General features: G+C 38.5%; 3 protein-coding genes across 4 annotated transcripts; 1 reads left to right on the top strand and 2 right to left on the bottom strand.

The window, feature by feature from the left end:
• Positions 1 to 1,307: 1,307 nt before the first annotated feature.
• On the top strand, positions 1,308 to 15,010 carry trmt1 (tRNA methyltransferase 1). 2 transcript variants are annotated; one of them, XM_041982766.1, is made up of 16 exons: positions 1,308 to 1,462; positions 2,743 to 3,021; positions 3,489 to 3,678; positions 4,953 to 5,140; positions 5,462 to 5,577; positions 7,169 to 7,281; positions 8,556 to 8,704; positions 9,013 to 9,096; positions 9,729 to 9,798; positions 10,011 to 10,145; positions 10,350 to 10,435; positions 10,873 to 10,981; positions 11,132 to 11,208; positions 12,607 to 12,726; positions 14,092 to 14,206; positions 14,704 to 15,010. In XM_041982766.1, exons 2-16 carry the CDS (start codon positions 2,804 to 2,806, stop codon positions 14,776 to 14,778), a joined length of 1,845 nt encoding a protein of 614 aa, XP_041838700.1. In that variant the 5' UTR covers positions 1,308 to 1,462; positions 2,743 to 2,803; the 3' UTR covers positions 14,779 to 15,010. The 2 variants fall into 2 exon arrangements, with proteins under 2 accessions (XP_041838700.1, XP_041838699.1); XM_041982765.1 differs by having other exon boundaries at positions 2,676 to 3,021.
• A 336-nt stretch (positions 15,011 to 15,346) lies between these two features.
• man2b1 (mannosidase, alpha, class 2B, member 1) lies at positions 15,347 to 31,561 on the bottom strand. Its single transcript, XM_041982764.1, has 23 exons — positions 31,421 to 31,561; positions 31,096 to 31,198; positions 29,350 to 29,523; positions 29,075 to 29,268; positions 28,289 to 28,421; positions 28,053 to 28,198; positions 27,155 to 27,354; positions 26,907 to 27,027; positions 25,341 to 25,419; positions 24,967 to 25,076; positions 24,688 to 24,795; positions 23,731 to 23,847; positions 22,767 to 22,949; positions 22,147 to 22,244; positions 21,913 to 22,033; positions 21,567 to 21,685; positions 21,302 to 21,403; positions 21,066 to 21,153; positions 20,785 to 20,865; positions 19,998 to 20,222; positions 19,598 to 19,747; positions 19,330 to 19,432; positions 15,347 to 16,103 (listed from the first exon to the last, which is right to left on the bottom strand). Exons 1-23 carry the CDS (start codon positions 31,559 to 31,561, stop codon positions 16,000 to 16,002), a joined length of 3,000 nt encoding a protein of 999 aa, XP_041838698.1. The 3' UTR covers positions 15,347 to 15,999.
• An 870-nt stretch (positions 31,562 to 32,431) lies between these two features.
• Positions 32,432 to 46,330, bottom strand: LOC121638984 (E3 ubiquitin/ISG15 ligase TRIM25-like). The gene is made up of 9 exons (XM_041984114.1): positions 45,491 to 46,330; positions 44,325 to 44,420; positions 42,374 to 42,454; positions 41,938 to 42,090; positions 41,267 to 41,426; positions 41,019 to 41,057; positions 40,310 to 40,369; positions 38,762 to 38,839; positions 32,432 to 36,086 (listed from the first exon to the last, which is right to left on the bottom strand). The coding sequence occupies exons 1-9, from the start codon at positions 46,088 to 46,090 to the stop codon at positions 35,533 to 35,535; spliced, it is 1,821 nt and encodes a 606-aa protein (XP_041840048.1). The 5' UTR covers positions 46,091 to 46,330; the 3' UTR covers positions 32,432 to 35,532.
• Positions 46,331 to 51,410: the final 5,080 nt, after the last annotated feature.

Genomic DNA, 51,410 nt, shown 5'->3' with positions numbered 1-51,410 from the left:
GACAATATCGTCCCAACTTGAACAGCGAGGTGCTTCCCCAATAATCAGGTCACTGGATCACCGTTGACCTGAAAAGGCTGCTAAACATCAAAAAGAAAGCATTCAGGGATGGAGACAGGGAGGTATTGAAATAAACACAAAAAATACTTAAAACAAAGATTAAGAAGTGCAAGGAGGACTACAGGAAAAAGTTTGAAAACCAGCTCAAGCAGAACAACATGAGGGATGTGTGGTCGGGGCGTCTATATGAAAGGACAGAGCAGATTCTACTTCTTAAGGAACATTATTATATTTAATTTCTGCACCAAGGTGTTGCATAACTTCTATAAGTCTGTTCTAGAAAGTATAATCAGCTTTGCAGTTATCGGTTGGGGTAGCAGCATCAGAGCCAGAGACTCAAAGAGACTGAACAAACTGATTGAGAAAGCTGGTTCAGTGCTGGGGATAACTCTGGAGGTGCTGGAGCTAATTGTTCAGTAAAAGAAAATTCTGCACGAGCTGCTTATTACAAAACACAGTAAAGAAACAACAAAGCATGTTCAGTGAGAAACTTTTTCAACTCAAATAAAAGACAAAAAGATACCGGAGATTATTCCTGCCTGCAGTCATCACCCTCCAAAACAAGTCCTTATCTTCTTCGTCTTCTGATTAATTATTGTTTTTATGTAAAAAAAATAATAATAATTTCCTGTTGTTGATTTATCAATAAATCAACTGACAGAAAATTAGCAGCTAATTTGATAATAATTTAGAGTACTTGAGACAGTTTTTCTTACTTCTTTGAATTTTTTTTAAATAAACTAAACAAGAGAAGAAATAATACACATTAAAAATAATCACATAGTCCAAAATGATCTCTTCACCAACTGTTTAATCCTGCTTTGACAATGAAAATGTCTTGAGCTAACCCTTATGTTTATGCATTTTCCAGGGAACCAGTCAGTGCTTGAAATAGAAAAATCAAAACTGCAACATGAACACCTTATTTCATTCAGACCAATTCTTCCTTTCAAAACATCACACTCATGTCCGAAAGGCTTCTGTTTTTTTGCCTGTGTAGCAAATGACCAACCCACACTGACGTAGTCTCTTCTCTGAGAAATTTTAATCACTGCACATCTAAAATCTAGGAAACTGTGAATAATAAATAGGTCATGTATAGCCTTTTCATTTGGTAAATATTGATAATGTATGCTAACTGGTGTCCTTCTGCAGGTTTACTTGAAAATAGTCCGGATTGCGATTGATAGATCAGCAGGCAAAGGACAGGTTTAATTATCATTTCTGACCGCGCAGGCTTCCGTAGAGTCATTCCAAACATGGCTGCCTCCATGCGCTAACGCGAGCAAGCTGCCAGTCCAACAGCAGCAAACCGGCTGTCAGCTGTTTATCGTCTACGTTGCTTGTACAGTAAAACTCTTAACACTTAAGAAACAGTGTCTACGTAGTGGAAATATCGCAGGTAAAAATGTTGACTGCTATTGTTTAGCCTAGCTAGTAAATATGGTAATAATGTTGCATTCAGTAGCTAACATGTGTAGTTTAGTTCGCTTTTCTTAGCCGAAAAGTGCATTAATCTAGTCAACTAACCGAATATAAGATTTCCTATCTTTGTAAAATCACCTGTTTTATCTCCCAACTTATTAAAACGTTAAACTGAAAGCACTAACGGTTAAAATAAACATTTTTGGGGGATATATAAAAGCATATATCTTGCTTGACTTAAATGCTAAAAAAAAAGTCAGTTAAAATGAATGAATGAATGGATCGATGAATCAAACCTCCACAGTAGCTATGACAAATCATATATTTTAAAGCTGATAAGCAAAAATCCCCAAACACCTTCTATGTGTCCAGCTTTAAAATTGTGAAATTGTGTTAAATAAATTGTTTACTTTTATAACAGAAATAATGTATTTAGGATTTCGTCGGTTTAATCTAAAATAAAAAAACACTCTAGTTGAATATCTATTATTTTTGTCTTAATGCTCTTAATCTTTTTTATTTTAGTTTATTTTCAGTATAAATCTTTCCCATGTGTGTTAAGCTCGGGCATATGAACGACGGCTGCATTCCACTTCTGTATCTGTGCATGGTGGTTAGCAGCAGAACATGCGCACCAGCTGAACTTCTTCTAATTGGAATTCAGCCCTCGTCAGTTGCTAGTGCTACTATTTTAACTTGAACTGTCCGAAATATGACCCTCCATTTATTGATTACCATGCAACGTTTTGCAATATTAATGGTGTGATGATAAGACTTTTGATATGTTGTGCAGCCCTGATGAAGAACCTTGGAGGAATTTATGCCCACAGTTCAGCACCTCGCACTCCTCACACGTGATAGGAACACCATTTTGCACTGCAAATCTGCACATAATGTAGTTATAAATATGCAGTTTATTACTACCACTCTTTGTCCTAAATACTGCTTTTGTTTTATTACTCACAGTGGTCTTTTGGTATGTTTGTTGTTTGTGTCTGTAATGCAATTGATTAGTTGGTAATGGAAGTTATAGTTATTCATACTTCAAGTCTTGTCAGGTTCGTATTCAGCATAATTTTATATATAAAAATAAATAAAAGGGCCATTTCATGTTTATAAAAGCATAACTTGCTGTAAGAGAACCTTCCTTCTGAAATAATTTGCAATGTGTTTAATGTGTGCTTTTTCAGACTGAACCTTTATGTTAGTGCGGAGTGCTCGACTGTGCCACCTCATCTCCCATCCTTCCTTCAACAGTTCAGCCAGAAAGAGTTTTTGGTGGAGTGTTGGTGCTGCTGCCAGCAGGAAACTAAGATCTATGGACCCTGGGGGTCCCACCGTCAAGCCCTCCCTCCCACCTGCTGATTCTTCAGCAGCTGGCATGAGTTCTGATGCAACAGGCAGCCAGGAGGAAACACCTCAGGTGGAACTGTTGCCTGGAGAGACAGTGGTCAGAGAAGGAAAGGCGGCCATCTTGTTTCCTAATGCTAATGAGGTGTTTTACAACCCAGTTCAGGAGTTTAACAGAGATTTAACGTAAGCAAAGTGTAACTTAAGTTCAACTTGCACACAGTCAGTCCATTACTTGGCTTTAGTTTTCCAGTCATGCTTTGAGCATCTTTCCACTATGGTTCCTCAGATGCAATAAAACCCAAGCAAGAATTTTGAAGCAGTTGATCATTAAGATAATAACGTCCTTTGGTGTAGATTCTCAGTCATCCAGGTCATGATAGTCCTGAGAACTTGAATAAAGGTAAGTGGACTTTGTTTCTTGGTTCTTGAAGATGAATGAGAGGTTAAAGGTCTTCAAGAACCAAGAAAAGAAGTGAAATTGCCTCTATTCAAGTGCTTAGGATTCCTGTCAAAAATGTGTGGAAATAATTATGGAAGTTGAGCCCAGAGGATAGGAAACACTATGAATATATGATTTAGCTCTTTTTGTACTCTTTTATCTTTATCCACAATACATGTACAGAAAGAAACAGTTATTTTCTTGTTTTCAGATGTGCAGTTATCACAGAGTTTGCGAGAGATCTGTTCGCTCAGCGTGGGTTGAAGGTGGTGGTGCCTGGAGAGAAGGAGAGGGTGGTGGTTTCTCTGTCAGAGGAGACGAATGAGACCGACGTACAGGCTGAGGACAAAAATGGTGCAGAGGAGCCCAAAGTTGCTGCAACAGTAGGGGAGAAGTATGAGGTATGTAAGACTGATCGGCCCAGTGAAGCAGCATGAAAGGACTGATGAATAAAAATAAATCGTATGTTTGCAGCTGATCCAGTTTGAACTGAAGTTTCTTCAATGGTAATTTCTCACAAGAATGTGGAAAACAGATAAAACTGTAGTTAAGGTTCAAAGGTGTTAATGGATGGCCGTTAGAGCTGTGGTTCATAATAAACATAAACGGTGGCTAAAAGTGTGGCCGTGCAGAGGCTGTGATTGTTGTTCTGTAGCTTGAAATGAGGCATTAACACAGTCACAGTCAGTGGCTTTATTTCTATGTCCCCCCCCCCCCCCCCCCCCCCCCCCCCACTGGAGTTTTTTGACTTCGGTATGGCTACCATAGTGGAGTAACTGTGGCTCCAGTGGTCATTTTCCAGTCTGACTGATTCAATACTCAATCTCTGCACTTCTCTAAAGCATTCTTGGACAAATCTACATTATGTTAAAGAGACGGTGAACAAGTGCAAACTATTTAAAAACAATGCACATACTAGTTCCAGTGCAGACCATTTTGCATGAAAGCTTCCACCAAATTGCTTATGTTAATCATGTACCAAGTAATTTCACACTTTGGTGGCTCCAAAGTGGTAAAGAGAGGGAATCTGAGACAATTCTATAAAACTTCAAAGTGTTTCATTGTCATTAATGTCCACTAAACACAAGAGACAGAACTCTCCTCTTTAGTAAGTACTGTGTTTTTTGAGGGTTGGAATTTACTATTTTAATTGATAGTTTGCATTGATTAAGGAGAAGATATGATTCTGAGCAGAAGATGTGCAGTGTTAAAACGACATTTTCTTTGATGCTTTCTACTACAGCAGAAATTGACAAATGTTGTTGCAGCTATTATCAGTAGTCTCATAGTAACACAGTGAATCTAATGACAATGAGGAGGATTTGTCCCAGTGATGAACCTGTCAGGGAACTTTGCACTTCCCTTCACTTTTGAGCACCTTTTTTTTTGAGCATCTTTTAGCTCAGAGCTTTGGTTTTACCCTTTGCAGATTCAAATTAGTAGGTTGTTCTAATGCACTTCTTTCTGGGTGCAGTAGTCAAAGTAAATAAGTCCGGATAAATTTCTTGTACTCAACCTGATCAGCAACAGACACAGTTGGTTCTCACAGGACAGTATGTAGCTTTTTAAAAACTAAAAGTTGTAGCTCTGTATCTGTTCGGCTCATCTTGTCTCTGTGGCTTGTCTGTTGTATCCTGTACAGCTCATTTTTGTTTCTTCAAATCTTTTGTTTCAGCAAGGTCTTCGTGTTCTGGAGGGCCTGGCAGCATCTGGTTTGCGCTCGGTGCGTTTTGCTCTTGAGGTTCCCGGTCTGCACAGCGTCACTGCCAATGATTTCTCCTCCAAGGCGGCAGCCCTGATTGCAAGGAATGCTCAGTACAACAGAGTCAACCACCTGCTCCATGCTAGCTGCAGAGATGCTAGGTATGATTTCTGAGCATCGTCTCCACTCTTCACCTTTGACTTCTTCTTCGGTGCCTTCCTCAGCTCTTTTTCTTATTTAAAATTTTATTACTGTATCATCACATTTTCTCTCTCTTCTATCTCTTGGACTTTTTTTTGTCTTCCTATAGCTTTTCCTCTGTCCTATTCGGTCACTCCTCATGCTTGCCCTGAACAATTTTCCCTTGAAATTTTGTGCTGATTCATCATGTTTCAACTCTTTTGAGGGATTACAGTGTGTTTTTTCTTTCCAGCTGTAGAATTTGGCTCAGTAATTCTTATCTTCTTATCTTTGGTGCCCAGCATGCTGATGTATGAGAAGCGAGGGAAGAAGGAGCGATATGATGTCATTGATCTGGACCCCTATGGTAGCCCCGCCTCGTTCCTGGATGCTGCTGTGCAGGCTGTCGGTGAAGGAGGTGGGTAGCTTAATTTTGACAGTAACAATAGTCCACCAATCAGGACTAAATTCTCTGATTTTCACTTAAACCATGAAAGCTTATGCCCTCAGCTCACAAAGTGTTGGGTTTAAATCAGGATGTGAAACTAATGTGAGCTAAGAGGGAAGCTAATGATTTGGTGATGAGTATATGCTTTTTTTTAATGTCTTATATGTTTTAAGGAAGTTGATACTTTTTTGTTACTTGACTGAAAATTGTTATTTCAAGACATTAAGTTGCTAAATTAGATTTACCATCAGGATTTCAGACGTTGGAGAAAAGTCTGTCTTATGGACTGTTAACAGTTGTGAAGAAGAAGAAAACTTCTCCCTTTTTCATGACTAAAATTTTAAATATTAAGAAAAAAACATATCTGGCCTTTACCAGGTCTTAAAAAGTGAGAACTACAACATTAAAAAAGAAAAACAGTGAGTCAAAGTTCAGACCTCAACCTGGTCGAAATATTGTGTTGGGACATAAAGAGGATAAACTGACTCAGTTTGATAGCACACTGACATTCATTATGCACACTCTTGGAGCCGGGATTGCCCTGAAGTGTCCCAAGGCTGAGAAGCTGCACTTCACAATGTTGTGTTTCTGCCCAGAGTATCACGTGACAGCTGCATTTTGCTCTACTGCGCCGTGTCAACAATGTCAACACACTAACCAGCTTGTTAGTGATAAGCAACCGTGACTGACTAAAACCAAGGAGGATATTGTCCGAAGAAGCGAGGAATAGAAAGAGAGAGAGTTGACAAAAAAGAGATATGACAAGAGTCAACATGAGACTGACTTTTACTGGTGGGAGAGCTCTCAGAGAAGAGGCAGGATGCCAGATTGATGCAGAATTAGTCGCAAAAACCTGCCAATTTTGAGTTTTTTAGTCATAATTGCCATGACAGAGTTTGATGTATGTGATGTTGTTCTGAGGTTGTATTTGCTTAATTTTAAGTAGTGACTAAAAGTTTTATTTTCTTATACCTTGAAGGATAAAATCTTAAAATTCAAATAGGGTGTTTTAGTTTTTTCTTTCACATGACAATAGGGGCTATTGAACTGCAGAAGTAAAACAAAATATGTCCATCCAAAAAGAACTGGACTCCCCATCTAAATTTGTAGATATGTTTGCACTCTTACACATTCTGAAAAATCACTGCAGAAAATCCAGAGAAAATGTTGTGTTATAACATGGTCTCACTCAGAACCATTTTAAAACTACAGCATCGTGGTTTTGAAATCCTAAAGTTCTTGTTAACTGAAAGGCTTGATTTTTAGTTAGTTTTTTTTTTTTTAAAGAACAAGAGAGCTGCATTTAAAGCTGTAAGACCGAACATGATGGCATATCTTCAATCCAATGAGTTTCTATCCAGTCTACATTATAAATAAAGCATATAGTAATGAATGCATATTGTAAAAACATAGAATTTCTTTTCCTGTCCCAGTTTTAAACAAACTTAAGTCATGCCTTGTTTAACGTTTCCTTCTCCAGCCTCTGTTGGAGATGATTGCACAAAGCAATAGTCAGACCTAATAAGTGAATCTGCTTCTTTCTCTTATCTGTTTCTCTCAGGTCTGTTGTGTGTAACATGTACAGACATGGCTGTGATGGCAGGAAATAGTGGAGAAACTTGCTACAGCAAATATGGCTCAGTCTCCATCAAAGCCAAATACTGTCATGAGATGGTGAGGGCGCAGAGTACACACACACACACACACACACACACACACACACACACACACACACACACACACACACACACTCACTGCTATAACTGTGAAAATGCACATGAGGTACATGTACAGACATGGCGGCATTTTCTCATTCACAGTGTCTCCATCCTTTGTTCGCAAATGCGTACAATAACTGTACGAGTCAGTAACAGTCAGAAACAATCAAGGTTTCAGAGGTTTCTGTGTGGAGGCTACAGCTTGGTCAGATGGAGGTTTGTTAAAATATCCTCCATAATGTAAATATTTCCTCTTCAAGATTCTAGTTCTTAATGATGATGAGACACTGACTTACATTTCCAGTAAGGGTTTTTTCATACTTCTGCAGCTCTTGTTAACCAGCTTCTGTGCACGGCAAGAAATCCAGCAAAAAGCAACTTGTAAACATGTTTTATGGGGCAGTTGGAGAAAAAAAAATCATATAATAAAATCATATCATAAAATCATATAATGCTAAAGTAACGACAGAGAACGCTGGATGTCAGCTGATATTGATTTGTTGTAATCATATATCGACAGTTCAATAATGAACGCACGCTGGGCCATTCTGGCATCGATGACGCTCTGGTAGAGGACCCCTCCATTCAGTGCAGCCATGTCCAAAACGTTATAAAACACCACAACAGGCCATCTTCTAGTTGCAGCCCGAGATGAAATCTTGTCAAGGATGTCTACTCCTAACTTGGTTCTATTATAGTAGGAGGAGCTAATCATTTCTCCCCCATCTGAGTCTTCCTCCTTCATTTGTTGGAGCATAGCCAAAGCTTATTCGGCATTCATTCTTCTGCTTTGGTTCATTTGATTTATTTATTACAGCTTCTAACTCATCAGATAATGCCCAGAATCACTGGGGGGAAAAAATTACTAGATGACATCACAGTAGATGTGAAAATCCAACATTGTTTGACTGGTACTTGGTGGGCTGTTGGGCCTCTTGGAGTTTTTCCCAGGTGAGTGACCGAATGGCTTGTCAGAGGTCTGTGCTCTCTGAGTGCTTCTACTCATCCTGCACATGAGTGAGGTGGTTTTACATCCAGTAGCACAACCCAGCAATGTGTCATTTGGTTAAATACATGCCTTTGTCCAGCTCAAGTGTCAGTTTCAATAACAGCAATTAGGTTTCATGTGACTTCTTTCTATAAATCCTGCAAAAGATTAAATGTTGCAAAGGTTTTAACCCTAAGAGGAAGATAATTTCTCTCTTCATTCATTTTTTTAAAAATCTGCAGGCTCTTCGTACCATCCTCCACAGTTTGGACCAGCGCGCGGGTGTCTACCAGCGATACATCCAGCCCCTGCTATCTATCAGTGCCGACTTCTACATTCGGGTCTTTGTACGCGTCTTCACAGGACAGGCTATAGTCAAAAACTCAGCCAGGTGCTTTACTGACTCACAGTGACACACACAGACTGTCTTCTAACAAAGGCTGATGTACTCGATGATAAAAGATGAATGATCCTGAAACTGGGTCACCGCAGTAACAAAATATGGAAATAATGTCAGTGGCAGAACTTGGTGAGATATAATAGCAAAATAAAATTAAACCTATCAGAAATATGGCATTATACTGCATATACATTATTTATATACTATTTAAGATCCACAGCCTAAATAATGGCATAATAATAGCATGTAGGTGGATGCAAGTATGCACATGAGTTCATCTTTTTTTCCTGGTGTTGCAGTAAGCAGGCTCTGGTCTACAATTGTGTCGGCTGTGGGTCTTTCCACTTGCAGAGAATGGGCAGGAGAACAAGCAATGGAAAACAGTAAGTCACAGTAAAGCTGTGTCTAAAATGTTTTGCATGTGATGATCAAATAAAGGTGTGCTGGTCAGCAAATTCTCCCGTAGGAAACACCCTTCCACACTGGTACATGATTTGATAAGATAGCACAAAAGCCTTGTTCAGACTGTCTGCCTTAAACAAATTTTTTGCTGTATTTAAATGGTATCCACATCGAGCTGAGATAGTTTGGACTGCCACAAAAGCTTCACAAGATCTTTTTTTCACTTGCAAATAACAGTACAGACAGTCCGTCCTGAAGATCAGATTTGAGAAACAAATCTGACTTGTCTGCAGTCTCAACAGAACCTGAGACATTGAAGGAAAATGTCACAATTGGAGGAAGAAGTAAAGAGGGGGAAAGTTTCTCCATAAGAGCTATTTGTCAAAGTTACTGAAATAATTCAGGTGGACTGCATCGGTTCAGCTGTTTGGCCAAATGAAAGTTAAGTCTAACCTGAGGATGCTTCACACAAAATTTAAAGTTTTCGAAATAGTGCAGTGACAGCTCAAGCACCCCCCCCCATATCATTATTTCTCTTTGTAGTACATGCTGCAGAATTTATGTGTGTGTGTGTGTGTATGTATTAGTAAAGTTGGATTTTCTGTGATTCCAGTATGAAGTACTCTGCTGCCACAGGACCCCCAGTTGGACCCGAGTGTGAGCACTGTGGACAGAGACATCAGGTGGCACCTAGGGACAGCAGCCTATCCCATCATGTGCTGTAGTCATAGTCAATAAGTCAATAATGCAAAATGTTCTAAGTTAAATGACTGCTTTTAATCCTTTGGTTAATTATCCGCTGGGTCTCACACTGTCTTAAGACTTCTTTGGTTTATGGTTATTTCCTTACAAACATGCATTTTATAAATGATTTAAAGTCTTTTCTTTTTTGTAGCTGGGTGGTCCCATCTGGGCTGAGCCCATACACGACTTGTCGTTTGTCCAGAAGGTTTTGTCTGCAGTGTCAGGGAACCCTTCCAGGTTTGGGACATCCAAACGAATAGAAGGCATGCTCAGCATGGTGACTGAGGTATCCATTTACATTTTCCACTCTATGAGCTGTCTTATAGGCATTGACATCACTCTTTTCTATTATCATGTGGGTGTGGTTAGTTGCATCAGGTGGCTTTAAATTTCATGAGTTAAACGAATTTTTTTAACCAACTTCTTGACTGGTGCTTCAGTTGTTATTTGCTGGACTGATGTACAACCACCTGTGATGTGTTTGTTTCAGGAATTGGAAGATGTGCCTCTTTACTACACTGTGGACAATCTGAGCAGCACAATAAAATGTAATACTCCATCACTGCTCCAGTTTAGGTAAACACGTGTGTCACGAGACATCCTATAGTGGGTCTGGAAATGATCTCTAGGAATCAAATAAAAATTTCAAATGGTTGCTAATGACACATATATAATGGTTACAAGACAAAAAAACAGTCATAAATGAATAAAAATAGTAGCATGATAGTTGGGTCTAATTGTGTTATCATTATTACTTAGTTTTCTTTGCCTTATAATCAGTGTTTCTATACTTCAGCCAGTGACCAGCAATATGAGGGTTTAGAGGTCGCTGCCATTCTTATTTTGTTAGAAGCTGAAAACCACTAGATTAAGAACCACTTGCTCAAAATGCTGCAGTTCACGTTCTGCATTGTCCTTTTAAAAGATTTCTTTATTTGTAAACTGGTTCTTTTGATGTTCCAGTCCTACATTTTTCTTAAGTTGAATGAATGAATCTGTCTTTTTCTCTGTAGGTCTGCTCTCCTTCATGCCGGCCACAGGGTTTCCCTTTCTCATGCCTGTAAAAACGCAGTTAAAACAGATGCTCCTCCTGCAGCCATCTGGGACATCATGCGATGCTGGGTAAATATTAAAGGAAAAAAAAGTCCTTTCTTGTTCCAGCTGTTGTTTGAAGGAAATATAAACATGCATACATAAAAAAATTAAACTGCTCTGGAAAATCATATGATGCATATTTAAGATGTTTTTTTTTTGCTTGATCATCATCTGTAGGAGAAAACCAACCCTGTGAAGAGGGAGAAACTGTCTCCGACAAGTCCTGCATTCAAGATCCTCTCTACCGAACCCTGGTGAGACCAGTCCTACCAGTTAATGACCAACCATTAGGCCCTCATGATGAGTTTAAATGTACCTGGAAAGACTGATCGACTACACTGGTTTTGAAAGTTTTGGAAGTAAACCTGCAAACCCTTTTTCCAGAGAAATTCTGAGGTTTAAATCTGTAGTTTGTTCATTTCTTTGGTATCCTTGTTTAAGTACAATTAAATGACTTTAAGTGATTCACTGATCAGCATCAGAAAATGTAAAGAAATCTAGAATTTGATGTCGGCAAAACACAAAAATAATGTTGAGATGGAGATATTTACCATTGTGTTACATCAACTTTCTTTTGTGTCCATTCTTATTTAATACCTGATTTCAGCTGTTCGACAGTCTGTAGTCTTCTGACATTCCTCCTCATAAAGTTCCATGAGTTTTCAGTAGGATGCAGATCTGGAGTGCAGGTCTGTTGTAGGTCATGCAGAATGAGATCTGCATTGTCCTGCTGAAATATTCATGGACCTCTCAGGAAAAGATGTCACCTTATTGGTCAGCATAAACATTTACAGCACCCTCACACATATGCAAGTCATCTATGCTGTGCACTGGAAACATGGAGCCAAAGTCAAGTAGTTCTTTTCCTTCTCAAAAGCAGCTAAAAGATGGACTCATCTGTACACAGAACGGAAAGTTTTGCAGCAGAGCTGATCTTTCTCCTCACGTAATGCATGTTAGTCTGCATTTCAGGATACGTGAACTTCAGTAAAAACCCAAAATTTTTCTGAGTTAAGGCAACTATGTTAACCATTATATCATGATGGTTTCTTCCTATACCCATTGAGAATTCTCCAGACTCCCTGAATATTTTGACATTATTATGCACTGTAGATGCTGAAAGACCTTCACAGTTTTACAGTTTTACTATAAGAAATATTTAAGAACTTATTAATAATTCAAACTATTAGGCACTAAGTAGTGAGCCATGATCTAGCTATGCCTGGATAGACTATGCCTTTGGGAGAGGCTCCTTTTATACCCAATCCTGACACCCTCACCTGACCCCCATTCATCTCATTACGGAATCTTTTTTTTTCCCAGTTTGTTTCTGGCATTACACGTTAGATTTGTTTTTATGTTTTATAAATACAATGAAATTGTTAAGATGCTCAGAATGATATACTTGGACCTTATTAAATATTTGGTCTGTTTAATAAGTTATTAATTTAAGTTTTGTTGCATTTTTAGAAATAAATAGCAATTTTCTAAAAATGGCTAAATTTCTAAAACAGCCAAAAAACTTTTAATAAAAAAAAATGTTTATGTACACTGTGTTATGTATTAAAACCCATTTATTTTGACCTGAAGGTGGCTTTACTAAGATATTTGTTTAGAATTTTCTGTGTGTTTGTTTGTTTGTGTGCTTGCAGCTTGGAGGCCTGTTTCACTGTGAGGGGGGATGCCAACCCTCAGTCCCGTAAACGCCATTTGACCAGGTTCCAGGAGAATCCTCAGGCCTTCTGGGGACCGAAAGCCCGTGCCAAAGCTGGGTGAATAACACAAGCTGCCTCAATACACACAGTTACAGGCTAATTAATCTAAAGTAATCACAGTTTTGAGAATTGTCCCAGATTAACTCTTAAAACTCCAAGCCATTATTTGCTAGTTTTGGTCTGCTTGTTTTTTGTTTTGTTTCATTTTTTATATATAAAATGCATGTAGAAGCTCAACCTATTTAAGCACAGTCGGTGTAAAGATGGTTTCTTAGGACTGCCTCAGGTGTAAGAGTATGAATGCAAAAATGATGTAAAACAAATGTATCAATAGTTTTTACTTTTGCTATGTAGATTTTATCTATGCTACTGTTTATCTATTTTCACAAAATCAGCTCAAACTCAGCTCACTTATGGTGCCATTATGCCTCAAAAAAGTCTCCTTGCTTTATTCCAGACATAGACGACTATTATTCTTGCTCATTTCAGACATATAAATAACTTTCTTTCACTTGTTGATCTTTGGCTGCTCCTCATATTGAACATCAACTGTCAATTTCCGGACTGTAAACGTCCTGGATAGGATAGATAACCATAAGCAGGGGTAGGAAACTCTGGTCCTTGAGAGCTGCAGTCCAGCAGGTTTTGGAATTTTCCTGCTGTAACAAACCTGATTCAAATGAAATGGATCCAGCAGCTTATGGGCAACATCTAAAACCTGAACTCTGCATCTCAAGGACTGGAGTCACCTACCCCGGACATAAAAGAGTAAGCTATCTATCGCAATTTACCCCACAGAATTGCACACTGTCGTTCCTAAGAAACTTTGGACAATATAAGCGATGGTGTTTGTGGATGCTGATGATCTAGTTTTCAGGGTTAAACTAATTTCCTTTATTCATGGCGAGTCATGGTGATGATGCGTCAGAGAAGATTTTATCTTACCTTTGCTTGTCAGTAATGTAATGCAAAACCAAACTTTACTTAACGTGGTGGAGATTTGGTGCATAGATTAAGAAAACATATTAACTCAAAGATCTGGATCAACATCATTACAAAACAAGAAAAAGCAGGATGCACATTAGGAAGGTTTTTAAGTTGGACTCCGGCACTTATTCTCTTATTGACAGCGCAAGATTGTTCGTTTAGTTTTACAGCTTTGGATCTATAAGGACTGAAATTTGGGAGGATTTGCTCTTTTTATTGGCAATATTTTAAACAAACAAAATAAACCAACCAAAAAAGAAAATCCTGTCAGAATAATGGGTTAAAGGATTCAGAGATAAATGCAAAATAATTACAGGCCAAATATTTGGGGACAAATAAAATTTTTTGCATCTTTTTGTTGAGATTTCCTGTACCACCTTCATATTATCATTTTCTCCTCTCCTAATCTACAAACACTGACAACTTTTCCTCCAGTGGGGGCATCGCAACTGACCTGCAAGACAAGAGGAAGAAGTGCCAGAACAAGAGAAGGAACCAGATCACAGACTCCTCCGAGTTGAAGAACTTTCCCTGCAAGAGGTTCAAACAGGTCAGATTTATCAAACCGACTCACTTGTTACCAAATAATCACTGCGTGTTGCCTTTTTATGGTTAATGTAGTAAAAATGGAGTAAAGACTAAAAGAATCTATTTGTCAGTTAAAATCTGGAGGTGTGAATGTGGAAGCAGATGATTTTCACCCAATGGTGGGGAACGTAGGGGAATACCTGGGAGTTTAACTAAAGCTTCCAGGATTCCTACAAAATTTCCATTTTCAAAACAGTTTTCCTTTTACCAAACTGAAATTTCCAGATTGTTTCCTTTTTTTTATATAGGTTATTTTTGACATGTGAGTACAGACATCTGATCATTACTGCTATTATGTGTCAAACTATTTGTAGTTTGGGGTAGTGCAGCTCATTAGCACCAAACCATTACACAGCATTTTATTCAGAGAAGCTGAACACTGTCAGAATGCACCACTGACTGATTCAGTCGTAAAAACTTGCCTCTTTGAATCCTTCAAATCTTTCACTCTCTTCTCAGGGAACATGCACTCATGGAGACAAATGCTGCTACTCCCATGACGCAGAGCAGACAAGTGAAGAGAAAATGGATTGATTCTCTCATTGAGTTTTGCTTTTAAGTAATTTTCTTTCTGCATTTTGAATGGCCCAGTTCAGCCTGACTCTGCTATCAGATTGTAATGCAAGAGAACAACAAGAACCTGTATGTAAATAATATTTCTGTTTTATGCTTTTTTTTTCTTTTCAACTGTTGTCAACTCTGCATACTAATAAAGTCATCACTATGACTTTAAATACTAAAAAACGTTTATTTTTAAGCCACCATGTATCCTTTTTGAGTTTAATTCATTTTGAATTTGCATAGTTTTGTAAATTAAATAGCTAATTTTATAGCAAGGGAGCTGTTCATGATTTAAAACTGCACACTAAAAACAAAATGCATTCAAAAACTCCTCCTTATATAACACCCCAGCATGGATTTCATTTTTAATGGCAGCAGTAAAAATGTTTTTCTTATCCAGCTTCATAAATGAAAACGGCGCTTTCCTGATTCCAGTGGAGCTGGAGTCACAGCTGGATGTGTGTGGATACTCTGTCAGATCATAGAAAAGGAAAACCAGCTCCGCTGTGATGTTGCCGGGATTTGAAATAACATGTAACAGTAAGAATGACTTCTTTTATTATCATGTTTGGTAAACATTAGAGAAACATTTTAAAAGTATATACAATTATTGCACAGATCAAGTAGTCAGTACACGACTTAGAAAATATGATTTTTTTTTTGTCTACAGAAACCAAAATGCCAGATTCCAGTTTCCCGACATCACGAATGTGCACACGATTTACAAATTTCAGTGTGCAAAAGAATTTGGAGAGTAAAGTCTTGAACATGACCTTTTTCTTAGATGAACATCGGGACTTTCTAGTAACTGTAAGAGCAGGAAAAACAAAAGCTATGAAATTCTTAAAAAAACTAAATGTCAGGAGTCTTTTGTGGTATTCCACTGTGCTGTGTTCAAGTTCAATGTAGTAACAAAAGGCAGCTTCATATCTTGCACATTTCTTAAGAACTGAAAGAAGGCAATGTCACCAAGTAGAAAAGTTAAAGAGAAGTCCTAAAATTGATCATCTTTAAAAGCAAAAACAAAATATGTATTAAAATTCCTGCTCAGACATGTTCAGGCTCTAGCTGTGATCCCTGCATTCAGACTAAAAACAAAGGATTTCAAAAGGTAATCAAGCAGCCCTTGGTTACTGACCAAGGCTAAATTATCTGTAATTTAAAAAAAAAAAAAAAATTAAAGAATGTGATTGTTTATCTGAAGATGACCCTGAGTAGGAAAGTTCGGATCTCCATTGGTCTCAGGGTGACCTCCCATGCAGAAGGGTCTTCATACGTCTTTAGCAGCGGCTTTTCTCCTGAAAGACAGATGCAGAGTTTGAAAATGACCATACAAGAACGCGTCATTGCTACAAATGTCCAAAGCAGTTTGGTTTGTTGACGTCTAAACAATTCAACACTCACAAAGATCCACTCCCATAACCATATAAAAAAAACAACAGGTAAAGCTAAATCAGTCAACCTTTTAAACACCATGTGGTTTACAATAAAGCTGTGAATTGTAAAAATGCATGCAGGCCTCATTATATTAAGTTCTGCTTAATTAGTGCCTGCAGGGAGACAGATTGTACAGTAAAGTTGACGGTAATGGAGCAGTGATTGCCAGCACTGTAGAAGTGAAAGATGTCAGTGAATCTGTGTTCACCCTGCTGTCTTCAATCTAGTGTTTAACCTGCATGTGACCCTATAAGAATTACCCAAGTAGTCAGTCAGTGGCTGGCAGGAAGCTGGTGCTGAGGATCTGCCAGATGAAACGACGACTCCAACATTTAGCTGCCCAGTGTCTTCCCTCCATTAATGAGAAGTTATGTGTAAAAGTTTGAACTTTTACACAGAGATAATCTAAAGCACATACTCCTAAAAGGTTAATTTGTGTGTTTTCTTTTCAACCTCCCTGATGTTTCTTCTTGGTAAACTAATAACACAAATATTAAAATTTTGAGAAAATTTCTATAAATCTTCTGAACACATTTGTACCCTCAACAGAAAGGACTTTTATTATTATAGATACACTTTTTCCTTTCCTGGGAGGCTTTTAAAACAAGATGACAAGTTGTCTAATTTTTGTATTTGGCAAAAATCAATTCATTTTTTATTCATTTTCCCTAATGGAAGAATTCCATTTAGTCTAATGGAGTCTCCACTAATGACATGATTAGAGCAAACATTTGAGCTGCTGTTTGAGAAAAATCTAAATCACTTAGTTGCATCTTTCACTTTTTAAATTACGTAATTATATTTTTTATGTCTGGCATTTTTACTGAAAGTTGCATGTCAATTTATTATTTAATATTGGGCTCCATTTTAAAAATGCATATACTATTTCAGATACATTTTAGTTGGGATTGGATTAAAAACTGAAACTTAATACTTCAGCTTTGGAAATGTATTTTAACTACATAATATAAATGCGGATGAAAATACTGTTATTTTTCTTTTAATACAACCACAATCCACTAGCATTAAACCTATTTAAATAATAGAAGCCATGCAGAGTACAGAACTGTATGTAAACTCTGATACTGAGCAGGCAACAGATGTCAGCTGACAGATGAACATGTCGTCTGTATTAATGTTATGGCCCACACCCTCTCTGCCTTTCATCCTTTGATCTTTTTCATTGTTATTTAAAATGTCCAGGTCCTGGTTTAGGGTCAGTACCTACTCTCCCTCTTATTTCCCTCCATCTGAGCTGAATGGCCCTGTGCCTCTTTAGTGTTCGCCTATCAAGACATTTACCTCCACCTGCTGGTATAAAAGTGTAGTCAGTGATCATTCATGGCTGCTGTGTGTTGGGATGAGCAGTTTGTTACTACAGCTTCTGTTGTGTTTAAGAATGAAGCATTTTTTTCCCCTTTCTGATTTAGATTAGAGCTCAAACTCGACTGTGTGTATCCATTTTGTTTAGCTATTCTCAGTTTCACCACTGAAAATGTTTAACTTTAATGTAAACCTGTCCATGCATTTCTCTTCTGGTTATGGGTATATACATGCTTATTAAGACATTACAAGGAAAATTAATCAATACATGACTGAGGATTTCTGCTTTAAACGTGCAAAGTGTTAATGAGGTCGGACGGCCTGTGTGTTCCTCGTAGACTATTGTAAGAATTAACCTTGATGACTTGCTGGAGCTCTAGCAAGGTGGAGCAGAAACTTGCACAAGGTGAAGTAAGTTGGTATGTTTTCCTCTGGTTGTTAACCCCTTAAAATCAAACTGTGTTTTCTGGATGAAAGACTTGTATTTACTGGGCTATGTTTACTGATGTAACAGGACTCTGTGTTACAGCATCTACTACTGGAGTACAGCATGACTTCAAAGATAAATTGCATTTGCAGCTGCTCTGAAATATGTTAGTATTGAATCTGCTGTTATGATTGTAGCCTGGCATGGTATACATAATTAAATTCTCAAGAATCCTAGCTTTCTAATAATTTATAATATGTAGGCATGCGGAGGGGAGACTGAGTAAAATATGTATTTGTCATGTCCTGGCCAGAGGACGTCTGGTACCAACAGGTTAAGATGGCAGAACGGACAGATACTAGACAGATTATTTAGCTTTCACATTTTATCTAAAGATGCCAAACTACAACAGAAATGGAGATATGCAGTATCCCAACAAAAATAACAAGGGAAGACCCAGGTTGGCTTTTTTTTTTTTCTTATTCTCCCAGAATGTCACATCACAAATTTGGCCCACTAATACTTCTATGCTATATATCTGAAAGGTACAGCATGTGTTTTATTATGTTTTTAAATGCTGGAGGTAAATGAGCATAGTTGTTAAAAGCTGTAGGTTCGAGTTGGTAGTTAGCACCGCGGCCTGACAGCAAGGTCACTGGTTCTGTCCTCAGCTGGGGAGGGGTTCGGCCAGGGGCCTTTCTGTGTGGAGTTTGCATGTGTGGGTTCCTCCCACCATCCAAAGAGATCCATGTTAGGTTTATTGGTCACTTAATTCTCCCTGTCTCTTGCCTGCTAATTGCTGGGATAGGCTCCAAGTTCCCCATGAACCTGAAATGGAACTGTTGGTCTACTGGTGGTGTAGAAAATTAATGAATGCTGCCCCATATACAGGATATGTATTTTTACACAAACAGTGCAAACGAGAGGCAGATCAGTCCAAATATGAAAGGCAGAGAGAATAATGTGATCTGAGCCAGATTAGTTAATATAATCTTAACAGATTTCCTATACATTTAATTATAAATAAGTAGGAAATTATTGGTTTGCTTAATATTAGGGCCACAAGTTATACCTTTGTAAAGGAGGAACTTCAAAATGTTTTTTGTTCTGTTTTTAAGGGATTAAAACCTGCTGTAGTGGGACTTTAACTTCCAAAGATTCTGTTTTCACTTTCAATTTTGTGTTTGTACACTATCATTTTTGTTATTAAATCATTTCTTTACCTTTACTATTTTAATTTTAATTTTTCCGAACAGCCACAGATGTCTGGATGTTCAGTGACACTTCAGCAGGTCATGTTTTGTCAGCATGTTTAATGAGGCGGAGGTGTCCCAAACCTTTCTGAGGAGTCCATTCGAAACGTCGCATCTTGTCTTTCCACTGATTAGCTGACAGGTTTAGCTCAGACACACCCTGAATATCCAGAGTGGAAAACAGCTTCTGCACAGACAAAAATGCAGTGAAGATACAGTCAATTCAAAAAAAAAAGGAAAAGCAGACTTTTGGTTATCTTTTGTTCAAAGCTTGAGGCAAGACATTACTGGATAATGTAAATACTGCAGAAATACTCCATAACATCTGTGTTACAAATGCCATGTATCTGACCTGGAGGTTGACTGTGACAGGCTGAGAGTTAATTTTGCTTTCCCCGCTCTGAAATTGATGCTCCAGTCTCAGCAGCACCGACTCTTCATCCCACTGACTGAATGTCAGGATGTGGACAGCAGGAGGCAGTGCAGCTTGAAGCCCTGAAAACTTTATTTATAAAAAAAAAAAAAAAAGAAAAACAGGTAAATTATTGTAATTCCAATCCAATGTTCTGTTTCATTTATTTGTATTTGTTACATGCATTGTATACTGCATTTTTGGCAGATTTTCTCTAATTACTGACTAAAAACAAGTTGGTGCAACTAAAGCAAAAGGTAACACAGCTCAGAGAATTCAGATGAAAACAGCCCCAATTCCTCAGAAACAAACAAACAAAAGATCAAGCTTCTCCACTGACCTCTAGTTGGGTGTTTGGGGGCAGATCTCCATCAGTAAATGACAGCAGTGGCTGGAATACAACCTCCTGGGCCAGGGGGCGGTGTGTGTCAGCAGCACTGGGTGGATGATCAAGGGAGAGCAGGAGACGACCGCGGACTACAAGCCCCTCTGGGAAGATGTTAGAGGTCTCGTTAAGAGGCTCAGCAACACCACGGACATCATCATACAGCAGCCGGCGGTGCAGCTGAGGAGGAGCAAGATAAAATTCAGCATGTTTGTACCGAGAGAGAAATAAAGTTAGAGTCCAGGTTTAATATCTGTAACAAAGAAAGATTAGCATGCAGTTTGCAGAGCTGTTTAATGTGATATTCCTTTGCAGATATTGCTTTGTGATTATCATCTCAGCTGACCCAACAACAGTTGCATTGTCAGGTGAAAGCTTTGTAACACGAGCATAATGCTGCAAAAAAACTCCAGCAGTTTGAAGAGACAAAGAAAAACAAAAGCTTTTACACCAGTGATTTATCAGATTGTGAAAAAGGGAATGGAGAAACACATCTCAGTGGAGCAAACAAATATTCTCAGGGTTTGAGTTTCCTGGTTCATTATCAAAGCAACCTATGCAAATGCTTTGTTTTCAAGTCTTTAACAAAAATTGATCTAAATAGTTAAAATTCTTGCAATCTGCTTAGACCCTGATCATAGATGACTATGGCTGTTTGCAGGTTAGACTTTGCTGACTTGTTTTCAGTTCTTTAGACATATTACTTTAGTTTTCAATTGAACACACCTCACATACGTCTTACCATGATCTCCAGAGAGCCGTTCTGGATGCTGCCTCCTCCTTGAGAGCGATCTGTCACCACAGTGAGTTGGTCCATATCATCCTTAAAAATCAAAAGTATGGTAAAGGATGCATGACCAAAGTCAGAGGTCTTAAAGCAGGACCCCACCATCGTCTGAGAGCAAAGCTTACACATACATTAAATAAACTATATCTCTCAAAGATGCTTGAATTTTAGTGGTTACTTTACTAGAAAATAGCTCCTACCTTCTTTATGGGAAACTCATTTCAGCAGAAACGCACCTTGATAAAAGCACGAGAGTTGATGGGGTAATAGTTTCCAGCAATTGGCTCCGACTGCTTCAGCTGCCACGTGGGCCGGAAGTCCTTCCTGTTGGGAACAAAACCCACACACTGATTACGGCTTATTTTAATAGTTAAAAAAGTCTAAGAACTATAAGTTACATTTTTCAAACTTAAACCCCTGCCAGATGTTTTTGAAATGGTTAAAAGATATTTTCACCAGCGCTTTAACGCACCTTCTCTGCAGCACTTCTCTTCCATTGGAGTCGGTGTAGAAAATTTCAGCAGTTTTGATGCTGGTGTCTAGACGAGTGATCACCTCCTTTCCCAGGCTGTCACTAACGGATAAAGAGAGCGACTGTGAAATGTAGTCATGCATCTTTAAAATAAAATCAATCATCAAAGCAGCTCAAAGTTGAGCCTAGAGAACATCTACATACTACAAGCCCTTTCAATTTTCCATTCATCGATATGCTGTGTATGTGATAAGATCACACTCACTCTATTGGCAGAGGTCCAACTGTCCACTCCAGCTCCAGAGCTCTGCTGTCTGCATAGAGACGAACCACCTGAGACACCCATGGAGCAAACCACTGCCTCACTTCCTGCACCACTGAGGTCTGGAATGATGAGAGAATGTGATATAAAATAATAAGTATATATTATATACTAATACCGTAATCTAAATAACATTTAAAAAAAACTGATAGTAGCAGCCTGTAATTAACACTAGAATATGAACATCAAGATAAAATTATATACTTGTCCATTTTTTCCCTCCAAATTGATAGAAGTCTGAGTTGTGAGTTTAAAAGATCAAGCTGAAATGGAACTGCTTCATTTCTACCTGAATGCTCTCCGTCTTAGCCGTCTTGCTGATGATGAAAGGTGTGGAAGAGTTGGGTCTGAAGATGTAAGCTCCAGAGGGCTGATTACTCTTAGAGTTGTGACCATCACTGGCATTGTACCTGTGATATGAAATGTGCAAACAATAACAACAGTCATTTGCAAGTGATAAGTAAAGCAAGTGTCTTTTTTTCTTCTCAACGTTGTAAGTTTCTATTTAGTGGAGAACACAAACCAATAGAAGTTCTGGGTTAGTTTGATGCTCTGTTTGGTTTCCAGGTTGGTGAGGCTGCTTAAAAGGCCGGTGTCTGGGTCGAAGGTCACTCTCAGGAACTGTAGAACACAGACATCTATACTTCTTAAAGCAAAAAGGCATGTGGTGATTGTCTTAATGTATCAGCATTCACTTTTAAAAGATCCCAGCTGAAAAAAGCATTGCCTGAAGTCAACTCGAACCATCATTAGAACTTCACTAACATCAACTTCAGAATCCAGCATGTGTGCATATAAAATCTGGTGGTCAGTCAGACACAGTACTGTCCAACCTTGATGAGAAAACACACTGCTGCAGTGTTTGTATTTGTGAAATAGTGTGCCGCATTGTTAGCTTGTAATGCTAATAAGTAGCCGGATCAGTTAGCAAAACAAATCCTGCTAATTTTCCAATCCTCAACTGGAACTCAGTCAACTCAGGAGTCGTGTCATTCCCAGCTCTAAGTTCCGATGCAAATGAAATGCACCATATTTTGAAAAATGAGACGCAATTTTCCGATTTGACTTTTTGCTTTGATAATTATTATCTGTCTGTTTCTTCAGGCAGGAAATAAAGCATACGTATGATTTCTGTGTTAAGACCTTATTCTGGATCAGTGTGGGAGCCCCATGCTGTGTGGTGGCTGGTGGGGGCCTATCCTGAAGCATGGACACAGAATAGGTGCTGTAACCAAGAGGAGGTGCCTGAACCTGGAACACCAGCTCATTCACAGCAAAGCCCCGATTCCTCCTCACATCCTGAGTGGCTGTGGACACTGGAGCCACCTTCAACATACAGACACAGAGAAGCCGTCACATAGTTTCAGACTGAGGGATTAGATTTATATCAGCAACATCCCATTTATTTATGATCAGACAAAGACATCATATTCGTCAAGATGGCAGCTGTAGCTTTGTTAGCTATACTAACAAATTTGTGGCAATTTCTTTGAGGTTGACCACAGTGATTGTAAAAAGCTGAATAGTTTATAACTTAACAGGTTACCATGGAAGATGGCAAATCCACTCAACTTATTATCAAATAAATAACAAAATAATCATTGTATACCTAAACTGTGCAACGTTATATATGGGAACAGTCCCAATCCACTCCAATAACCCAATAACCCAATAACCCTACCCGACAGTGTGTGTCAACATAGTGAACAAGAGAATTCTTTTCCTGAAAAGCCTGAAATACCTATTTGCAGACCTTTTCCCCTCTTTGGACAAACGTCTTACCATCAAACAGGTTTGAGTAATTCCTGGTAGATGGCTAATTTGGGCACACTTCAAATAAATAATGCTTGGTCGTCTTGCAAGCTGCAATATTTAACCAGTTAACTAACCAAACTAAGCCTTTGGGAGAGGGTTCTTAAAGACACAGCGGCTAAATGAAGCATTTTAACTTCAGAATGACTGACAGCAATTTACAATAAATTTACAACCTGATCTTTTTTAAAAACACTGAAGCACTTAAATTTACTGCTAGAGACCCCAAAAGTAAAATTCTGAAATTGTGAATGAGCTTAATGTGATCACTTCCAGTGTGGTTACATGTACAGACCTGGCAGTCCACAGCGTTGCCTTTAGCATCTGTTACGGTGTATGCTGTTCCATTGACTGGCAGCCTGACAGGCCAGGTGACAGCCCGAGCGAGAGGGTTGTACACGTTGACTGAGAACTAAGAAAGTGAGAGAGAAACAGCAAAGACAGTCAGACTAAGGTAAGGGTTCAGCATCATTTCAGACTTGAAATAAACAATTATTAGCATTATTACTTACAGTAATTTCACAATTATTTGCTTTAATAAACACCACCATTATAATTAATCATAAAGCTCCCTCTATATCCTTACGTTCCGTAAAGAATCATGTCATAAAGGATCATGTCTGAACATAACGACAAATCAGCTCAACTTCTCAACTCAAAAACTTACACACATCTTTGTGTTGCTTTGTTTTTGTTCTGTGCGAGTTACAGAAGAAGCAAGTCAAAAGTCAAAAGCTAGCTAGATGTGTTTTTATTTATGTTTTGTATATTTTGTATTATTTCTAAATTCTCTACTAATTTTCTAAAGAAATTTTAAAAAACATTTTTATATTGTAGTTTAAGAAAGAAGCTTACCAGGCCCCGGTAGAGGTCCTGTAGCCTAATCCATCTGTTTATTTATTTATTGTTTACATAACAGAGGCGATTTAGTGGGAATAAAACTTCTTGATTACTTCATTTTATTTCTATATAATTTCATGTTGGCATCAAAATATAGTGATTAGTAAAAGTTAAAGTGTTGTGAAATGAATTAATGCATAATAATCTTGATTGTAAAATCGTCATTATTTCCTTGATAATAATTTTACTAAGAAGATCTATAATCACTTATGCATTAAAGTATTAAAAGCAAATGTTTTCCGACTTAAGTTCAGAGAGGCCTGCTCACACATTGTGTTAAGAATACAAACTGGTTTTGGAGGTGCAGTTTTCAAAATGATGTAAACATCCAAGCTTATTGTAGGTGTGTCACCTTTTTGCTGGACTCAGTCAGAGGACACACACTGATGTTGAGGTTATCACAGTAGGTTCGTTCAGCAGTGGAGCCACTGAGAGAAGCCAGACTGTTACTGACCAAAACCTGACAGGAACAACAATGGATGCAGAAAGGAGATTTAAAATGAACAGCCAAACATGTAATAAGGTAAAATGTTACATTCTCGTCAGTATGATAAACCTGTCATGTTTGCCTCTATTCTGAAATAATATGTTTTATTGTACATAAAGTTAAATCTGATGAAGTTTAAAATACCTGACAGTGTTGCCAACCATTGGCTAGCCTCTTGGCATAATCATTTGTCACATGTTGCTTTGCTGTGCCTGAAACAGCGTCATGATGCTGCGCCACAGCCATGGCTTTCCCTGCAAAGCAATGCACAAACACATAGCTGTTGGTCATCTCTCTGGTTTTCATTGTGTTTTTCTTAAACACAAATACCACTGTAACATAAAGAATTGCATTAATAAAATCAATATTAAATTTCTGTATCATAAGGATGAAGAATCATTATAATGTAGCATTTATAAAAAATCTATTTTAAGTGACGTTTAAACAGCAGAAGGAAACACAATGACCTTTACTGGCCAGATTCCTTTAGTGGGAATTATAAGAGAAAAAAAACTCACTCAAAGTCTGACTGTCTCCCACTCCAAAAGGTCCTTTCCTGGAAACTGGACCTCCGAGTACCTCCAGCTGGTTACATATCTATCAAATAAACACGTTTAGAAAGTCTACAAAATGTTTTCCTACAACAATCCTATTAATATTTCCATCTCTCAAATATCTCTGAAGTAGTGAGTTTCCAAACATCCAAAAGATTACAGGGCTAGTTTCGGTCGGTGTATGACTCAGTCAATATTCAGTTCAAAATCAAAAAATAAATGATCGGCTTGTTTTTCATTATTCTTTTAGAAATCAAAATAAAAGAAACTAAAGGCTGTTTTCACACTTTTGATTTGAAGTTAATATTCTAAATAAATGAAACTAGCAAAACGACCCACGGACAGAAACTGATTTTTATCTAATTTGTCGCATTTCTGACTCAGAAGTTGCCATTTTCTGCTTGTGTGACGTCCAAGTGGCCACATAATATGGTTCGGGTTGAGTGTGTAGTGCAGTTGTTCCCAAACTTTTCAAGCCACGACCACCAGATATCATACGGTTGTGTTCAACAGGTTTTTCAGATTCTTCCATCGCGCTCTGGTAACAGTCAGCCATTATGTAGATCGTAGATAAAATGACCTTTTCCTCTTGTTCTGGCGGTGGGCACGGAGCAATTTGGCGAATTACCACCACCAACCGGTAAGGAGTGTGGACCAGAATGTTAGATGCGATGACTGAGTGGTTAATGGTGTAATATACCAAATGGATCATCCTGCGGCCATCCGCTAAATCTTCATAAATAAGAGAGATAAAGTGGTTAACCCCAAAATCCAAGTGGCACTGATATAGACTAGTGACTGCAGCACACAGAGGCCAGCTGGGAAAGAGCAAGCAACCACAACAACAAAGGCGACAGTGCCGATGAAACGTTAGAACACCTGCTTGAAGAAGAGACTCTGCAGCACATTTCAGGTCACGGAAATCTGACAAATTAGATATTAAATTCAAATTATGTCCGTGGATCATTTTGTTTAATTTCTTCTAATCTCCACTTTGAAGTGCAAAACACAGACTGTTTTTAGTTTCAGATTCATAAAAGAATAATGGACAACGAGCTGATTATTTATACTTTGATTTTAGATTTTGAACTGATGCACAAACCAGTTTCTATTATCAGTGGGCAGCAGACCATTTTTTGACCCTTAGTATATGAATAAGGGACTGTATGTTGGTGCTTAGCATATTAATACATAGCATGCTATTGTGCATAATCCAACTCTTACAGAAAATTTTTGTTTTTACTGGCTAACTGTTTATATAATTAAGATCAATTTACTATGTGGTGTTTACTGTACAGGTTAAATTTAAAGCAAAAGCAAACAACTCTGCATTCACACAACTTTATACAGATTTGATACCATACAAAAAAAAGTGAGCTGAACTAAACGCAAGAGGAAAAAGGGATTTTCTTTTTGTTTGAATCTTTTAATCTATCAGACATGATGTTAACAAAGATTTGTATGTGTAATAAGGAATTTGACTTTTAATTCAACTGTAGCCGCACGTGCAGCGAATAAAGCTCAGACTACCTGCAGGTTGCTGTTGCTGATCCTCTCATAACGCTTTAGAGCTGGTCGGCTTGTAAAGTAGCCGGTCCAGAAGTCATGAGCACTATCAGCATAGGGGAAGAAATCATCTCTCTTCAAAGCCCTGAACAGAAAAGAGAAAGTTACTGACTTAAAAACAGTCTGCTTATCTCTGCAGTTATTCTGGTATCAACACAAATACTCCTACTAGCAAAGTGTCCTGCTTATTTTTATTTAAAAAGTTATACTACCAGGTGAGGTTTGCTTGGTGCAGCTCCTGGAGGTAGCAGGATGGAGTAGAATAGAGGACATTGACTTTGCTACCGTTTGCCTGCAGGGCGTTGACGTAGTGAATCAGCTTGTCCAGGTTCTTGTACCACAGATTGGCATTCTCATACTGGAAGTCTGAGCCCATGGTCATGATGATGTGATTGGTCTTGTACACCTCAGCCTGAGTTAGGGTTCAAGACACAATGCTTATAAAAAGCAGGGCTTGGTGTCATCACTAAGGTCCTGAATTGATTTAACTTGATTCACAAAAGCCTGATTAAATTTAATTTAGATTAAAACTGATTTAATATTGATTCATTTGCAGATATTTATGTAACACCAATATTTCTTGAAGACATTTTTAGATAAATATTTTTATAAAACATTGAGCCTGTTTACATGACCACCAAAATCAGACATCTGGAAGTAATCAGATAATTGTTATAATATGATAAGACACGTCTAAATGCACTTCAGAAATATGATATTTAAAAGATTGTAGTCTACATTTACCAGTCCATTATCAGAGTATGTACATGCGTAGTGACATCACTTCCTGTTATTTTGTAAACATTTGGTGTTTGTTGAACATGGCAAAGCCTGCGGTTTTAGCATTAGCTGCTAATCTAAGAGGTAATCAGCAACCTTTCAATTGTGGTAAGATCTTGCCAAGCATCAGTATGTCCCACAAGAGTCGGGTCACTGTTGTCACCAGAAAAAGAAACATATAAAATCGATCTCTGTCCTAATTCATAGCATGTTTAATTGGTGACACTTTTAAAGTATGTCTGTACTGTGAAGGTTAAACAGAAAGCTATTTACTGATAACTATTCAACTTTATAAACATACAAATAAGAGAAAGTGTTTGTGTATCAAACCTGATTCTTGGCGATGTGAAGGAAACGATGCACCACATCATCGACATTATAGTCTTCCAGATCGGGGTCGTCTCTGATTGGTGGGTCACTGCAGAGCTGGTCCCAGCAGAATCCTTCAGGGGGGTTGTACCCGTTGGGAAGGATTCCTGTTGGTGACACAGATTGCTACAGATGGTCTCTGGTCTTGAAGTGATCCAACACACAAAAGCATAGTAAGATTTTTTTTTTTTTGTTACCAGTGAAGAGGTCGGCCATTGGTGGCGTGAGGCTGTCGGAGGCTCTCCACAGAAGTTCCTGCTCCTTTTCCCTCATCCTGTGAGCCCGGTCCTGGTAGTCCACACGACCAAAGAAGAAGCCATCAAATCCCATCTGGAATAACACAAAGACTTACTTGCACGTCTCACTGGAAAGCCATTTACTTACATGGTTTCTACATTTGGTAAATTTTGGTACATTACATCTCAGAGTGATATAAATATTCCTTTTGTTGCACAAAGCATCATATCTGAGTGAATATCAAGTCAGAGCCAGAATTTAAACTGGGTCTTAGCTCAGCTTGAAAACTGTGTGCTGTCTTAGAGAAAAAATTATTCATTCATAATGAAAGTCAAACCAAAATAAACAAAAAAGGAATTCCCTTTCCATTAAAATCAACTTTAATTGAAAATTTAGCATTTCCCCCACTATTTCAGTCTCAGAAGATTTTCTTTTTATTATTATATTTTTAAAAATTGTTATTTTTTTTTTTATTAAATAAATTTATTCTTGGAATACCGCTGATGCACTTGAATAAATGATGTAGTTAATGATTTTTTTTAAAAATAACTAAGGATAATCAAATGTGGAATTAAAATTTAAAACCACTCTGGATTAAAGTTTACCTTTGGGAAATGGATTCTATTAAATAACATATTTATTTAATCCTTTCATCTTTCATTTATATTTATGAATTTATTTAATAAATACTCATTCTTTCTCTAAATTTGACTACAAGTGTTTTCCTTTGCTTTAGGTTAAGCTACCTGTGCAAACATGGAGGCATGTTCACGGGCATGACCAAATGGATCGATGTGCCAGGCAACGCGGGGACGACCGCAGAGTCCAAAAGTCTCATTAAGGAACCTCAGACCCAAGGTCATCTGGTCAATTACAGCACTGTAGTGGGTGGCAGCCTCATCACTCATACACCAACCACCATTAACAAACTCTAGACGGCCTGGAGGAACAAGTGTTTAGTCAGAACTTGGTTAACACTGTCATGTCAGTGTAAATGCAGCGAAACACCAGGTTTGTGTACCTTCATTAACCAGTTGTCTGACTGTCTGCTGCATGCTGGAGCTCTGGTTCTTCCACCAGCGGTAGAAAAAGGACGTCTCCACGTAGATAAACCTCCTGTCTGGATTCTTCAACAGCTGATCCACCACAGAGTCCAGGATGTACTGAACCCCAGCGTGCTGGATGTCGTTACGATCTGCACATAGATGCACACAAATATGCAGACTGAGAAGAAACGACTGAAGGGGTTTTTGTAATGTTGGGGTAACGATTTTGCATTCCAGAAAAAAAACGCTGTATTAAGTTTTTACATTGACTCATCATTTATCAGCTGTTTTATTGGTGTTACACTAGTTATCTGATGCTTTTACAACAAGAAAAAAATTGAGAAATTCAATTGAAAATTCTTCAAGCCATTAAATAAAATCTGGATTAATGAACAATCCCACAAGAATACTGGCAGTGTGTGGACAAAAACTGCTTACGTAAACAAAAACACACCAAGAACAGATGACACCTGCACATCACATGGCTCACTTTTAGACATGTGATGATGCTAGTCACACAACTGTAGTAAAACTATAAAATAACTCTTGCTTTTGCCTATTAAAACTGCTGACAGAAGACAGGACAGAAGAGTCCAGAGATGTGAAGTTTCTGACCGACAGTTTCCTGAAAGGGCCTCTTAAAGACATGAAACATCATTTTGGAAGCAAAATTCCAGTTGCTGTTGTGTCTGGCAGTGTGACAAAAAACAAAAGCACTAATCTGGAAAAAGCTAGCTTGGCAATATCCCTGATACACACAGTAATCTTTCAGACACAGAGCCTTTTGGTAAGATGTGAGGATGAATAATCTGGGTACTGATAACTTGGGAGAAGTTTGGTGGGTCTCCTGATAAGCCGCAGTTCTCTTGAACATGTATTGTTCTGAGTCGACCTTAGACTCAAATATTTCCCAACTAAGTGATTAAGGCACAATCAAAATAGATAAACTGCTTTTAGTTAATTCGGTGGTCTCTTAGCCAGCCAGCTGAACAGGCCATGGCCATGCTCTCTCTCCTCTCTTCCCTTATTTTTTTAAACAAAGTATTTTAAAGTATCTTAAAATACAAAATCTCTCTGCAATAAGGGATTCGTGTCAGTGATGGTGTGTCCTATTTGTGTCAGCTGTAACTTTTTCTAATATTCATATTAAATCCTATGACATTTCTTATTGCTCACCAATCACAAAACAGCACTGCTGGTCCCTCACATGATCTACTATCACGTATGATTATCAGGAGGGCATTTGGCAACCAAACAATCAATAAAATGGATTAAGTTTGATCAGGAAATCATTAATGAATAGAAAAAAATCTCCTTTTCATTGTTTTATACAAACATGTATTCTTTTATCACTGAGATTGTAGGGTCACTTGTGTGTCACCCTGAAATATTACTAATATCAGTAAAGTATTTATTTTTTGTTTGTTTTTGTTTGGTATTCTGGTTATAGTGTGATGTTTGTGCTGAGCAATGTTTTAACAGCCACATACAGTGATCAGTGCTCACCTGTGTCTTGGCACAGTGTGTTCAATCTTCCTTTGTCTCATACTTTATAACAAGAGTAATAACATGTTTCTACATTTAAAACAAGTGACAATAATTCATGGCAAACAAAACATTTCATATTTTGCTTTGTACATCTGATTTAATTTGTCAACAAATTTTCCGTGACAACACTAATCAGTGTGTGTGTGTGTGTGTGGTTTGTGAATGAGACTGACCTCCATAGTAGTACTGGTCCACAGTTTTAAGCCAGCCTACATCATCGTGTGTGTGGGGTACCAGGTGGACATTCAGCATGTCGGGCTTGGTGGTATGACATGACTGCAAGCAAAAACACAAGCGCTTTACTACACTGAACTACATGTATATTACTATGCTATTAAATAAGCTGAAGGAGCATTATGCATAAATAAACTCTATTTCCGTGTACGGTGTCAGAACAATTAGTTCCTCAAACTAACAGCGCATTAAAAGAGTAAGTGAAACCGAAATTAGCTTTAGCAGATTTAGCTAACAGCTGGAGCGAACGTAAAGGTGGCCAACCTGGTATCCGCAGGTCACACTGCGTTTCTTCTCCTGGTTGAGCGGAAAACTTAAAACCCCGGCGAGGAGAAACAGGAGAGCAACAGCAAGCTGCTGCGGCGTTGCAGCCATGTTGATAAATGACCTGAAATCATATGACATGTGTGTATATCAACTAGAGGTCACGTGACAAAATTCCACATGGGTGTAGATCTTTGTGTTAGCTTTGCCCTCAGTTCAGACTCTCAGGCGGTACTGAGCGTATCTGTGCAGTGAGTTGAGTCACTCCGAAGTCATTACAAATTTACCAGATTATACATTTTTGAGTAGTAGAATAAAAATATATATACTTATAAAAATAGTTTATCTGCTATTAGCTATATTTATCTGGGTATAGTATTTATTTTTCCTAAACTTTTATGATTAACTAAGAACACATTCAGATTTTTTAAAATTCATTTAATTTATTAAGGAACAATGTATGCCACACTGATACTAAGGCCTCACGTAGCCGTAGTTATTGGTGTCTAACCTCCACTAGATGTTTGAAGCCATCCTTTGTGATTATAAGACACAATTTTTGCAGGTTAATTTACATATTTCACACTATCTCAAATTCTACCACTCCAAAAGAATTCTGAGATCATATCTGATGACCAGGAAAACCACCGAAGCCTCATTAAACTCAATGTGAGGCTGACAAAAACCTGTCACTTAGTCAGACCTGTGAATCTGATGGAGAATTTCTAAACTATGGAGGCCATTTTTATTGCAAAGGTACTCAGTGGGTGCATTCATTTATCTATGTTCTTATAACTGCAGAAAATTTTTTATCCTCAATGCCTAATATAGTGTTTATAAATTAGATACTGTATATATAGAAAAAGAATTCTTTAACACATCCTGGGGAGTGCACTGTTGAGCATCCACCAACTCGCCTACTCCGTCATCTGAGCCACAACAACAGTGAGCATAAAAGTAACATCTGGCTGCTAATTCTGACCTCCAAAGATTAGTTTATTGTGAGTCATGGTGAAATAAACTCATCTGAAAAGTTCCTCAATTATTTCACAGTCATATGTAGAAAACAGTAACAGAGGCACAATGAGTTTACATGTGGTCAAGAAATACAGGAATACAACATTTTTAATACCAGAACAGGCAGTTCCTTCATGTTACATGTAGCAGAATAATGCACTTTGTAGCAGAAATAGCTCTGATAATTTTCCAGATATTATTTTATTTTCGAACAAATACATTTCAAACAAATAAATAAAAAATAGAACATTTTGAATATAAAAACAAGACATGTCAGTTTGCTGTCAAACAGCAATCTTAAGATGGTTTCAGCAGACTGAAAAAAGCAGTGATTTCAGTCTTATACATAATCAAACAGCCTCCCACAGTGCACAGTTTTTCTTGATCAAGATTATGAGAATAACATAAAAGACAACTGACAAATGACAGTAGTTAAAGTCCTCAGATGGAAGACAGGATTAATGGAAATTTGCATCACAGTTGTTGTTTGAAGTGGATCAATTAGTCCAGGAAGAGGAAGCAGTAAAGAGTCCACAGTGACAGGATCTCACATCTGAATTTTTCTTTCCTCACATTTAACACCCACAGAAATTATATATATATATATATATATATATATATATATATATATATATATATATGTATATATATGTATTAGGCACTTACTCTTAAGAATCGTTTTATCCTGCAGTGCTATGATACCATGAGAAATCCTCATTCATACTGCAGTGTCTGAAGGATTTTAAATGTTTAGCCAGAATTATTAAAGTCTACTTTCAGCAACAATAGAAACGGCAATTTCTGCAGCAGATTTGAAGAAACGGATAAAAACAGCAAAGAAGAATCTGTCTTGCAAAAATAGAAATCTTTACAATTACCAAAACAAATAGTAAAGATTGCTACTTCACACAAGGTTTCGTTGAAACCACAATAGATACTAGATATAGTGTAAAGACATCTAGATTTTTTCTAGACAGATATGGACTAGGCTAACTGGCAGGAGCTAACTGACTGGACACATATGACAGTTGTTTTGGGACCATTACTTTTGTTTTTTATGGCATTTGACTTTGAAAAAACAGTACGCACACGTAGACTTAGCTCTGTAAACTGAAAAACAAACAAACAAAATACCAAACCTAAATATGATATGAGATATATATGAAAAAAAGATGGATGGATGGATGTTTTCCCAAACTACAAGTCGGTGTGTCTGAGGCAGAAGAACAAAGAAAAAAATGATCCACTTTGACACAACACAGAAAAAAAAAATCTGAAAGTATGTATATCAAAGTACGAACAATATAAATAAAGAATAAAATAAAGCACAGCATATTGGTATCTTTACGTTTGCATTTTGGCTCTTTGTCACACTGTGTACACAGCATGCCATACAGGCACCCAAAAAGATCCCATTCAATATTCAGGTTATAAACACCATCGCCTTCCTTTGATGGAAAGTCATAATATTCATTGTTAGAAAATGAACATCTTTAAATCAAATTTCTGAATCTATAACCCAGTCTTCCTTTTGGTTCGAACTGTATTATTATTTAGCCTTTCAGGCCTTCCTTATTTCTAATCTGGGCTTTCTATAATGCCTTAACTGTCTCAATTAATTCCTAATCCTTCAACATCACCACTCGGACTCCAGGAAGTCACAATCCCTCTACATTCATCCATTGCTCGTATGAAGCTGCTCTTCACTGGAGTCCATCTGACAAAAAGCTAAACCTGCATTTTGCAATGAAAATATTTAGCTTCACTTAATTTTCTCTTTTTTAAAGATATTTTTAGAAAGCAGAGCTCAGCTGTTTAGCTGTAATGTGCTTAGTGCAGCTTAATCTGACAGTGATCCAAAAGCTTATAAAAACATGCAAAAAGTTGGAACACTGTAAAATATAAATAAAAACAGAATGCACAGATTTCGTCAGACTACATCTTATAAGCAAAGGTCTTATTCTCAATGGGAAAAGAAAGCAGAAGAAATGCAGCTTTAAATGCTGAAAGTGAGAAATGTAGATACAGTGTGCAGTTTAGCATTGTTTTCCTGAAATGCACAAGCCCTTCCAAGAATATGTCATCGGGATACAATCTTGTAAAGGAATCTTTAAAATGCATCACTTCTGAGAGACTCTGCCTCTCTAAGGTGCTCTTTTTATACCTCAATTATGTTACTGACCTAACCAGTAGGGTTGCAATACATCAATCATATGATCAATGAGTCAATGAAACCGATCCAAAATGCAAACATCATTAAAAAAGCAACAAAAAAAAAAAAAACATCAATAACAATTTGTAAATGCACTTTTATTTTGAAAATGGCTGTACTTTGAGTTCCCCTGGCATGATGTTTTACATTTATTACTGTCTTTGCAGTAAATACAGATCGTTTTTATTTGGATTAACTTAAATACTCAAGCTCAGGAATAAAATGTTAAATGATATTCTAGTTGCTTTTTGTGATTTTGATATGAATGGATGAATGATTGTGTTCAGATACTTGTGATATTATTGACACCATGGATCCTAAACTGAATCGAATCAAAATCGGATCATAACTGAATTTGAGATATCAGTAAACAGCAAATCGCAATCCATTAAATCAATATATTGTATCGTGATTAAAGTGGGGATTTGCCCTCCTACGAACCAGCACATGTTCCTCCAGATGCTTAATTTAGTACCACTTACTTTTCAAGCCTTTTGTTGCTTCATCCAGGCTTGTTTGAGATGTTATTGCCATCAAATTCAAGGTGAGCCATAATATTCTATTAAATGGTAAAAATATTCCACTTTCTTTTAAATGTTTTCTATATTTAATTCTGAATAAATTCATCATTGTATTCGGTTTTATTCACATTTTAATCAACTTTCCTTTTTTTGGAGTTAGGGTTAAAGATTTAAAAATGAGATACAGGAACTCATGAAGAAAACCAGTAAACAGATGTAAAAGAAAAACATTTAATCCTGAGATTTTTCTTTGTTGTCATGATGTCTGTGTGTTCTCTTTATAAGTTTTAGTGTTACATCCATCATCACAGTGAAAAGCCCGTCCTGCAGCAGAAGGGTCCCTGATGCGTAGGGAGGCACAGTTAGGTTGTATTAGTGATATCTTCTTCATTAGGGCAGATCAGCAGCGTTGAGTCCAGATACAGACGGAAAGCTGGGTACAACGGTTGAGTGAACTGGCAACGAAAAGTGTGCAAAAGCACCACCGTGTCCGACACACTGTAGAAGGACAAGGCACCTTTTTGGTGTTCTAGGAAAACACCGATCCTGGGGCAGGGTGGTGCAGCCACTGTGGTCTTACGGTTATCGTGCCATGCAGCATATCCAGCATGTGAACACCTCAGTCGCCAAGAGTTCTCATTGCGCCCAAGCAGGCAAGGCTTTCCACCACCTTTGCGTCCGATTTCTCGGTAGGTGACACCAATGTCGACCCATCCTACCCCCCTCCACTCCACCTCCCAATAGCTGGCACCACTGAACTGGCCCTCCCTGCATAGGACTTGTGCCACTGAATCAAAACGATGGGGATGAGGGAGATAGGACTGTGGCTCCTCACCGCAATGGACACCCTGAGGTCCATCCAGTAGAACCAGAGATGGGTGGGCTGTATCGGGGTCCAGTGATAGATGCGATGAAACTTAAAGCAAGAACACAGAAGAAAAAATGAAGACATCATGAGGCAGTTATTAAGATTTTTAACACGCCCAACAGAAAAATAATTGCGTTCCGCAATAAAGGGAGAGCGACAATCCTGCTGGTTTTCAATGTTCACCTGCTCCAAAATGAATGAGTCACTGTGCAGAACTTTATGGACTGCTGGATCCATTTGATTTAAATCAGATCTGTTGGAAAAGGGAAATGTTAGAAACCTGCAGGATCGTGGCCCTCAAGGACAGACTTTGGACACCCCTGGTCAAAGAGGAACAGGCACTTAAGGGATCTTCAAGAATCTCTATTTATATATTATTTTTTACCTTTATGAGTTCATAAGCTCACCAGTGCACTTTCTTACTCTCAGAATGTACCAAACTGTAAATTTAATCACTCCTAACATTTCTAATTTATCTCTGATGGATTTTATTTTTAAATTCCAGACAAAAGAAAGGTCTGCTTCATATCCATTGAGAGCTCCTTTGCACATTGTGGGTATACAGCAACAGATTACAAATGCAAATGCCACACCTGGAATAAACTCCAGACGTTTTACCTGCTTTATTGATGATGGATTGATGAAGGAACAGCCCATGAAATAGCTTCAGAGTTAACTGTCCAATTACTTTAGGTCCCTTGATAAAAGGTAGTTGCATATCAAAAACTTGTATTTCTTAAGTCTCTCCTCCAATCCGGTTGTGAATACCCTCAAATTAAAAGGCAGTAGTCTGCATTTTAAGCCCACGTTAATTAAATAATTGTCTTTTATATGTTTTGGTTAACACATACAAAAGCAAAACTTGTCAGGGTCTAAATATGACCTTCAGTCATGGACCTGACTAAAACATGCAGAACAATGAGTCCAGATGACAATGACTGAGAAATTCTACTCTAAAATAGCATAAATAAAATAAACTAGAAATAGCTGAAACTTAAGGTAAACTTTAAGCTCATAGTAATACTGAACTACCCAGAACTGTGACTGCTGCTGTTGACCCCTACCATGAATAACACAAAAACTGAGTCAAAGTCATCCAAAGTTGCTTTTGAGCTTCACGACTAATGAAGAAATTACCTTTCAATCAGGATGAATTCTTGCTTAGTGTATCAGAATTATTTGAAAATTGAACTGGCGCTTCATTGTTCAATCAGTTTTTCATGTATCTCACACAGACCAACACATCTTCACTCGTCCAGTATTTCAGTTGATATTAAATGACACACAAGACCTTTATTGTCTTCCAAAGTAATTACTCATGCGTAACAAGGTGATGGTACACCGTCATCTTGTCATCTGAAAGAGAGTCACCGGTCAGAGTGATAAACCAGAATGTCATAAATACATTATGACTGTCATCCATCATTAATGGCAATCTAGACTGGGCGCTCTGATTTCCCATCAAGATTCTCATTAACTGGTGAATTAAAGCATGGAGAGAAGAAACAGAAGAGGATGAGGAAAGATTGTTAAAGATAGAGTGCATTCACACCAGGATAGTCCGCTAGACTTGGTATGACTGGGGACTTGGTTCGGTTGGGGGGCTCCAACATTCTTTTGGGCTGAGATTGCGTTCATGTTGCACTACTTAAGGTCCATTTATGCTTCCTTACCTACGTAAATAGCAACGTCCATTTCAAATGTTGTCATATGTTGCCGTCCTCATACTTCCATACTACCACTTCCGCGTGTTTTGTGTTGCCATGAATGTTAAGTCTATTCCTTCACTAGAGGGCAGTGCTAAGTTCAGAGTTCACTTGTGTGCCAAAGTCAGTTCATACGTTTGGCATTGGTGATGCATCAAAGCCCAACACGCCCTAGACACTTGCATATATTCCTTCTTCAAAAGCTCGCGCAATTTCTACAGTTATGCTTGTCTTTATTCTTCTTCTCCTTTTTTGTCCCTTCCTGATCATCCTCTTCTTCTTCTCTGGTTTGTTTCTTTCCCTGGTCACATATCAGCTATTCTGCTCAGCACTGCCCCTGCCATCTCCGGTGGTATTGTGCCGTCTTCTGCGTCAAGCAATGGATAGCTAAGCTCCCTGAAAACGGACTAAATTTCGGGTGTAACCGACGCAGAAGATGGACAAAACTGTCCATCTGTCTGTGTTTCCGTCTTCTGCGTCACGCATAAATGGGCCTTTAAATGAATCAGACTTTAAAATAATGTTTACCCACAATTCTGTGCGCTGAAGCCATAATGCATTTTACTTTGTAGTTCACGTCCTGTATTTGGCCTGCTTGAAGCAGACCAAGACCTGCGTTTGTAGGTGGACCAAGTCCACTTCTTTGATCCGAATCAGAATTAGTTAGTAGTTCACAATACCCCAAACGAACCAGACTTTCCAAGCAAGAGGACTAGGATTCAAATTGAAAAGGCCGAAGTGAATGCACCCACAGAGTGACGTGCAGGAAAGGGAGTGGCACAGTGTTCACTGTTTTCAACATAAAGTTCCTGCTTCAACTTTTAGCTGGGTTTTTCCTGTGGAGTCTGGGTGTTTTCCCTTTTTATGTATCAAGTTTTCCTCCCACAATCCAAAGTAATTCTACCATTGACTGTAGGTACAAGTGTCAGTATGCAGGGTTTTCTGTCTCCCTGGTAACTGTGGAAAATACCCATCTAAGATGTAGGCCACCTCTCAGAAGAAAGGTGATGTACTTACATCTAAGGAAAGATGTTCTCATCCTCTGATCAGCTGGCTGCAGAGACACAGTGGACAGAGGGAACGAGACTGGCACCGCTGTAAGGGACGGATGACAAATCAGAGATAAGGAGGTGCTCTGTTGAGTGAAGCTAGATCACATAAGAAAGGTGGAGGAGTGGTTGTTTTGTTTAATGTCTCTCTCCAATGCAAGCAGATGTCTTATAATAATTAAGATTAATTTCAATATTTGGTTCTCCAGATGAACTCCCCCTCTAGTGTGCTGCTTATTAACAAATACAGGCCACCTAAATACTATACTTGTGTGGAATGTGGACTCAAATGGAGGCAGACAAGGCAGGAGGAGGCAGGTGCACAAAAACTAAGGTTTAATACTATAAACACCAAACAGAACCTGGACAACTGAAACTAACACACGGACTAATACAAGGCCAAATACAGGAAACAATGAGGATCTGGCAAAAAGAAACTGAAACCAAGCGTTATAAACACACTGAGGACAGCTAACAAGAAACAGGTGAAGTCAGCTAATTAAATCAGGTGAGCTGAAGAGCAGGGCGACACACAAGGGGAATAACTACAATATAAAACAGGAAAGAACTCAAGTCAACCAGGCAAAACCTTATAAAACAGTTTGTCATGATCTGTGGGTTGTAGTTTGAGTTTTTGAACTGCTGTCAATAATCTGCGTTGACTTTGACTGTGTAGTTATTACTGGTGATTTCACCATTCATGCTGACAACTGGCAGGACAGAGGAACCAAAGAATTGTGTTGTGTTCTTGATAACTTTGGTTAAAGTCAGCATGTGAAAGAATAAACCTACAACAGAGGACACTGTTTGGATCTAGCCATCTCCAAAGGCCTAAACATTTCCATGGTTGTGGTGATGGATGTTGCTCTGTCTGAGCGTTCTTGTGTTTTCTGCCAACACAGAAAACACAGTGCTGTTCATGTCAACATGAACATATGCCCAAACAGTGGTTATCAAAAAACAATATATTGGTTAAAATACCACTGACACCCTGGCCTTTAGTTGATGAGCCTGTGAGTCACTTCAGTGGTAAAATTGTTGATTACACCCACCAAGGTTAAGGTAATCATTGCTAAAAAGAGAACTCCATGGAAAATGGCAAAGAGCTGAAAAACGCGAATGTCGAAAAGCTGAACGCATGTGGCGAAAACCAAAGTTGCAGGTTCACTTTGAGATTTATAAAGAGACTGAGGATTTATAAGCTGGAGCTGAGAAATGCGAGACAATCTTCTGTCTTCTGACATTATTGCTAAGAACAGCAATGACAAACACAGACGATGAAGATGCTTTGAATAAATCTGATTTCCTACGCAGTAACTTCGCTAAAGCATTTAAGCTCAGGTGTAATAATGAGGTCTGCGCTCCACTTTTCCACATGCTTTATAGCTGTAGTCATCATACACCTGGTTACTGAGCTAACAAAAGACAAAGAGCCAAAACAACTAATTAGTTGTGGTATGACAAAAGGTTCATTTTTAGAGACAGTTACCAGCCCATCTTATTTAGTCTCACTTACCTCTACTAGTATGTTGCAGTTGTTGAGGTTTGCAGTTCTCTACACCATGATTCAGACCACCTGCCCAAATACAACACAATAATATATATAATTATTATGGTATGTGATGGTATGGAGGTATACTAGTGCACTTGGTGTGGATATCCTGCACAAATACTAAGGCATCACTAAAGGCAGTTTAGAACATTTAAAATGGTTTTATTTACATTTCAGTGTTGCAGCTTTGTTGGAAACAGGATTTTGTGTCTTTTTAGTTTATTTAGTCGGTTGGATGAATCAATAATAATTGTGGGTGTGTAAACTTCAAAACAATGCACTCAGCGGATGCAAGAGTTTGGACCAATTTTGAGCCAATGGATCATCATTGTCATCCATAAGTATCACTGGAGTAGTCAATTGTGAAAATTTAGGAGAAAACATAGTGAAATAGCCGAGGACAGAAGCTGGTAATTCTGCAGATTACTTTCCTTTTATTGTCATTGAAAAGCCCAAAATAGAAAATACTTTATTTGGTCTAACTAGCTTGAACTAAGCTGAACAAGCTGAAGATGAGCCAGAGTCTGTCGGGTCAGACAACGCACTGTCCTCTTTAACATCAATAATTAACTGTCCACTGTCTCTCGCAGTGTTAGATGTCATGTAAAACCTCAGACATGACTCTCCTAAAGACTGTGTGTGTGCATCTGTGTGTCGGGTTTCTTATGCTTACCTATTACATACTCTCTACTCGGGACATAGCTCTCATTAACTGGAAGAAAAACACAATCAAAGTGTGAAACTAAGAGTATTCTGCATTTTAAACTGATAGATTTATCATAGCAAGCTGAACTTTACATTTTATTGGCAAATGCCACAGTTGAAAAATCACAGAAAAAAATATCTGCACATTTGATTTGATTTAGAAAATCTCATCATCGTTTTTGGTCAGTTCTCCAAGATGTAGGTAATTTAATTTACCTGCAGAACTGATCTTGTCAATCTCCTCCCGGCAGACTTCTTCCACACGGCTACGGAGGTGGCACATCGCTCTTCTGGCACTGCTGAAGGCCTCGGTGGGCAGACGAGAGGCCCTGTAGTGCTGATCACAAGCAGGTGGGATGCAGAGAAGAGGGGCCGCCTGGGCCAATAAAGACAAAGAGTGGAAAATACATTGCTGTCTCAGCCTTTCCATCCTTAATTCCTTATACAGCTGAATTTGAAAACAGTATTTAGGCAGGCACTGTCTTTTTCCACTGGTGACCCATTGTTTCCTCTCATCCACATTCCTCTTCCATCCTTCATCTACATTTCAGACAAATATCTGGGTCTTTGTTAACACACTCCAAGGAATACTTAAGGCCCCCAGGATGCAATGGGGAACAGAGAAAGAACTCATGACAGGCTTAAAATGACTCGTTTTTTTTTTTTTTTTTTTAAATGGAGCTACAGTAAAAGAAGTACCACAAAAAAAATAAAAAAAACATACATAAATCAAAAAGCAGAAACATAAAATCAACCAAGTCTACATAGCTTTCCAAAACTGGCTCATCAACCAGTAGGCTTTCCTGTCCTACTACAACGAACGTCACTGTGCAAGTTAATTCAGAAACCTTATTAAAAATAAGCCTTATTATTAATAAGGCGTCCACCTGTAAGAAATGGACACTGTCTTCTGTTTGCAGCAGCTGGCTCATCTCTTCATCTCTCTTCTTGAGCTCCACCAGGTCTTTCTCCAGCTGGTCTATGTCTCGTACGGCTCGTCCCACCACCACTCGCTCCTTCGCCTCAAGCATTGCTCGCACCTATGATACACAAAAGAAAGGGCTAATAAAGATGCCTTAAGAGTTCAGCAAGGATGTGCAAAACAGGAACTGATTCATCCTGATATTATTGTAATTTTTTAAAGCAAGAGTAAAATTAGAGGGGCCAATTTTAACTAGTTCTAAAGCTAATATAGCCAAAATTGTAAGCTTACTTCTGCTAACTCTAACCCCTAATCCTAATTTGACGCTTTTAAAACTACCATGACTAGAACTTTATAACTTGGCAGCCTTACAGCTTCTACTCTTCTATCCTGCTTCTCACCTCAGTTTTTGTTTTCTCCAGGTGGAGGGCCATGTCAGCAAACAGGGCTTCACTGTCCTCCAGAACTGCTGCTGCTGACACCTGAAACATTACAAAACAGAAAAGAAAATCATCCTGCCAGCTTTTACTTTCTGGAATAAAAACTGGGTCTTAGGTGACAACCAAAACAACTTTATCTCATCAACTGATACCTGACACAAGCCTTTAAATGAGGTCTGATTGTCTCCTGATACCCTACTCCCTACACAGCTATAATTTTATATGGTTTGTTTCCATCATACAACATGACTGCAAGATACACTGCATCAGTCAGTGCGCTAAAAATAAAAAATAAAACACATTTTTAAATGCAACTAGATGGTCTGAGGCAGGCAGATTTTGAGGGACGATATTTTGCTTTAAAGAATAATCTGAATGTATGAACGTGTATACATAAATAATTCTTTTTCAGTTTTACAAAAGAGACCAGAAGAAACATTTCGGTCTGATGTTTTTCATGAGCTTACGGAGCGATTTTCCAAGACATGAGTGCAGATACAAGCAGGGTAGAAGGAAGGAGATGATGCCCATGAGATGGGGTGGAAAAAGTTTTCCTGGAAGACTTAATGAGCTGCTCAGAAACTGGAACATAGATTAGTTTTGCTCAGAAATCTGATACAATAATTCTTCTGAGGAAGAATGTGTGTGTGAGTAAAAGTCTTGTATGTGGGAGTTTAACATCACTGACTAAAAACACAACATTATAAACTGATTCAGAATCACAAATCTTGATATAAAATAGCCTTTTAGGAGATATTTAGCTTTTAAAATAATTTGTAAATAATATAATAGTATTAGGGCAGCAGAGAATACTTAATCACAACTAGACTGAAGTAAACAAACCGAACGGGACTGTTTAACACAGATTAAAAAATTTATAATAAATAAAACTCTAAATGTTAAACTTTGCATATGTTTCAAATTTTAATTCAGAAAAACACATGAAATTCCACCAATACATCTGCCAGTAATTCAGATATTATATATTATGATGCCTTTACAGTATTTCGCTGTCTCTTTTGAATTTATAGATTAACTCTTTGTGGTTCATGACGTCTCTTCCTCTGTCCTCCAGCCGCAGCATTGAGTCATCTACAGCATTAAATGTAAAAGCAATGAGCAAAAAGCTGCATGAATGGACTGCCTTCTGTTATGTTACATCATCTGACAATAAATATCTGTCATCCAACTTTAAACTATAAAAAATAATAGATTTTATCTGGGCCTTAACCCCTTAAAATCCTTTCATTTTTGCTTAAAATGGATTTTTATGGATAAAAGACTTGTTGTGGACCAACTATTTTACTGGACCCTTGCTGATGTAACAGGACTGTTTTGTAGCAGTATTACCTGCTACTGGAGTACAGTATGGCTTCAAAGATAAATTGTATTGGCGATGGCGACTAGTCAGAAATGACTGTTTACTCAATCTACAGTTATGACTGTAGTAGACATTATTTAAATGTCAAGACTCTTAGCTTTCCAATGGCATATAACATGGTAGGTAGACTGATTAAAATACGTATTCATTTGTCACATCTTGTCCAAACGACGTCTGGTTAAAAAAAACAAGTTTAGTTTATTCTGTTGCCGGTAATTCACCGATGGTGCATCATGTAACACAAATATTGTTAAGCTACCCTAAACAGTTATTCTGTGAGTTAGGATGAAGGTGTCAGACAACAAGTGTAACCTTTTTCCAGGTAAACTCGTGTGTACTAGTTGATTTCTCAGAGCCATCAGCTGAACAGGTGATGTTTCAGGGATGTCTTTTATCTTAGGACTCAACCTGATACAAGGAGTCAGTTCATTTCTTGGAAGTCCTCTGTCCCTGATGACTTACCTTGTTCATAGAAACTGAATTAGCTAGAACAGTGTCAACCGTACCTATGTGTGTGTGTGTGTGTGTCACCTTGAGGGACTCCAAGTTTTGTTGAAACTCTTCTAACTCTTGCTCTCCTGTTCGTATTCTTCCTTGGACCATTCTCTGAAACTCCTGGAGCTTCAGCTGACAGATGGATAAACAGAGAGTGTGTTAATGCAAAAATTAGGTAAATATAACCTCAGATGAATAAGAACAAATGACATATTACAGTGTGTCTTATCTATTTAACAAAATCTAAGCAAAAACATAGAAGCAGTGTGTGAATACTACACACGCTGTTATTGCTTGCATAAGAAGAGGTTAAGTCACAGCCAGGTGCTGTTATCAAATACACTGGATTAACTCATCATCAGCAAGTTTGAGCACCTATATAAAAGCAGAAGTTCTGGTCTGATTATTCAAGTGTTTGTTAATACAATGACACAACAAAAACGAAAAATCTATCCATCTATGGTAGACCCTTAATTTCTGTCCTAGAAAGTTTTTAAGTCAGTCGTGTCTTCATTTCTTCTCAGAGCCATTGCCTGCTTTGATTGGATTTTGGTGCTCTTTAAGGCTCCATTAAAAATAAAAACAACTATCTGGAGGATCCTTTGCATTTCTCCATTTTAAACACTGAGGTCACCCACCCAGGGGTCCTGCTCTGGTCTTTGAGAACCGCAACCCTGCAGGTTTTAGATGTCTCCCTGATCCAGCACACCTAATTCAAATTAAATGGCTCTCCTCAGCAGCTTGTTGTCAAATTCTGCCAAAGCATTTTGACCCATCAGTCTGATTCAGTTGTGCTGCAGCAGCAAAACATCTCAATCCTGCAGGACAGCGGCCCTCGAGAACAGACTTTGGACACGCCTGCTCCAAGATGTTAAGAATGACACTGACTGATTAAATGGCTTTTTTTATTTTTTTTTTAATCAGGTATACTTTTTTCAGTTTGCCTGTTAATCAATGTAATAGCTAAAACAAGGACTGACTGACTAAGTAAATAAATAAAAATAGTAGCTTCCTCTAAAAATGGCAGGTATGCTACAATGTGGACGGAAAATTAATGTAAGAACAGCCAATGCAGCTGTCAAAAAAAACTAATAAAGACAAGGACTTGGGCCTTCTTGAAAATAAAGAAGTAAAGACATGGGGTTAGCACAAACCTTTGCACTACTCTAAATTTATTTAAGCAACCTCACCAAGTAGCCTACCTGTCTCTTGGCTCGCTGTCCCTCCATATTTCTTACTTCCTCCTGGTCAGCCTCGCACAGCAGGCAGTCCCCGCTCCATGGAAGCACGGTCTCCGCCTCGGAGCCACTTCCCGCGGGCTCCAAACCCAGTCGGTGCTGCGCGCACAACTTCTCCGCCAGATGCACCACCGCAGCCACCAACTTGTGCCTTCGCAAAGTGCCAACCTCACGGTGCGGCAGAAGGTGGAGAGCACAGAAAGATGCCAGACAGACAAGACACGACTTGTCCGCCCTCATTTTGCTCTCCGCCGGGCAGAGGTCGCACGGCACTTCCCCTTCTCCTTCAAAGTACAGCTCCGGCGCCCGGACCATCTCGTGTAGCTTGAGTTTCTCGACGACTTCTGTGAGCACCGTGTTCTTCCGCAGCACCGGTCGAGGACTGAAAGTCTCCCGGCACTGAGGGCAGCTGAACTGGCCTGACTCGGTCTGGTCCCAGAAGTTGTTGATGCACACCATGCAGTAGGTGTGTCCGCAGGGGATGGACACCGGGTCTTTCAGGATGTCCAGGCAGATTGGACACCTGAACTGGCCCTCAGTCACAGAGATATTAGCTTGAGCCATCTCGGTGGGATCTCCTGAGTTGCCGGATGGCTTCTGAGCAGCCTGTTGAGTGTCTCTTGAGGAGAAAAGCTTTTCCTAATTCCGAGTATGTGAGATATACAAAAAATAGTCCTTCCGCAATGTCATGCATCCCGTCTTGCTAATCGTGTTTCTTCGCCCTCAGTACTGTCTTACAGGCAGGTATTGCTTGTCATTTTATCTAGTTAATTTAAAAGATAAAAAAAAAATTGTCAGGACGTTTACAGAACTAAAATATGAAGCCCATGTAGAGTTAGAAATAATTGTGTGGTTATACATGAATGTGATCAAGGGGTGGGGCCAAAGGAGTAGCATGGAAGTGGGGTGGAGCGGGGACACCAGCAATCCCTAGAATTTCACTGCCCCCCCATGGTCCTCCATGCCATCTGCTTGAACACGGATAGCATTTCAGTCCTGGTACTTCTGGATCTCAGTGCTGCATTTGACATGGTCAACCAAAACATCTTACTAGACCAGTTGAAACACTGGATGGAAATTTCTGGCACTGCAATTAACTGGTTTGAATCCTACACTGAACAAAAATATGAACACAGGATTTTTGTTTTTGCTCCTATTTTTCATGAGCTGAAGTCAAAGATCAAAGACTTTTTTCATTGGATACAAAAGGCCTTTTTCTCTCATGTCATGTTCCCAAATCTGTCAAAATCTGTGTTGATGAGCACATCTCATTTGCCAAAATAATCCATCCACCTCAGAGGTGTGGCATATCAAAATACTGTTTAGAGAGCATGATTATTGCACAGGTGTGCCTTATGCTGTCCACGATCAAAATTTAGGGCAGGTTTCATTGATAAAAATAATTTTAAAAAATCAAATGTGCTAAAAATAACAACATTAGAGAGCAAAACTTTTATACCATTAATTTTGTGAAATAAAGATATGAAAAAAAATTTCATTAGAAAATGTAATTTGTGCCTTTATTTTGTTGTTCCAGAAAAGTTGTGTAGACACCACGACAAGCCCCACCATTGACTTAACATTTCCCTAATTTCTGTGGCCTCGACACATAATTTTGAATAAGACCTCGTGGTTATTTCATGTGAGACCAGGTTGTTAGTCTCAGACGTCAGGCATTGGGCAAGGTTCAGCATCTCCAGGAGCAACTGGAGAAGGTTTAGTTTCTGGGAGTAATCAGAGACAGGTAGTTTCTGAGAATGATCAGAAACAGGCATTCTCTGAAAGTAATCAGACAGTAAGGCTTGAACTGATGGGAGCAGGCAGTGAGACTTTTTAAAGACGTTTACAGTTTCAAGGGAATAAATAAGAAAAAACAGACAGAGGTAAAACCAAACCTCCCAGGTGTTCCATTGTGAATTGCGTGAGAGAGAGAAATGGCCAAATGTTGAGGGTGTGGCCCTCTGGACTCAGAAATATGGATTTCCAATGGGTGGTTTGTTAAGCGTTAATGAGCTGAATAAGTTTAATGAGTAAGTGAGAGAAAAAACTAAGAAATAAAAAAGGAGTGTGTGCCTGACAGATTAGGATGAAAGTAAAAAACACAGAAAATGCTATGAGGCTTGGGAGGCAGAAGCACAGAGAAGCAACTGAAAAGAGAGATCCAAGAAGCTAGATGGGGGAGGAGATGATGCATTTTTCAAGTTTGGAAATTTGGACATTGGAGAGATGAGTGTCCTAAGAACCAGATCACTGGTAACCTTCAACAAGTTGACTGATATAGGGAGGTACAAGGAAAAATATACATTTGTCCATCACAGATCCATCTTGGGGCCACTGTTGTTCAACATCTATACACCCCCACTCATCCAAATTATGAAAGACAAAATATGGTAGCATAATTATGCTAATGACACAAATGTACATGATCTTCTCACCAGAAGATAGTTCGATCCAAGCACTGATCAAATGCAGTGATAAAATTAATAATTGAATGTGACAGAGCCTCTCTGACTTAAAAGAAGACAAAACTGAAATAACTGGTTTTAGAGCCAAGAAAGAGTCAGTACTCAGCTAAAACCTAACAACAAAGCCAGAAATCTGGGGGTAGTCATGGACCTGAATTTAAGCATCACATTAAAGCAGTTGTGAAGTCAGCCTATTATCACTTAAAGAACATAGAGGATTAAAGGACTGATGTCCAGCCATATTTATAAAAACCTGTCCATGTATTGATCTGCAAGGACTAAAGGATCCTTCATAAGGGTGCACACCCACCATGATAGTCCACTAGACTTGGTCTGATTGGGAACTCGGTTCAGTTGGGGATTGTTGCAATATTCTTCCAGACCGAGATTCTGTTCATGCTGCACTACTCAAATGAATCAGACCTTTTAAATAACATGTTTACTCCCCAGTGGTGCCGCTGCACCAAGAATTACTTAAGATGAAGACGAGACACACAACAAAGAAGAAAACTCGTTTATTGGTAAATGTAGGACAGCCTCGGTTTCTACCACATAACAGCTAAATGTAGAGCTGCATCAGAGCCTAGCTGTCTTGGGTTATTTAGAATTTTATAAGAAATTTTCCTGAATTCTTCCCCGTCTGACCGCGAGCCATTTCCCCCATCCAGAGCTTCCTATGTCCCACACACACTTATGTTTTGGTTGTGCCCTTCGTTTTGTAGTCCGCTTCCTTGTTTGGTCCACTTAAAGCGGACTGAGACCTACGTTTGTAAACGGACTGAATCAGAATTCCTTCGCGCATTTACAACACCCCAAAATAAAGTGGACTAACGAACAGACTAGCAAACAGACTAGGATTCAAATAAAAAAGCCTGGTGTGAATGCGCCCTAAAACATCTATCAGACAGCTGCAGTTAGTCCAGAATGCTGCTGCTCGAGTCCTCACTAAGACTAAGAAAGTGGACCATGTAACTCAAGTCCTCAGATCTTTTGAACCAGGCAGATCCCTCATTCCCTCATCCCTCCCCTGATTCTGAAAATACTAAAAGTGGCCTAGTCTCGTACAAGCAGAGAGATTAGGCCACAGAAAGTTTATATCGCCCTCTGTTGACCAGCAGCTGTAAGACAGATTCACAATGGTGTGGTACAAAGTAAAATATAGTGAAATAAAAAAAATTGTAAGACACAACTGAATTCCTAACCATGATCAAAATGTTTAAACACAATATTCCGACATATTCATTATATTGTTCTAATACATTTCTTTTAGTTTCCACAGCTTTAATTCTGAGGTTCAGAAGTGGATCCAAATGCAGACACAGCCTACATAGCAGATCAGAAAATATTAACAAGTGTTAAAACAGTCATATGAGCAAACAAAAGCAACTGCATAGACAGGAAATTAAAAAGCAAACACACACCTAGTATGGCTATTGACAAGTTACAGATTACATTTAAACAGCTGCAGGTCTCTCTGTATAACCTCAATCTGGCAAAGAAAACCAAGTTTGTGGTCTTTTTCTAAGGCTCAGTTCACATCTTGTGAACTGTGTTTGAGATGGCAGTGGCTCAGGTGGTAGAACGGGTCGTCCAGTGACTGGAAGGTTGGTGATTTGAATCCTGCTCCTTAAAAAGGTTAGTTAAGAAGTTTGTCACTTAAAAAGCTGACTTAAAAAAGCACCATATGAATGTAATCCATCATCATCCATTGTTACCTTATCTTACATAACACTGAAAAAATCTCATTAAATGAATATTTGGGTTGGTTCCCTTTCAGAGTGTATGTTGAGGACCTAAAAAAAAAAAAAAAAAAAAAAAAAAAAGGATTAATCTTAGATTTTATTATATTGTTTTATCTTTACCACAACATCTTTGTGTTTTAAACTATGATGACACCATTTACATACATCCGTAATCATTTGTTCTCAGTTATCTTGACTCTTTTTTATCATGGCTCCCTGTGTTTTATCTCTAAATTCTTACTCAGCACACTTTGGATTCTTTATCATCTGGTCTCTTTGGCCCTAAGGAGAAAACATCACAGATTAATTTTAGTCTTCAAAGCTATATTGAATGAACATCCACTTTGTTTGTGAAACTTCTCAATACCAGTTAATAATGTGCAAAAATGAATACATCTTATGATATAAGTTTAAAAAGTATAAAGAGTATTTTTGTGTACCTTGACACACACACACACACACACACACACACACACACACACACACACACACACACACACACACACACACACACATTTATTAATAAGTTAGCTGTAAAGACTTAATTCCATTAAGTTTGCTCTTTGTTTATCAAAGGTTACATACTGTTCGTCAAAGCTGCAGTCATTCATCTTATGACTTCCTCACTTGTGTATCTCCAATCCCTGTTCTTGAGTGCAGTCCAAGTCTGAGTCTGCCTCAGAGCTTAAATCAGGCAGACAGACAAAGCCCTGAAAAGGGGTCTGGTCCCTTGACTCCCCCTGGCCCTTTGTTCAAAGCGGAGCTGTGATGCACTTGCTATTTTAGAAAGTAGACTTTTCAGCTAGGCCGTAAGGCGATCCTGGGTCTTTCCTGGCCATGGTGTGCCCTGGGCGTCTCTGGTTTACCTGCGGGACCAGGAGGGGTGGGGTGGATAGGGCTTGTCCTTGCTACCTTGGTGAGTAATAAAGAAAAGGAAAGCAGCTGGTCAGTGTAAGAGGAAGAAAAAGAAGAAGGAGGAGGGATGGAGGGATTGGTGTAAGGTGAGAACGCTGAGAAAGGACAAAAACACAAAAGTGGCGATGAGGGTCTGAGATGAATTAATTGTATGAAGCTCTTTCTCCTTTTGACTTTAGTCTCCTGAGACAGCAGCACAGGAACAGTAGACAGTACAGTATTGGACTTCAGCTTTCTAAGAGTCAGTGCATTTCACAGATCAATTGGTACTACATTTTGTACACATAGCCATGACCCCAGGGGAATTTAACCCAATTGCTTTGATGATTTACAGGCATTTTCACTTTATTAAGCTGGTTTGTGTTATGAGTTACCAGGAAATCTGATTCAGACATTCTGCCCCCCCCCCCCCCAAGATAAAACTGAATGGCTTTTATTCAGCCTCTTCACTGTTTTTTCAGGAGCAGCTTTCAGGTCAAACCTTTAGCTTAGCTTAGTAATACTAAAAAAATATATTTATTCAATTACACTGACAAATTACACTGTTGCCATTTTAAAATCTAAAATGATTAAAGTTTGTTTATATGGTTTAATGACATAACAGGTGTCACTGCCAACTGACTTGCTTGTGACCCCACATACACAATATGAGACATGTAAAAAAATCATTGCATGCATGCAAAGTTGAACAGCTTCTATTGGAAGGGAGGAAACGGAAACAGCTGGAATTGATTTTGATGGTCTAGATACTTCTGTAACATG

Source organism: Melanotaenia boesemani, chromosome 4 (genome assembly GCF_017639745.1).
Source record: "Melanotaenia boesemani isolate fMelBoe1 chromosome 4, fMelBoe1.pri, whole genome shotgun sequence".
NCBI classification, from domain to species: domain Eukaryota; kingdom Metazoa; phylum Chordata; class Actinopteri; order Atheriniformes; family Melanotaeniidae; genus Melanotaenia; species Melanotaenia boesemani.
This window is presented reverse-complemented; position numbering and strand designations above follow the sequence as displayed.

What these genes read in the sequence shown, in the direction of transcription:
- trmt1 (XM_041982765.1), top strand. Translation starts at nt 2,687, where the DNA reads ATGTTAGTGCGGAGTGCTCGACTGTGCCACCTCATCTCCCATCCTTCC. An exon ending in AGAACAAGCAATGGAAAACA is followed by an intron (nt 9,097 to 9,728) that starts GTAAGTCACAGT and finishes CTGTGATTCCAG; the next exon opens with TATGAAGTACTCTGCTGCCA. An exon ending in CCTGCAAGAGGTTCAAACAG is followed by an intron (nt 14,207 to 14,703) that starts GTCAGATTTATC and finishes CTCTCTTCTCAG; the next exon opens with GGAACATGCACTCATGGAGA.
- man2b1 (XM_041982764.1), bottom strand. Translation starts at nt 31,561, where the DNA reads ATGTCATATGATTTCAGGTCATTTATCAACATGGCTGCAACGCCGCAG. An exon ending in ATGCCTCCATGTTTGCACAG is followed by an intron (nt 28,422 to 29,074) that starts GTAGCTTAACCT and finishes GTGTTATTCCAG; the next exon opens with ATGGGATTTGATGGCTTCTT. An exon ending in AATGGCCGACCTCTTCACTG is followed by an intron (nt 28,199 to 28,288) that starts GTAACAAAAAAA and finishes TGTCACCAACAG; the next exon opens with GAATCCTTCCCAACGGGTAC.
- LOC121638984 (XM_041984114.1), bottom strand. Translation starts at nt 46,090, where the DNA reads ATGGCTCAAGCTAATATCTCTGTGACTGAGGGCCAGTTCAGGTGTCCA. An exon ending in TGACAAGATCAGTTCTGCAG is followed by an intron (nt 41,058 to 41,266) that starts GTAAATTAAATT and finishes TTTTTCTTCCAG; the next exon opens with TTAATGAGAGCTATGTCCCG. An exon ending in GAGTAGAGAGTATGTAATAG is followed by an intron (nt 40,370 to 41,018) that starts GTAAGCATAAGA and finishes GTATTTGGGCAG; the next exon opens with GTGGTCTGAATCATGGTGTA.